At 39.4% G+C, this 52371-nt stretch overlaps 2 protein-coding genes across 3 annotated transcripts; one reads left to right on the top strand and one right to left on the bottom strand.

Annotated features, from left to right (window-relative positions):
- The first annotated feature begins 7085 nt into the window (after positions 1–7085).
- cited4b (Cbp/p300-interacting transactivator, with Glu/Asp-rich carboxy-terminal domain, 4b) lies at positions 7086–8647 on the top strand. The gene has a single exon (XM_047361887.1). The coding sequence runs from the start codon at positions 7101–7103 to the stop codon at positions 7863–7865; it is 765 nt and encodes a 254-aa protein (XP_047217843.1). The 5' UTR covers positions 7086–7100; the 3' UTR covers positions 7866–8647.
- A 14167-nt stretch (positions 8648–22814) lies between these two features.
- Positions 22815–52135, bottom strand: LOC124865758 (polycomb protein SCMH1). Of its 2 annotated transcripts, none has more exons than XM_047361133.1 (16): positions 51997–52135; positions 50182–50250; positions 49916–49993; positions 49670–49743; positions 49328–49562; positions 48754–48842; positions 47598–47844; positions 41828–42072; positions 32502–32693; positions 31743–31869; positions 29436–29636; positions 29056–29226; positions 26839–26961; positions 25763–25882; positions 24474–24607; positions 22815–24308 (listed from the first exon to the last, which is right to left on the bottom strand). In XM_047361133.1, the coding sequence occupies exons 2-16, from the start codon at positions 50204–50206 to the stop codon at positions 24189–24191; spliced, it is 2181 nt and encodes a 726-aa protein (XP_047217089.1). In that variant the 5' UTR covers positions 50207–50250; positions 51997–52135; the 3' UTR covers positions 22815–24188. The 2 variants fall into 2 exon arrangements, with proteins under 2 accessions (XP_047217089.1, XP_047217090.1); XM_047361134.1 differs by having other exon boundaries at positions 47598–47841; positions 51997–52116.
- Positions 52136–52371: the final 236 nt, after the last annotated feature.

Here is a 52371-nt window from a genome sequence, read left to right as displayed (position 1 = left end):
TATTGCTTCTTCCATAATCTCCAGCAGTCTACGGGCAGGAGCCAGGGTACACCCTGGACAGATCGCCAGTCCATCGCAGGGCAACACAGACGCAGGACAAACAATCACGCACACACTCATTCACACCTAAGGGCAATAGAGACCAATTAACCTAACAGTCATTTTTGGACTGTGGGAGGAAGCCGGAATACCCGGAAAGAACCCACGCATGCTGGAATCGAACCCAGGACCCTCTTGCTGCAAGGCAACAGTGCTACCAATTTCTCCACCGTGCAGGTCCCAGATGAGAAGTACCTTTTGAAAATACCAACCTTTAAGCAGGTTGAACATACTTTTCATGAAGTCCAATAATTAATAAATAATTGAATTTTTCAATAATAATCTAATTTATTAGATATAATAGTGGAATGGCCCATGAAGAAAGCAGTACATTTTCAGAGGGTGAGGGTTGCCTTTTGACCAAAACATTAAACATATTGACTGACTGCCAGAACCATCATGTGGTCCAGTATTTTATAGTTTCATGGCATCAACTAAGTTTCCTTTTCCTCAACAAACTTTCAGAGCCAGGAAAATTGGTAGTCATTGCATCACTTAGCAGTCAGTTCCCTTATGCCATCTTCATTTTAATGTACCTCAGTGGTGCTTTTGCTTTAAAGGGATTTAGAGCAAAGTCACCCAAAGATGTTAGTGAGCAATGCACTTCTGAATTGGATCTGTGGGCTTTATTGAAGTCAGACAGGAGGTTCAAAGAAGTGGAAGCTGGGTAATGTGGAACTTTATCGGATAATTTTATAACATATGTACACACACCAGCCACTTTATTAGGTACATCTGTTGAAGTACTTGTTAAGTATATTAGAAAATCAGCCAATCACATTGCAGCAACACAATGCAATTAAACATCTAGACACATTGTTGAAGTTCAAATCGAGTATTGGAAAAGGGAACAAATGGGGATTTAGGTGGCATTGTTGATGGTGCTAAACAGGCTTGTCTGAGTACTTTAAAAACTGCTAACTTTTTAGAATTTTCACAAATAGCCATCTCCTGTTTTTACAGAGATTGGTTAAAAAAGAAGATGTGAGTGCTCTATAGTGAGTGGTAGTTGTGTGGATGAAAATGTCTTGTTGATGTCAGAGGTCATTCTAATCAGAAGACCACACCAGGTGCCACAATTGCTCAGCCACAGAAAACAGAGGTTACAATTCAGATTCACCAGATTTGGGCAATGAAAGATTAACACAATGTTGGTTGCATGTCTTTTGATTTCATCTGTCAGTAAACACCATGCAACCATGGATCCATCCTACCATGTATCAAGGGTTCAGGATTGTGGTGGTGGTATAATGGTGTGGGGAATATTTTGTTGGGTCCCTTTGCGCTGCTCAGTACTAATTGAACACAGCTGTAAAGACACAGCTGTAAAGACACAGCTTCCCGGAGTGTTGTTGCTGACCATGTCTATGGGAAATTCACATCATTGATGTGCAGCCTACAAATCTGCTGTAATTGTGTGATGTTATCGTGTCAATAAATATCAAAATCTCTGAGGAATGTTTCTGACACCATAGAAAATTCACCATCAATAATTAAAGCAGATTTAAAGAGAAAAGGCAATCAACCAGGCACTTGCAAGATGTGCCTAATAAATTGAACAGAGAGTGTAAATACCTGTATGTGACCAGATTGGTTCAGTGATTTCAGACAGTGAAAACTATGTGTTAATAGCTTCGGCATGAAACAAAGGGCAGAGCTGAGTTCCATTGACTAGCTTCATCAAGCTGCAGAAGTGAAAACCCTGAGTCCTTTAAATGTTACAGACTTCAGTTTGACAAAGCTAGCCAGATACATTTAGTGGAATAGTTGCAATGCAATATTGATTATACTATAATCAAGAGGAAATGAGGAGCAGAAAGATAAAAGAGGAAATCTGTTTTCCTATTCATATCACAACATTTGTTGTTCAGCTTTCTAGTTTTCATATTTCACTGTTTCGTTTTCACATAAATGTAATCATTACATGTAATTTGAAATCAAAATCTGGATAAGACTGTCCAGAAACCCTTAATAACTGTATATTAGTTTTATTAAATGTTTCTTTCCATTTCATGTAATTAAAATTCCTTTTTTTAAATGGTATGAAAAAGTAAAAAAAATAAATTGACAAACAATCGAGGTCCACCTTATTATTAACACATTTAAAGCATCTTCTTCCTATTTTGTCTTCTTAAGTATTAGCCTACAAAAACCGATCCAAGCTTTCTTTGCACCAAATAACACAGAATGTTTTATTGGGTAGGACTTTATAAATGACATACAGTACCTTGCCCACAGATAGACAAAGTTTCAATAACAGGAAAAGATTGACAGACAAAGCATCTCTGTTTTAAGAATGTCGTCTTTTGGAAATGACAAAAATCAAAATTGAAAATTAAAACATATCTTTCAAATCTTTGAAAAATTATAACCAATATTACTGAAAATGTGTTAATACAAAGAACTAAAAAAATACAAGGCACCATTTTTGTTTCAAGAGCTAAATCTACCATGAAGCCATATAATGAATGTATTTTCTGTTTTATAGTGTAGCTCGGAGGTGTCTTTCAGCTGTTTGCCTATTTCTCTCATAAATAGTCACATGAACACCCTCTGGTGCTTGTGCTCCTTCTTGCCAACTCGCAGCCACACCTATACACCTATAACAGAAAAACATAAATTAATAAAAGGCTGAAGGCAATGTTTGCAAAATCTCTTCCCCCTAATAGCAGTGACTACATCCTGAGTTGTGAATAAATCCATAAAGCATACTAAAACATATAAAAATGGTAGAGCAACATTTGATTTTTTATTGACCATTCAAGCTATAAATGAAACAATTCCCAGACTTTCACAATCCTCGGATATTAGAATTTTACACAAATATTCAGTTTAAGACTAGTAACTCAATAAACCAGCATTAACCTTTTTTCACGTGGTTACTTGTGAACAAAAATACATTTTTTGACCTTCCTCCCAGTCAGAAATACAATAATAACGCCCTTTTAATTTAGAATTACCACTGGGAAAGTCAAAGATTGCACAGCAGCCATGATGTTAAATATCCAATATGGCTCCCACACATGTAAAACATAGTCAAAGTTGCAGGTAAAAACTATTTATTAGCAATTATGATGGTTTGTATTCATTAAACCAGTTGCACAAATAGCCGTGTACAACCTCCATTTATGCACGTTTCTTTGTTTGAAAGCACAAAATGAAGAAAAATACATTTTTCTCAGCTTGTATTGTTAAGAGAAGTTACCACCGCAACAATTAGCAAATCCCACTGATTTTACTACTTGCAACGAGAAAGTGCTGAACATTCCCAGGTTTGGCTTTCCTGACAAATTTAACACAGTATAGTTGCTATAGACCTACCTTTAAGTGGGCCACCAATTGAAAATCTGCTTAGGGCTGCGTGCCAAACCAAACCTCTTTGTTAGCACAGTGAGACAACCACGAATGGCTAACTATGCCAAAGTTGCCAAATGCTTTACAGCTTTCTGTTGGTGCTAAACTAAAGGGGTATTTCACAGGTTTTGCATTGAATCTGTACACATTTGATCAGCTCTACTTCAGAATCTACTCAGACTGATAGCCTGTGCTGAAATATGTTTACAATGAACAGAGTGTAAGCCACAGTTAAAGTTTCATGGAACCTTTAAATTATGTGTGAAAACATAAACATTTAAGCTTTTTTTTAGAATTAAAATCTCCTTTAGAATTAGAAAACCATAAAAACTGTAAAATATTGACAGATCAAGCCTGGATGGGAATATCCTTCACTGATTATACATTCATTAAACAGTTTGTGATTTTTGAAACGCTGAATCTATTTGTGAAACAAAAAAAAGAGATTCTTGGTTCTGCCAAAACCAATGATAACATCTTGTATTGTTCTCATCTCATGAGCTGGATGTATCATTACACTTCTTGTTTAAACTGATGCAATGATGTGACTTTTACTTTTTGATGCAATTTTTATAGGTTTATGATTTCTTGACAGAAGTCTCTTGCACCCCCCTATTCTTGACTCTAAGAATGTCAATCCAAGCATACCAGAAACGTATGTGTTTTTGTTCACACTGCCTGGCTGGGTGATTTTCTCAGAATGTCCACACCTGGGAGTGGCTTACTACAGCATTAGTTAGCTGGACAATGTCACACAATGACAAAGCTCTGCCTGTGACTGCTTGTTTATGGAAAAATCTCCCTGACAATAGACCAGCTTTCTTCAACCAAAAGTGCTTTCATTCATTTGCAACTGCAGGAGAGGGGTTGTTGTCCTGAAGTGAGCAATCAAGACGAGTGCATGTGAGGAGTGGATGTGCAGACACACACTCATACACACATGCTCAGACATGCAGAAAAACACACGTATGCATCCAGAGTCACGTAAAACACATGAATGAGGCAAGTGAACATCCACGAGTGACTGTGGTTACACTGCAGCTTTCAGCCTGACTGGCTCAGAATAGCTTAGAGACTACATTCCTCTGCCCTCCCTCCGCAGCCAGCCAGCAGACTACTGGGTCACATGTACTAACAGGGATCTCATGGATCTTAGAGATGAAGCGTGAATACACACACGAGGGCAACAAGCTCACAATGTAAACACGTGTAATAAGGAGGTACAGGGGTTGGACAATGAAACTGAAACACCTGTCATTTTAGTGTGGGAGGTTTCATGGCTAAATTGGACCAACCTGGTAGCCAGTCTTCATTGATTGCATATTGCACCAATAAGAGCAGAGTGTGAAGGTTCAATTAGCAGGGTAAGAGCACAGTTTGGCTCAAAATATTGAAATGCACACAACATTATGGGTGACATACCAGAGTTCAAAAGAGGACAAATTGTTGGTGCATGTCTTGCTGGTGCATCTGTGACCAAGACAGCAAGTCTTTGTGATGTATCAAGAGCCACGGTATCCAGGGTAATGTCAGCATACCACCAAGAAGGTCGAACCACATCCAACAGGATTAACTGTGGACGCAAGAGGAAGCTGTCTGAAAGGGATGTTCGGGTGCTAACCCGGATTGTATCCAAAAAACATAAAACCATGGCTGCCCAAATCACGGCAGAAATAAATGTGCACCTCAACTCTCCTGTTTTCACCAGAACTGTCCGTCGGGAGCTCCACAGGGTCAATATACACGGCCGGGCTGCTATAGCCAACCCTTTGGTCACTCATGCCAATGCCAAACATTGGTTTAAATGGTGCAAGGAGCGCAAATCTTGGCTGTGGACAATGTGAAACATGGATTGTTCTCTGATGAGTCCACCTGGTTCAAACATTGTATCCTGAAGGCGGTGCCATGTATCAGGATGACAATGCACCAATACACACAGCAAGACTGGTGAAAGATTGGTTTGATGAACATGAAAGTGAAGTTGAACATCTCCCATGGCCTGCACAGTCACCAGATCTAAATATTATTGAGCGACTTTGGGGTGTTTTGGAGGAGCGAGTCAGGAAACGTTTTCCTCCACCAGTATCACGTAGTGACCTGGCCACTATCCTGCAAGAAAAATGGCTTAAAATCCCTCTGACCACTGTGCAGGACTTGTATATGTCATTCCCAAGATGAATTGATGCTGTATTGGCCGCAAAAGGAGGCCCTACACCATACTAATAAATTATTGTGGTCTAAAACCAGGTGTTTCAGTTTCATTGTCCAACCCCTCTATCTATCTATCTATCTATCTATCTATCTATCTATCTATCTATCTATCTATCTATCTATCTATCTATCTATCTATCTATCTATCTATCTATCTATCTATCTATCTATCTATCTATCTATCTATCTATCTATCTATCTATCATCAAAATAATTCAGTCCATGTGTACAGTGATCGTTTAAAAAGAAAGAGAAGAGGTGGAGAGTATTTAAATTGACTACTGTTTCTCAACTCTCCAATGGCGTCTTTTTTCTCTCTACGCCCATGCACAATTATATCAAGTAGGGCCAATAGGAACAAAGAAGCGGCAGTGCTGAAGCTCCACCTCCCCTCTGACTTGCCTTCCTCTGAGCTTTTTAGATGTACATAATCCCTGAGTTGACCCAGAAAATAGGCAGTCGTTTCAAGATCTGATGCGGCAGTCTTTGTGCGCACCGTCCCCGCGTTGAGTATGAAGCGTAACCCCGAGGAATACGTCCTGTAATCCGGAGGAGCTTCGCCTCGCACAGGAAAGCTGAAGTCGCGGAACTTTGAGAAAACGCAGCAGATACGGGTGAGCGATATATGTTTAGTTTTTTCTAGTAATCGGATTTATTTGTTAGAGAAATGGGGGGTTTTCGCTGTGTTTTTTGGTTTCTGGGACTCGTGCTGCTGCTCCATTGTTTGCATTCCCTTGTTTCAAAGTCGGATCATAACAAAACGGAAATAAATCATTCTGCAATATTGAGTACAAACATTTAAACGGATTTGGAAGCGGAAATACAAATATTAAACACAAAAACGGAGCCATGTGTTTAAATGCAATTGTACAGCTCGTTTGGTTTGGTGGGGATTCAGCTGTTGAGGAGATGTTGCATGATGTCAGTGTTCTTTGTTGCAACCTTACGTGCAAGAAAATCTAACAGATATCCACGTCAGCTGGCGTGAATTATAGGTGGGATTTAAGAAGCGCTGTTGTAGTTGAGATTTTTTTTTGTTTTGAATTGAATTGTTTTTCTCGATTTGAAAATGCGCCCACCGTATGTTAACCTGTAATTTTAAACCTGGGCGTTATTTGCTTTGGCACAAAGCGGGAAGCTTTTTGGAGATCCAAGCCACCAGCAGGGTTTTGTATGTGTGCGTTCGCCAGCAGGCAAAATATCCATGCACGTTTTTCTCCGCCAGTATGTTCCCCATATAAGGAAATACTTGTTTAATTTATAAAGGAGTTTTGCTTGTTTTCAAGAAGCCTCACATTAGATTAAAACAACCAATCTTATAACATTGTTTATCTTCACTAGATGGCATAACATCTTAGAAATATACTGCAATATGGGATCGTTTTGCTGCTTGTCTGTTCCTAAATTACACTGTTTTCTGTCCATACACAGGAGACATGGCAGATCATCTGATGATGCCCATGAATCACAGCTCAGCAGGTGCCGGTCTCCACGGTTACAGGATGGGCATGAATGGTAGCCTGCAGGCGGGTCACCAGCAGCATGCCAGCCAGCAGGGCATGAGGGCGCACCCCAACGGCCAGATGATGCACTATGGAGGCAACCAGGCCAGCATGGAGGCCGCCATGAGGCAGCGGCAGGGCATGGTAGGCGGGCCCATGAATGGACAGCTCAACGGGACCCAGATAGGTCACCACCAGATGACCTCTAGTAACATGATGTACAATGGACAGCAGCAGCAACACCATCACCCTCAACAGCAACAGCATCACATGCACCCACAGCAGCATCAGCAGCATCAGCAGCAGGCACCGCATCCCCAGCAGCAGCAACAGCAACAACAGTTCATGAATGGAGGGTTAACGTCTCAGCAGCTCATGGCCAGCATGCAGCTGCAGAAGCTAAACACCCAGTACCATGGACACCCACTGGGACCTATGGGTGGGAACCACATGGGGCCTACAAACCAGTACCGCATGAATCCCGCTCAACTGGCTAGCATGCAGCACATGGCTGGGCCCACGCTGGCCCTGAACGGAATGGACGCAGATATGATTGACGAGGATGTCCTGACATCATTAGTCATGGAACTGGGCTTGGACCGGGTCCAGGAGCTACCAGAACTCTTTCTGGGCCAGAATGAGTTTGATTTTATCTCAGACTTTGTGAGCAAGCAGCAACCCAGCACTGTTAGCTGCTGAAAAGAGGTTTGTTTACAACAGGCCACATTTGGAAAGAGGCAGTTTGTTAGGTTTTGATTTCATGAGCATGGACCGGTACAACTAAACTGAAGTTGCAGTGCTGTTTGTGCTGAAGAGAACTCTGGATATCCACAGTTCGTGTTTAGTTGGAGACTGTTCCTCATCCTGGACATGAATGTAACAAAGAAATTCTTAAAAGCCACTGAACAATACTATGACACTATGTAGCCTCCAAGTCTGGACTTTGTGACAGTTTACCAGTAAAAAAGGTGTATTTATTTATTCCTATCTGAGAAAACTGATATACAGAAGGGCCACCTTCTCTGTTTTGGGATCCAATTGGTTTTCATGGTCTTTTCTTGAAAGCAAGTTAGGGGAGGATTATGAAAATGTAGGTTCTCTGCTCATGAACTTTCCTATTCTGTTTGGCTTAATATTAAAATTAGCTCGTTAAAGAAAGCAATGCTCATTTTCTGTTTAATCACAAAAGTGATACAGCGGATCATTAGAATGGTGAAATGCACACTTTTAAGAAGTATGGTTAACTTTAGGTAAAATGCATCCTTTTTAAGATGTGATGTTCTCAAAACAAAATCTACTGCTTGTACTGTATGAAGCTGTATAACTCCAACATGTCCACACTGTTTGTGTTCTATTGGAGATGTAGAACCGCCTTAATCATACATATTTTTATTTATTGGTTGTTTATATTGTTCCCATTTTTTTTGGGTGGTCTTTGTGAAAGGGGGTTAAGACGATCAATAAAAATGGCCTGGATTGAAGTGTGGCCTGCCTTTCAGTTCATTGCATAGCTCTTCCCTCAGGCAGTGGAAATCTGAAGTTGGGGGTGGGGGTGTCCCCAGATGTCTAAATTCAAAGTGGGGGAGTCAGATATTTCTTACTAGTCCTAGCCTCAAAATCCAATATGGCTGCTTTGCTTGGTGACCGCTGCAGCAAGAAGGTGTTTGTGGCTAATGGTGATTAGACTGGTCCCTGAGAATATAAATTACCAAGCCCCACTGGGATTCAAACTTAGTGCTGGACTACTGTTAAGTTGGGCTAGATGTCTTTCCCAGATCTGACTCCAGAGGTAAATGGAGCAATTACCACCAACAGTTGTATTTATTTAGTCATATTTTTACACTGTGGTCTCTTTGGCTTGATGTGCTTGAACCACTTGTCTTTTTGGCGGCAGCTCCCTTTTTAGCTGTACATTATACATTGACACTTCTGAAAAATATACATTTATTTGCAGTAACCTTTCCTGGTCAAATAAAATAAAGGCAAAAAGCCTTGCAAATGTTGAAAACCAACATTTCTTGTGAGGAACGACTATAAGCAGCCCAAATACCACTAGTAGTACTTTAAGCACAGTTTGAGAACCACAGTTCTATATTATCAATGATCTCTTATGTTCTTTTCTGTTCAGTTCGACCCAGAGGTTTCCAAATCATTCAGAACTGAACAGTGAGAAGGTTGATTCTGTGTCTAGTGAATGTCTGTTGACTTGGACATGTGTTCCGATCTTTCTTCTGCAATTATATCCAGTAATTACCCTTTTTTTTTTTGTTTAAAATGTTATTGTATTTCTAAGGGTATTATGTTGCCATAAACTACAACAAAGTTCCCAGGGCAGTTTTAAAGTTCCCACTGCATCACAGAACATCCACTGTACTTAACTGTTTGTTACTTTAAAAGCTCAATCTAAGTCTTGGACCTAAGCAAAGTTCTTGATAGACTGTAGCAAACACGTCACATTTAAATTGGTTAAATGTGAAAAGCACCCCCCAAGTCACCAGTTGGCTTGTAGATAGCCTATGGTGGTTGTTATGGACACTTTGTGACCCCCCACGGTGCCACTTAATGGTGCAGTTCTCCAACAGTGATTTTTGTTTTTGGTTTTTTTACCTCACTGTCCTGAGCTCTTGAAGGGCAGCCAGTCTAATCACCAATGGCATAGAAAAAATTATTTTATATCCTAGGGAAAGGAGAACATCTTCAGGAGCACTGGCGACAGACTTACCTACATCCTATTCTGGTTCTGAGGTATTTGAAGCAACTAAAAATAACCAGAGTGACATTTTGGCCTAATTCTGTTTTTCTTCTGTTAGCAAGTCTGACCTGACATGTTAGGTATTTGTAGCCAAATTGGATTTTCCTTTACTTAGACATTAACTCTGCTGATGCCACCATAAACTAGGTAACACCGTAAAAGACAATGAGCTGTATTAAGAGTTTCAGTAACAAAAGCACATACTGTAATGGAGTTGAGTAATTTATACTTGGAAATCTTATTGCAAATGGCCCAAGCCAATGCATATATAGAATTGTTAAATAATCTGACTATTGGCTTTAAACACTAGGTGAACAAAACGTTTACACTATTTCAAAATAGCAGCCATTCAGCCTGCTGCTCAATTGCCATTTTAGGCAAAAAACAATTTTCCTAATATAATTGTGTTTATTGTGAAATGAGGGTAAAGGTTTTGGAATTGTTTTGTGACTCCAGGCTGTCAAAATGCTTGATTGAGGTCATGTTGGGAATGTCATCACCGTGGTTAGCTTTTTCCACACTGTCAACAAAGGCATCTTTAGCAGCGTCGTGAGTAACCAAGGGGGGAAATGAGAACAGCATTGTAAAAATAGTGCTAGCTGATTGCTCAATTTTTTTAAACTCTGCTCGCCTTTTAAAGCAAACCCCCTTGGCTCAATTATCCACTTGTGCTGATAGCCTGAGGGCTCGGTTTGAAAGCTGCATCGCTGATGACACACATTGAGATGTGTTTGACTAAATGGGGGGGTTGATTTGAGTATAGTGAGCGTGTTTCCTTTAGTCTGACGTTGACAAGAGAATGGCACATAAGTAGGCCAACAGCCTTGGCACGTGGCTCATTGACAGTTGCAGGTTCTTTACCCAGTGCCAATCTGGTGAGATGGTCTTATGGTGTGCTGGCACACACCTAATACTCTGTCTCCTTGTATGCCTCATAATTGCATGCTAGTCTTTGTTTTCCCCAAATTAAATGCTGAGTTTTTGTATCTTGGTTGTAACTCTATTGGCAAACTGTTAAAAGAGCTGAACAACACTGTTTGCTTTCCCAATACCTTGTTATGACTGTCACTTGCTTCACCGAGCCCTGTCTAGACGCAGGCTAAGCAGGGTGGGACGCTTACAGTTACTTCTGTCTTTTTTTTCAGCCCACCCACAGCAACTGCTTGACACAACAGTGTCTTCCTGTGGTAGCTCGCTGTTTTCTCTGTATAAGTCAGTAAGTCAGAGACTCAAAGCCACATACATACAGAAAGGTACATTGAAAGACAGAAAACATACAGTGAGAAGGGGGAAAAAGAGAAAATGTTAGGAGTTTACTATTAGAAATTACCTGGAGGGTTTTTTTCATCTCTACTACCCGGGGATTTTTTTTTTTCTTATCTGGGTTTTTCCAGCAAAACTACTAGAACTCCCTTTAAAACCCTTCTCTGGACAACTTCACAAGCAGTTTGACCTAAATCTATCTTTATGTCAAACCCAAGAATTGAACATTTGCTGCAGGTCTGTATCAAGCACTAGTTTTTTCTCTTTTCCTGGCTCTGGCCAAACTGGTGCCAAGCCTGAGCTCACGTTAATCTCCGGCCCTGGCGCCAATGACAGATAGGTGGTCACTTGCTGTCGTCACGCATGGCCAGGTCTCCCACTTGTCCACACACACACACACACACTGAATCTGTGCACAACCTGATCAAACAAGTTAACAGGGACACCTCGGTATCAGTGTGTATCCAGGGGAGAAGATAAAAGATTTATGTCTCATCTCAACTCATTGCTATCCCTCCCTCCCTTCACCTGAAGTGTGTTAGATGGGCAACCACCAGTGCAACCAGAGTTGTGAAAGAACATTCATATTGTGTAAATTGGGTTTTGTAACTCAGTGTGATTAAACTGAACAGCAGATTTCATTATATTTCCTCAACACCAACAGGGGACTTTTTAAAGAAGAAAATTATAAGAAAAGTTTAATTTTATCTCATGAAAGGTGATTTATTGTCATAAAGGGGAAGCTCTCTATATGTGTAAACATTGTGTGAAAAAGGCACGTTTGAGCGTGCCTACATTACCAAGGAAGCTAAGAGGTTTTTTTTTTTCTCTGTTTAAAGTGCTTTTTGTTAGCCATGTCTACATGTTTGTGTTGGCAGGGGGTGAATAAACAGCAGTTCCCTCTAGACACGCAGGGTTCACCGAGTGGACGTGTTGCTCAAGCCAAACTTCCTGATTTTCTAGCTGAACAATCACCTTGTGTGTCCACTTGACATTTGGTCGTATTGTGCTGTGAACTTTCCTTTTCTTCCTTTGAGATGAAGCAGTGACCCGGGATTTCTTTTTAATCAATTGTTGCACATCAATACTCTGTATCTTATCAGCCAATCACATGCAGTGCCATGAAAAAATATTTGTTACCTTGCAGATTTCTTCTGTTTTCGCCTTTTTGTCATACTTAAATGTTCTAGACCATCACAAAAATAATATTAAAGATAACCAGAATAAATACCAAATACAGTTCTTAATTTATAACCTTATTGATTAAACAAAACAAAAAAACTATCCAAACCAATCTAGCCGTATGTGAAAAGTAAGATCCCCCTAAACCTAAAAGTTGTTTATGTAACCCTTGGTGGTAACAACTGCCATCAAGTGTTTGCAGTAGCTGGCAATCAATCTTTTACATCACATCACTGTGGAGGAATTCTGGTCCACTCTTCTTTGCAGAATTGTTTTAATTTAGCTCCATTGAAGGGTTTCTAAGCATGATCAGCCTTTTTAAAGTCATGCCACATTAACTTAACCATATTTTAGCCCAGACTTTTCTAGGGCACTAAAACGTTCACTTTATTTTTGTTTTTTAATTATTTGGGGTTAGGTGAACTTGGTGTGCTTTAGGTCATAAGTAAAATTCATAACCCAAGTGCACCTGAGCGTATGGTCACAAGTTGATGACCGAAGACTCTCTTTTAGGATTTTTAAAATAGAGGGCAGAATATATAGTTCCATTAGCTATGCAAAGTGGTCCAAGACTACCAGACTACCCCCACCATCATTTTTGACAATCAGTATGTTATTCTTATTTTTGTTTGTTAGTTTTACATTACACATAACCAAAAGCACACCTTTTAGATGTCTCACTTTTGTTTCATCACTCCACCAAAATCTTTCCAATAGTCTTGGGGATCATCAAGATGTTTTGGCAAACTTGAGATGAGCCTTTGTTTTTTGTAAGGTCAGGAGTGGTTTTAGACTTGGAAGTCTCCCATTGATGCCATTTTTGCCTAGTCTATTTGTTATTGTTGAATCATCAACACCAAGCTTAAAGGATGAAAGTTGGGCCTGCAGTGCTTTAAATGTTGTTGGTTGTTTTTGTTCTGGATGAGGTGATTCTCTCTTGAAGTAATTTTGGTAGGACACTACTACTCCAGGGAATGTTCACCACTATTCCATGTTTTCTCCATTTGTGGAAGATGGCTCTCCCTGTGGTTCACTGTTAATCCCAGTACCCTTGAAATGACTTTGTTTCTCCTATGTTCTTGAGTTTCTTTACATCAGGGTATGATGTGTTGTTTTTTTCAGATGTCGTCTACTTCATGCTATCAGACAGGTTCTATTTAATTGATTTTTTGTTTCTAGAGGTCAGACACTAATTAGGCCTGGCTTTTCAAAGCTTTTTAAAAATATGGCTAATAATTAATTCATGATTTAACAAAGGGGCATTTACTTTTTTACAAAGGGCCTGGTTGGTTTTTGTAGCTTTATTTCTCTTTAATAACTGAAATCATTTGAAAACTGACATTAATATTTACTCAAGTTATCTTTGTCTCATTAAAAAATGTTTGCCAGAAAGTGTGACAACAATATTAAAAACAGAAGAAAGCTGTAAAGTGGATAATACTTTTTCACAACACTGTTCATCCAGCTATGTCTCAGTGATATTTACCTTCTGGAGCCTTGACAAAAAAGCTGATTGTTGCATGTTGGGGCAGGTGTCATAGATGTTGCCTAGTGACTGGGAGCTCCTCCTCCAACCCCCTTACTGAACTGTGGGGTTGAGCATGTTGTCAGCTCTTTGAAGTCAAAGGGAGGTGGTGTAAATAATTTATTTGCCGTCACACACCTAACACTTCTCAGTCTGGCTGGCTAAAGCATCAAGGTCTCCTAACAATGTTAAAGACGGTAAAGACTGAAGAGCTGTGTGGTTTTTAACAGTTTGTTGAAACAGATCTGAAGCTGCAGTTTCGCAACAGTGGCCGAAAGGAAGATATTAAACACGAGGAGCTTGATTGTCATCAAAGTAATTCAACCACTAAAACAATCTTAAATCTCCTTTTGTAGATCAGAGTAATCCTTTTCTATTGCAAAATCAACATACAATGCTTTTCAAACATATGCATATCCCTTTCTTTCTTACCATTTTGCCACATTGCAACTACAGTCTTCATGTTATTTTATTTAGATTTTAAACCAGAGAACAACACAATGCACCGCTGTGAAATAGGACAATAACACATGGTTTTCAACATTTTGTTACGGAAAAAAATCTGATGTGTATTGTATCTGGCGTGCATTTGCATTCAATCCCCCCGAGTCAATACTTTCTAGAACCACATGTCTAATCACAGCTGCTAGACGTTCGGGACATGCCCCTATGAGTAAAAAAGATCAAGCTCAGTCAGATTGGTTCGCAACCAAACAGCAATTTTGAAGTCTTGCCATAGATCCTTAATAGGACTGACTGGATCACTGTGACTCACAAATACAGTGTGTCCAGATCAATACCAACTTTTGAAGCTGTGTATGTATCAGATGGTTGTCCTGGTGGATGGTGAACCTCCACCCCAAACTTGAGCCGTTTTCACCACTAACAAGTTTTCTTCCAGGACCTTCCTGTAATCAGCTCCAAGAATCCTTTTTATCTACTCTGATCATCTTTCCTGTCCCTGTGAAAAAAAAGATTCCCCACAGCATGATACTGCCACCAACATTTTTCAAAGTGGGGATGAGGTTTTCAGGTTGATGTACAGTGTTAGTCCTCCACCACACATTTGCATGCAGATTTAAAAAAAGCTCAACTTTGGTCTCATCCGACCAGAAAAACTTCTTTCACAAGTTTGCCGTCTCCCCTAAATGGCTTGTGTCGAACTACCAATGGATCTCTTAAGGCTCTTTTTTGCAACATTTGCTTTCTTCTTCCCACTGTTGCAGAAAAGTCAGGCTGTTGCCAGATTTGTTTTCTGGTCAACAAATTCTACCATATTGTTGTGGATCTGCAGCTTCTCATGAGTTCCTATGGGTATCTTGGCACACCATTGATCAATGCTGTTTGATCATAGGCCATGTCTTGGAAGGTTTACAGTTGTGCCATACTCTTCCCAGTTTAAGATGATGAATATTGGGGATATTGTTTCATAACCTAACCTGATTTAAAATTCTCTTCGAAGAGGTGAGAATTATGTGATCCTTGGTCTTCAGAATGCTGTAATGTTCTCTGACAAATCTCAGAGTCCTTCACAGAGCAGCTGTACTTATACTGGGATTAGATTACACACCAGTGATCTCTAATTAAGCAACCTTCAAAAGCAAATGATTGTGGTGGATTTAATTTAGGGGTAACAGAGTCAAAGGGTGGCTGAATACAAAAGCATCCCACACTTTTCAGACTTTTATTAGTAAAACATGTTAGAAAACATGTATCATTTTCTTTCCTTTTTATTATTTGCATTAATTTGTGTTGGTTTGTCACATTACACCAGATTAGCTTACATTAAAGTTTGCAACAAAATGAGGAAAACTTCAAGCTGCATTTGGCAAGACAACATGTTTAAAGTAACTCCTCACAAAAGGTGCCGTTTGCTGCAAAGTTTCATCAGAGGGCAATAGAGAAGTTCAAACTCTTGTGTTCATCTCCTGCGGTTTCAGAAAAATTGCATTTGACCTGTTTAAGGCCAGTTGGGAAATGATTTGGGTCCACCCTGGGGAGAAAGATTCATAAGGATCAAATGGAAGCGAACAGTATTAGCACAGTTTATGTTCTGTACACAGTGTCTTTGTGAGCAGGGCTTAAAACCTGCTTGCTAATCTGGTGGTGACAGCAGCGAGCACATGCTACCAAAAGCATGTGCTTTTTAGCTTTGCTATTGACAGGGGTGCTATCTTTGCACCTACGCACAGAAACAGATCTGCTCTGGTAGTTTGACAAATTTCTTGCAGGAAGATCCAACCCTGCAAGACTTTATTTTTTTCTGTTTTATTATTGTCTATATTGAAAAAAATATGGCAAACTGAACATGTCCTATTTAAAACTATGTTAGAATGTCTGTGAGAATAATGGCACCTACAATTTACTCAAGTGGTGCTACTCTAAAATAGAAATTGAGAGCCAATGCTTTAAAATATAAGAAATTCTAGCATGTTTCAAGATTTATATAAATAGTTATTTAAGACTTTTGCAATGCACTTTATTTCCTCTAGATAAGACCCTGTCAATGATTCAAATAAAATATATACAATTTTAAAAACAACTTTTTGTAAACATGTTTAGAGAGACCTGTGACTCGCATTACTTTAACGAAGTATCTAATACTCCAGATATACAGTTCGTGGAAGTAGTAAGTGCCACCTTAGACATTTCTTCAAGCTTTTGGTTTTTTGTCACAGATCAGTGTTTCAAAATGGTAACTACATTGTAATATTAGACAAAGATAGCCTAAATAAACACAAAATGCAGCTTTCAAATGATAATTTTATTCATTAAGGGAATAAAGCTATCCAGACCAACCCACCCTCTGTGAAAAAATGACCCCCCCGTTAAATCATGATTTCACTGTGGTTCACCATTGTTCCATACATTTTTGAAACGGAAAAGCAAGAATGGCTGAATACAAATACACGAACCACACCCAGGTCTAATTATTGCCAGACCTGTAGAATCATGAAATGTCCTAAATAGAACCTGTCTGACAACATAAATTAGTTAAAGGATTAAAAAAAAAAAAAAAATGCATCAAGCCCTGATCTAAAGTAATTCAAGAATGGAAGAGTAACAAAGTTTTTGACATCTATTGGTCCGCAAAGGGTTACAAAGCTTTAGGATTATCAGGCAACCATACTGAGAGACATTATGTACAAAACGAGAAAACATGGAACAGCTGTGAACCTTTCTAGGGTTAGCCAGCCTATCAAAAGTACTCCAAGAAAGCATTGATGACACATCCAGGAGGTCACAAAAGAATGCAGAATATCTTCTCTAGTCTCAATTAAGGTCAGTGTTTGTGATTTAACAAGAAGAAAATACTGGGAAAAACTGGCATCCATGGGTTCCAAGTTCCAAGATGGCAAACCCTGCTAATCAAAAAACCAAACAAATGATCAAAATCATCTACGGTGGCTGAATTAAAATAATTCTGCAAAGAAGAGTGAGCTAAAATTCCTCGACAAACATCTAAATGATTTATTATCAGTTATTAGAAACACTTAGTGGCAGTCATCGCCTCCATGGTTGGCCAAACCAATCGGCTTAGGATGCAATTATATTTTTACAGGGCCACGTTGATTTGGATAGCCGTTTCTCTCATTTTAAATGAAATTATCATTTCAAAAGGGCTTTTTGGGTTCACTCAGATTATCTTTGTCTGATATTGAAATTTCTTAAATGTAATGACACCTTTCAATGTAACAACAGCAAACAGCTGTAAGGTTATTTTCACTGTACTGCATATCTTGAACTGAACAGCATGGAAACCACTTTGTAAATAAGATATCTCAACAATAATACTAATTAACATATATCTGTATTTTTAGATTGATTAGCAGAGTAATTACCATGTGTAATGCACTATTGCTGAGGTTCTAAAATATAGATTACCATGTAAATCAGAAAAATAATGCGATAAACTGCAAAGAACTTGAAAACCTTTTGGCCTTTGCACCCACTGAAATCTGGCTTCATTGCAATTACTCTCAGATGGAGATAGGTGATGGTTATGATTTCTATTTACAGGGGTGCTGTCTTTGCACCTGCACATAGAAACAGATCCGTTGTAGTGTGTGAACAGGTTTCTTGCAGGAAGATCCCAGGCTGGTTTAAATGAGAACCTTATTTTTGAATTTTGGCTCTCAAGCCCTATTGTCTGCAGAACACATGTCAGACCTTTTGAGGAGAAAATACGGCACCTCTATGCCCACAATACAACATCTAAAGTAAAGACCTGAGAAAGTCGTTTATGTTTGTCACAACCGTGCCTGAACTGCAAGACCACAAGGCTTCCTTTTATACATAGTGAAACTGTTTTGTTGTTTCATAGAGTGTCTGACTGTTGGGGCAATGAGTGTGGTGGATGAAGGAGCTGAGTAGTGCATAAATGGTAAATACTAAGGGCAGGATTTCCCCGCGTATCGCTGTATCTCACAACAAGAATCGAATGAAACAAGAGTGGCAGATGACCACAGAAAAAAAATCCCACTGTAATCTTAGGAACCAAGATGAAACCTGGCTTTGCATTCTTCACAAAAACAATAGGCACCACAAGGAACTGTTACTCCTCTACGAAGCCCAACACAACGGTTATTATTACACATCAACGAGCGCATGCACCAACCACGAGCTCTGAGCCTGTCACATGTGCCAGAAGATAACAAACACAGCACAAATTGTGTGTTTGTGTCATATGCTCACATACACACAGACATGTATTCAGGCTTCTCACTGTAACAACCATGGTCACTGTTTTCAACATTATGTGGTATGCTTTCCTGTTTTGACTCAACGGGTGTGGTTGAACTCTTCTTCTGTTTGCACATAGTTGCTTTACTGGAAGTTTTTTGGCCACGTATTCAGTGATCTTGTCATTTATAGACAAAATCTACCTTTCAATTGTAATAATGCTTTTATAAAGATGATAGGTGGAACTCCCTTTGCTCTCATATTAAGGACCTAGTGTCCTATTCAGTTTGGCTCATTTACCTTGGAAAAGTATTCATACCCTTAAACCTTTTCACATTACAACCAGAAACCTTCAGGATAGACTAACAAACATTTGTGAATAATAGTGAAATAGAATAAAATGGATGGCTGGGTTTTAATAGTTTTCAAATACAAATCAGAAAAGTGAGGCATGCAAGTGTATTCAGCCACTCTGAGTCAATACTTTTCTTTGTCTCTACCAGGCCTGCACATGTACAGATGTAAGTTGAAGCATATTCTTCTTTTTGCAAAATAGCTAAATCTCAATCGGTTTGGATGAACACAACTTGTGATGAGTAAAGTCTTGCTACTGATTGTTAGTTGGATTTAGGTCTGGACTTTGATCAGGTCTTTCTAAACAAATTAATATGCTTTGATCTAACCCATTTGATTTAGGCTCTGGCAGTTTTTGCTCCTGTAAGGTGAACCTCTGTCTCAGTCTTTGGTTTTCTTCCAGGACTGCCCTGTATTTGGTTCCATCCATTATCCCTGCTAAAGAAGTGTATGCCCACAGCATGATACTGCCACCACGTGTCACTGTTGTATTCAGGGTGATATGCAGCGTTAAGATTTTCACCAAACATAGCATTTTCCCTGTAGGCCCAAATGTTGAATTCTGGTCTGCTCTGATCAGAGCACCTTCATTCACTCTGTTGGACCATTTGTTTGCTGAATGTTGGACCATGTGTACTTTGCTGGACGCCACTATGCTGTTCAGCGTCATCGGCCATTTTGTACCGCAGGATAGTCTGCTACTACACATCCCAGTGGGTACCGCGGCTGATAGGACTGATAGCAGCGCTGATGTCACAGTGGGCTATATAACAAATGAGCTCCCTTCCAGCTGGGTTTTTCACGCTGGAAACCGAGACGCGGTTACCACGCAACTGGAGCATCACTCTGGAGAAGAAAATCCCACGTGGACTTTCATTCATTCTCCCCCCGTTGGCCAACAAGAAGAAAATTCATGAAAGAAGTTTCTGAAATAGGAAGGCCAGAAATTTCACTTTACCGATCGAAGATGTGAGTTTAACACGTAACAGAAGAAAAACCCCACGGAGGTTTCAAGGAGACTAAATCGCCACCCTTGTTTTTGTTCCAGTCGACTGTTGACGGTCCGTCATAATGCCAAGTAATCCTGTTTTCTTTTCTTTTTAGAAATAGCTTGGGCAGGATAGAGTAGGATTTTAGGGCGATTTAGAATCGGCACTTATAGTCCAATGTATTCTAAATTGTATGTGCATGCCACGTTTTATTGAAACTTGATTGCTGTTGATTCCCGAGGCCGCAGAGTCTCGCACGAGTGTTTTACTGCGTGAAAATCTGAACGCAGGTGCCCTGTAAAATTGGACTGCAATAACCTCATGGTGAAACTCTACCATTTTCTTTGTCTGCACCCTGCTACTGGTTGCCGGCAAAAGTTTTATGATCCTTTGTGTGTTCCCTGAGCTACAACTGCGGGGGGGTTTTATGACTTTGTGACTCGCCGAGCTACATCTCGGTGGGGCTGCTCCCAAAGCTCCGCTCAGCACCATATTATCACCTGTTGCCATAACTGCTGGTTGGATTTTCATACACTCAATGTCGTTTTGTTTTATTCGGTTTACTTAGATACTTTACCCTTTTATGTAGAACTTTGCATGTTTGATTAGGTGAAGATTAGTGAATCGGAAGAGCGTGATGTATTAAGGCTGTTGATTTAATAAATATTCACGTAGATAAAGAGAGCGTTTGTTTATTTTGAGCAAGAGTGATTTGGTCAGTCAAAATAAGGTCGAAGATCCTCCACCTATGGTGAAACGGTTGATTAAACAGTAACATTTAGTAATAGTTATCAATTATTACTGAGAATTTAACAGTTGTAATTATCAAGGGCTTTGAGCCACAAATTACAACACCAGAGGACATCTCTGGTTTCAATTAATAAATAAGGATTTTTGGTTAAGAAATAAATTTTTCTCAAATTATGATTTTAAATTATAATTCTTGATAAATATTAATTAATCAATAATCATAATTCTAACAACTCGTTTACTCTCTCTCCTTCATAGTTTATGGTAAACAAGACAAGGTTTCATCTTGTTATTCTTTCATAAAGGCCAGATTTGTAAAGAGCACAATAGTTGTCCTTTTGACATACTCTCCCACTTAAAATGTGGGACAGTATGTCTTTCTCTGCAGCTCTGTCAGAGCTACCATTGACCACTTGCCTACTTCTCAAATTATTACTCTCTTTGCCCACCTTGTTAGTTTAGACAGCCATGGTTGAGCAGATGATGCTCTATGGAGGGTTGAAAATCTATTCTATTTACCAACTGGGAGACTTTTGACTAGATTTAATGGTATCAGGGTAATGGGAGCTGAATACAAATGCACAGCACACTTTTCTGATTTTTGTAAGTATTTTGAAAACCATTTACCCATATCTTTCCCATTCACAATTGTTATGTTATATATATATATATATATATATATATATATATATACATATATATGTGTGTGTGTGTGTGTGTGAAATATGCACTACTTAGTGTTGTTCACATAAAATCTGAGTAAAACACATCAAGGTTTTGGAGTTGTAACCTAAAATGTGTAAAGGTTCAAAAGGTACGAATACTTCTGGAAGACAATGTTACTCTATCTAATTGCAAGTTTAAAGCAATCAACTATTTCAGGTCATTTAACCAAAGGATAATCAATGAAAGCAAGCAGGGTTGGTAACACCTATGTTTGCTGAGGATAAAAAAAAAAAACATAATAGGAAAACCGTCCACAATTGCTGTAACAAGCAATTAAACAATCCATATGAGTTCTGAGTCTATCATGAATACCAATTAAGGAGCAGGACTGCATATGTCTGGCTTTTTTTATTTTTAAAAGAAGGATGAGCTAATTGATTAAAGGAAAAAAATCATCTAGTTTTGTTTAAATCGGATTTTCTCAAGGCACAGCGGCCTGAGGAGATAGGTCTGAAGGGAGCCTTCCCAGAGCAACAAGGCAGAGAAGCTAACAGGCCCAGAATTGATTAACTTAATTCAGAATGAACTGTCACCTTTCAGTTGAACCAGAATTAGTACTTTTATTAAACTATAGTTGCAGATTTGTTCATGAATACCCTTAAAAACTAATTCACTCTTTGTAGCAACTTATTTTCCATACATGCATAATCTTCAATTTCTCAAAAGAAAAAAATTAGCTCATAGAAATGCTAAAGCTATGTAATACTTTGCTGACTGGAGAACTGGGAATTTGGCACGCACTTCTGGGAGTATATCAGCAACTAAACCTAATAACAGAAAGATGGCACGTTTAACGCAAGAGTCCAATCTGAATAAAGAACAGTTTTATAGTCAAAAATTACTCATTAGATTGCCTGGAACCTTTTTGACTCTAAATGCGCAATTTCCTTATATTTTTGAAAAGGAAAGACTGGCTGGAAATCTGTCTGGTCATAAACTATCTAAAATTAGAAATATCTAAACATCCAAAAGGTAATATTCACTGAGGTGGAAGGCATAGTTGTAAGATTTGTATGAAACAAGAAGTTTCAGAAAAAAAGCACCACAGACTCAAATTATTTTCTCCATCTTGAAACAAGCCTGAGGGGGAGCTTTAAATAGCAAAGAATTAATGAAATAACTTAGGAGCAATACAGCCGGAGCACTGATAATGGAGACAACCACATGAAGCGGTTACATGGTGTAAAAATATCAGAGAACATCAAGCTGAGATTACCAGATGGAGAGATGGCCGCCTAAGGTAGAACATGCCAGAGTTAGAAAGACTTAGGATGGGTAAATAGATATGTGCTGCCCTCTGTCGGTGAGCCATGTTGCTACACACATTTTTAACTCAACTTGTTAAACTTGGTTAAAAAACAAAAAACTGCCTGACTGACTTTTTACTTTTGTGATATTTGCAATAATACATCTTTACAAAGCCATCCAACAACGTAATCATATACTTTAATTTAAATAACTGAACATTTTTGTGACAACAAACTGTTAACACAAGAGTATAAACAAACGACTACATACTGTGTTGACATTGCAGCGCACACAGACAACAACTGAATTAGAAATTTATTAACATGCCGAGTATGACGGGGCTCTTCCTGTAGGAGCACTAAGGAAGTATAAAAATTAAAAAAGTACAAATAACAGCATTGTAAACAACATGTAGAAAAGAGAGTAAAACTGGAATTCTGGAATAAAAGTTAATTGTTCTCCATTCATAAAATGATCCCCCCCCCCCCAACAACATTTCTCTTGTAAATGCAAAAGTTGTGCCTCAAACTGAGACTAATATTCCCAATTATTGGGATGCATGTAGCGTTTTCTACTCTTGTTTTAGAGGTTTCTGATTTTTCACATAACCCAACACTTAATATTGAAAAATACATTATAGAATTACAAAATATGAAAATGTACAAATTAAATGTAACAGGCTGAAAAGCCCCTCAATCTTTAAAAAATAACCATGAGTCTTCAAGTTATACTGAAATGATTGAAAATTGAGGGACAAGTGAGAGTGAGTTTCCTTGACTATCAATACAGACATGAGAAAATGAAGTACACCCTTCCAGCTTCCACATGATTTGAAAGGGAAAGCTCATAATCACATGCACTTTATTATCCTATCATCATCAGTGTGGCTTGAAAAGAGTCCAAGGCGGAAAGACCTCAGCAGTAAATTTGTGGCCGCTCATCAGTCGTGTAAGGGCTATACGGTTATTTCCAAACAATCTTAAGCCCAGCCTTTTACAGCGACAAGGACTATTTGCCACTATAGACCTTAGTTAGCATGTTTATTATTAATGTTAATACACACCGCTTATCTGGAAGGGTTGCCAGAAGAAAGCTTCTGCTCTCCAAACAGGAAAATTGCAGCACATCTGAAAGAAAACAGCTTTGGACAGACTTGGCTAAAGTGAAGGTATTTGGCCATCATGCACTTTGCCATGTTAGGTTAAAAACAAAAAAATAGCAAATAAGCAAAAACACATCATAAAAACTATTGAATCAAAGGTTGGACTTAGATTTTCCTTGACTATATTGACAGAAATGGATTTTTCACCCAAAAACTGTACATATCCCATGCTGCTTGTGAGCTGGATTGTGCTACACAAAATAAACATTCCTCATTAGATGAGAAAATTGAGAATATGATGAACAGATATATGATGGTCTGATGAAAATTGCTACATGTAAATGGTCAGCATTGGTCCTTTATGAAGTGCATGATATACCGACATTGGAAAAGGGACAAGGGGTAAGAGGGGAGCCCTTTTGAAGGCTGCAGGTGGTCTACAGCCACTTTAAGCTCGTTTAAGCTTATCAATGTGGAAGGTGAGTTTGAGAGCGGGCCCAAGCTTCAAACCCATGTATTTCATCATTACGTCGCTGCGCAGCAACAGAAGGGCTTTACCATCAATCTCCTGTAACAAAGGGAGAAAACCAGATAAACCACTTTAAGTACCACAGAATTGCATGATTAATATTTATTTCTAAAGACGACTTCATGGCAATTGCATTGAAAAAAATGGTAATCTGAAAAACGGGAATGCAGATCGTTTGGATAAAAGAGCACAATGGATACATACATGTTTTCTGAAAAGGTCAGCATGTGGAGCCAGAACTGGGTCAATATCTCGAATATACTGCATAACTTCTTCGACGGTCCAAAGATTTGGATCCTGACCGCTCGGTCTGGGGCTCTCCCGGAAACCGCCTGAACCTAAAAGAAAAAAGAAAAGAAAAAAAAGCACAAAATTAAGTGAATATAGAAGGTCAGCCGTTGGATCCAACATCTACTTGTACTGTTAAAGGAGCAATAATTCAATATTTTTAAATTAAAAACGTTTTATATTTCTTATAATAAAATGAGAACGGATAGATAAAGACAGACATCCAAATCCACATTCCACAGGATCTGCTACCCTAATGCAGGTGCATTTCAAGAAATATGAACATCATTGAAAGTATTTCATTCATTTTTCTTCTTATTTTTTTTTTGGTCTTATGTATTTTTCCAATCTTCATTGTTCTGGTCTCATTAGCTATTAGCAGAAAATCCTCATAATTAACAGAAATAAAGGCTTAAAGACATCAGTCTGTGTGTAAATAATCCAAATAATGTGTCTCTGTGAATTGAGTTACTGAAATAAATTAACTTTTCAAGAATAAACAAATTTATTAAATATTACCATTTAAAGCGTTTGTTCTGTTAAGTCTGATGATTATGGCTTACAGCAAATAAAAACTATATTTGGTTTCTCAGAAAACTTTAATATTAAATATTTTTAATACATATACGTCAGCCTACTGAAAAGTATATCTATGTACTGTACAGTATGGCATGTAGGTGATCAGCCTAATGCTTGGCTGAGGAATGAAGGAAGCCAGTCAGATGAAGTTGTTTCTGGTTCAGCAGTGACTTTAACACAAGGGAAGCAGCAGTTTGTGCAGCATGTTTTCCTTCCACTCAACTTTTCAATAATAAGCTTGGATACAGCTTTTTTGCTATGACATTTTGTGGCTTTCACTGCTTGTAAAGGGGGCCAATGACTGTCTGCTGGGAACAGGTCAGCAGTCTTTCTCAAGATTTTGTAAACCATAACACAACCTTAGTTATTTAAAAATGGTTTATGTAATATTTTCATTTTTATGGGATACTAAATTTCGGGTTTTCATTAGTTGTGAACTATAGTCCCTATCACTATGTGTAATAGATTGGTCGAGATGCACCCACATCTTGAATATACCAAGATTCGTTTTAAAAGTAACACACCAAAATCAATGCAGCCCATTCCCTTGATTTCTCATCAACTATTACATTCGATAGTGAACTTCAGAAAGCTAGACAAGCGGAATGTTTTCATGAGCTTTCTACCTGCAGAGGTGTTATGGTGCAGCAGTTTAGAGGGAGATCTGAGGCCAGCTGTCAGTCCCGGAGAGTTCGGGGACAGTGGGATTTTTTTTAAGTGCTCCGGAGCCGAAACACTGTTCTCACCTGTTGATGAAACAGAAACTGAAAAATTAGAAACAGACCTGCGAGCTTGGACACTTTTTTTTTAGAATGATATTGCTCCAACATTCAGGGTTTTAAGTGTGTGTTATGGCGTTAAGTAAAAGACCAAGGGCCTTTTAAGGAGTTATTACCCTTTTATAGAAATCTCTTCAAATATTCCATTAGCTTAATTAAAGTCTAAAGGAAATTGAAAGATGATTAAATGATTAACCTCCTGCTCCAAAATTTAATACCACTCTCCCTAGCTATGAGCTGCAGTTTAACAACCTCTTTTCATATACAATTATTTAAAGCTTTACTGGACCAGTCAAAGCAGTCATTTTTTAATTAAAATCGTTGCATAATATGTGTTGCCTTGAGAAATTAGAGCTGTTTAATATGTTTAAAGCTAGTTTTCTAGAGTCAAAAGGCAGCGAGACACTCTGAAACGACTGGGAAGAAGGTTTACCACTGAGCCATATTACTTTTCTTAATTTATGTTTTGTGGGAAGGTAAGGCTTTCAAGCAACATTTAAAAATACAAAATAATCAATGATCAAGTCAATTTATCCTTCACGTAAAATATCCAGTCGAATCAGCTTTTAGTTTCTGTTCCATTTTAGAAACCACAACTTTGCACTTTAACTTGTAGAGACAGGAGCTCTATATAAATACAAAATATATGAAACAATGACGATATAACAGAAAGAACCGACTTCAGCAAAACTTTGCCCTGATTAAAAAAACAAACATTTCCAATAGCTTTGAAAAAAGTTAACATGTACAGTCTAGCAATGCATAATTTTCATATTTAAAAAATAATTTTCTTCACAAGAAACCATTCAATATTACTGATATAGGTAATAACAGTGTATTATTATTATTGGGCAGGTACTCAAAACCAAGAAATAGAAAGACCCCTGCTAGACTAAATTACTATAATAACATCCCTTGCATACCGTTAATGGAGTGCCTGGGGAGTTTAGCAACTTTCGGCGATAGTGGACCATTGAAGTCCTGATGGAAGCGCTTTGTGCCTTTGCCTGCGCCAGTGGTCAGGGTGTCTCCAAAACCTCTCCTCTCTAAAATCAGCAGATATGGAGCACAGATCAACAGCTGATTTAGAGGTAGAGCCTATCGTTCCACAAAGGAAGCTGTGGTAAAAATACAAATGAGCTGACAAGATGGCCTTTTTTTCCAATAAAGTATATAAAAAAAAAACAGGCTGAATGGGTTAAATGTTTCCCTAATTAGTGAGCAATGCTGGGATGGAGCCATGAGAATAACAATCTGGGCAATGACAGGGGAAAAGCGTAAAGAAACTCTGTGATTCAACAACAGGCAACGCGTAACTCGTTTTCTTGGAATATGACAATTTTCAAGACTGAAAGTACAACATTTAGGGAAGATATTTGTACTCTGATCAGGCTTTAATTGTGAATTATTTATGTATGGAGGTAAGCAGTAAGGTTGGAAAAATAAATGATTTTGATATAATAATACCGGGAAAATTAATTATTCTAAGATACTGACTTACGTCAAAATTACTATAAACTGACCTATTCTGACCTACTTTGCCCAAATGAATGCGCTTCTTCCAGCAGCAGCGCTGCAATATCAGAGACACTCAGCACGTCCCCTTCCTGCCTCACCTGACCAAAACAATGAGCGGCTGCTGGAAGTTTTAACTCTAACAAGGAGAGTACATCCAGGAAAAAAAACAACTGTTTATCTGACAAAACAAACACAAAAGCGTTGTTCAGAGGTACTTTCGCTTTGAGGCAAAACAATAAGAAAAAAACTAATTTCTAAGGGAAGCCACATGCTAGCTGAGCAAAAGCTACGACACTGATGTTTGAGAGCAAGTAAAAAGGTCAGTATAAAGCTCCCGTATCTGCAACAATGAAGTAGTAAACCTTCTGGATGACATAGCTAACGCTATCTGTTTTATTATTAACCTCAAGGCTCCTGCGTCGAGATGCGCACTTTAGAACCACGCAACGCTCTGCTCTGCTGCGGTTCAAATTAACGCACAGCTGACAGCTCAGTTGGCTGTCAAATAGTGAAGCAACCATAATAGTGGACCAGACCTTGTTTATGTTGTAAAAAAAAGTTTCATATGCTCCAGGTCCATATTATTTTAGTCTAGATGATCCTTTACCTTTCTCTGGTTTTGCGTTCCACAAGCAGGTCAATTGGAAATAATATAACTTATTTTAGTGGCTACAAGTTGCAGGACAAGAACTGCTTCCGGACAAATTAAATCTGCTATGCAGTCAAATTCAAACTGGGAAAGGTGATGAGAGGAATGGGAACCCTGAGTTTGTGATGCCGCTTACAAGGAAAACAGATACGAAGCAAAATCCTTCTTGGCCACATGAGCTCAACTGATTTTCACATCTGAGTTTATGTAAGGTAAAGCTTCCAAACTGCTAAACAGATTGTTTGCTTATTTGGGTCAGCAGAACCTTGTCAACCAGGGCATTTTAAAGTCCGATTTAGAGGTCTGGAACAACTAGTGACAAGCAAATTTGATTTCAACAATTATTTGTGGTCCTAACCAGTTCTAATTCGAGAGTAAAGAGTAATGAAAACTCTAATTTAATAAAACAAAATATCTTGAAGTTGATCAACTTTTTATGCCTCAACTAATGAAGTGCCTTTCTTAACACACAAGGAACCGCAAAATGAACTGAAAAATGGAAAGACATTGTAACATCAAAAGAACAGAATTTTAGACCCCATTTCAATTTCAATTAAGTTTGATCATCAACTTGTTGGAATTCATTTCATATTTTCGTAAAGCTTTTAAAAACTGTTGCTCTTTGGTAATAAAAACGTTGCATATTTCATATAAAAGTAAAGCGACTATGTTTTTTTGTTGTTCAGTGTTTTCTGCCCCAACACAGAATTAACTGTTTCAGAAAGCAGCTAGAATGTTCTAACACTTCCCCTAAAACACACAAAGATTTATCATTTATATCTAAAAGGACTGATGTAGCACAAATGGCTACAAACGCATCTCACTATTCTGAGGATCTTTGGACAGAGAGGAAATTGCATAAATAGCAAGTTAAGCAGGTTTGATATTTTATTTCAGTCTACTTGCTAAATTAAAGCCTAAAACATTGTGTGATCCAAATGAGAGCCCATAACGAGAGAACAGTGGTTCTGACCTGCAGAGTATGAGTGGCCGTCGTAATGTACACTTTCTCTAGCCACAGGCTGGCTGCCGAACAGAGCATCGCAGTGAAGGTTGTGGCAGAGTTTTTCCAAGAAACGGAGGACGTATGTGACACTACTGACAGTGGGGAGGGTCAGAGTGTGCTGCTGATGGTCGAAAAAAGCTGAAAAATACAAACCACATAATAGAACATTGAAGTTATTTTTAACATCCTTATTTAAAATGTATTCTCCAAACATTCTGTTTAGTCCTTATTAAGCTGTTCTTCCACTTAAGCATTGCACTCTGCTTTGATTAAAATACAACATTGGTTTAGAAAAAAGCAAAGACTGAAAAGACACAATATATTCTCCTTCCAGGTTCAGCCTGCACCTGAAATGACCTCGCCTCCTTGTCCCGACTTGAGGCAGGTGAAGACTGTAGCCTGGTTGTGGGCAGAGTCCACACAAGCCTGAACACACTGCTGAAGCACCGAGGAGGCTCGACCCGGACCAAAGTGGTCTGGGAGCTGCTGGATGCGCCGCTGGTCCAGGTGGGGTCCCACCTTTCCGTACTTGTTTAGATACACACAAACTTCGGGAGAGAAAAACAGGTTTCATGAACATTAAATGTTGAATGTATTACACTGTAGATAATCTATATCAAAACAGGTTTCTCTGAAATACACAATTCGGGATTTACTTTGGTTTTAAAGTCACGGTTAGGTACATTTTCGGTTTGCTTCAATTAGGAGAAAAAAAAAAGTGGCCACTACAGAACTGAGCGAAGATTTGGTTGGAGGGATGATACAACATAAAAACCACCTGAAAATGTTCAATGTTGATGTTAAGTAATTTTTTTTAATAACACTGGGGCGACATTTGAGAATATAAAAAAGGTTTGGGGTTGTTTTGATATTTAGACAATCCAGTGTTCCTGATGTACTTGAATGCACCATAAAAGCGCAGCTGTTGGGAAATCCCCTTTGGTCAGAGAAACTCATCAGAACAGTACCAGCGCGCTGTCCAGGGAGACCAGATTTGTGCGGGACTGTCCCTCAAACAGAAACACTGTCCCATATTGGACTGGGTCAAATTCTGATAATTCAAAAAACTATTCGACTGGAGCTTTTCTGAAATGTAAAGAAAGCAGAGCTGCAGTCATTATCACAGAGTTTGATCAGCTGTCAACCAAAATACACAGCAGCAGCGTCTGACGTCATGAACAACCTGCGGGCCACGATGCTAGTAAAATAAAACAGAACGAAAAAAGATTTTCTTGCATAGCTTAAATCTGTAGGCTGCACAAAATATTATGGAATGTATGTCACGGAAAAGAAAATACAACAAAGACTGAAACTGCGTGAGGCCAGTGAAAGGTGACCTCTGAGGGATTTTTAGGAAGTTTGCCTAAGTTATCTTTCAATTTCACACGGAGTGGAGCATGATGTGAAGCAACAATGTAAAAGTGACGCACAAGAATGGACACATTTTTACCCAAACCCAGAGATGACAGCCAGACAGACAAGGTAACAGCAGCCAAGATTACCCGTGTTAAACTTTAAAAGCTGGTAAAGTTTTTTCTGATGAGCTTTATTCAACTTTTTTTTTTAATGGTTTTTAAACAGTTTTATTAAACTTCAAAAAAGTTTTAAAAAGTTTTTTTTTTCTTTTCAATCCTGTGCTAATTCATCGTTGTGCACTAACAGGCAAGGCAGAAATTGACGAATTTAATGTGAGATCTGTGTTAAATTAAAATTTATGACATCACAGTTTTGGTAATGTGTCCCACAATGTCCCTGATAGGCATCCTTGTTGCCCCGCATTCGGTTTTTTGATATCTGGTCAGCCTAGTGTTGTCCCATCTCATATGTTGTGCAGCATTTCGGACTGGCTGAATGCTGCAGGTAAAAGGACTTGGACTATAGCTGATTTTTCTCCAATTATCTGTGATGTTTACAGTCAACCTGACGTTGTTTGAGGTAAATAATTCAGCTAAGTGCAAAGCGGGTTATGTACCTTATCAAGGTACGCTGATACAAAGCTTTAGCTCGGCTCACCATTTTTTCTTCACTGTAGCTGCAAGAGAAACAGTATTGTTCCCAAATAGCAGAGTTTAGTGAAAGCCGTTTTGCTTTGGTGTCAAGTTGCTACAGAACGTTGCATTGCACACTTAGTTCTGCACATAAACATTCTGGATTTTTTCTGGTATAAAACAACTCTGTATTTATTTGGTACATGTGCGTACTGAAGGACAGGGCTGTACCGGATATTTTCTATATGATTAGGTTTATAGTTATTTCTCGACTAATAAACAACTCCAATCATTGGACATGTAGGAATTACATTTCAGCTCTACTTCATTATTATGTTACAGCACTTGCCAGCCGGTTCTTTGAGTTTTGCTAAGACAGAACAAAGTTAGTGATGTGTGTGTGTTCTTGTATTTGTTGCTGAGTGAGAAGCATTTTTCATACTTGTATCGCAATGTGAGGACATTTTCTTGGTCCTCACTTTTCCAAATTCCGTTCTTGGAACAGGGGTTAGGTTTAGGACTAACGTATGAATTGAGTTATGGTTAGGTATGAACTGGTTAGGGTTAGGGTTCGTTTTAGGGTCAGGATTACTCAATATCCATAACAAACAAAAAATTAAATGCTAATAATAAACTTATATTTAGACCCATGACTACTTTTTGTACCTGTGGGAGCCTGAAGTGCAGAGTTGGGGATGGTGGCGTTATCTTGGGGTACAGTACTGGTGTCAGGCTCTGGAGTGCTGCTGGTGGGAGACGTCGGGACTGGATTAGGTACCACTCGTGGTTTTCTCTGTTTAAAAATACGAATATTATAACATATAAGTGACAAATTACCAATGGATAATTTCATCTGAAAATCAACAAAATGCACACCCCACTATTAAGATTTCTATTTATAAAATGAATTAGAAAACTTATCATTTTCCTTCCACTTAACAAATATGCACTATTTTATGTTGGTCAATGACATAAAATCTGAATTGAAGTTTATAGTTTTAATTTAACAAAATGTGAAAATGTTCAAAAAGGTGCAAATATTTCTGCATGGCTTTGTGTCTGTTTGCACAACAAACTACTGCTTACTTTTTTCAATGGAAACTGGTTTTTATTCATGAGTTTCAAAACAAGGCATAAATAACCAAGTCTGAAATTTTAAGTGCAACAGTTGCTTTGAGTAATAAAGTGATAGCAACATTAAACTTCCAGGAAGTGATTACGATAGATGAGAAAAGCTCTGGCAGATCCCTGATGTAACAAACAGGTAAATATGTAAAAAATATTGAATTTTTAGGTATATAAGCACATCCATTATCCGTTATTCAGGAAAATGCTTTTTTTTTTTAGCCATTTACCATTAAGCAATCATCTATAATCTTAGATCTTAATGATCTAATGGTAACGTTTTTGTTTCGAGATAATTACCTTGCTGCCAGGCTTGGGCCCTCTTTTCTTTGGGATCTTGATTGGTTCTGCTTGAGACTGGGCCTGCTGTAGAGCAATCCTCTGTGCCCAACTGGCAAGCAGCCTGCCTCTGGTTCTCCCTGGTCCAGTCACTGGCCGCCCCGGGCCGGTCAGGGCCTCCTCAAACCAGCCATCTCTCTTTCCCCACCCCAGCTGCAATTACAGCAGAGAGGTCGGGCCAACAACTTAATTCCTACTGTTCCTTGATTTAAAACTAAGTAAAACTACAACGTTAAAGTTGCTGCACAAAGAAAACAAAGACATTGTCTAGCCTGTTACCAAGACACAAAAAGTTCACCCGCCTCATACATGACAATGCTTTTTTTTTTTTTTGGCCCATCTCACATTCAGAGTTAAAAATTCCTGGTATTCTAGATTGTGAAATCTCGGATATTACATATAAAGCAATGAATGGACATGTTCAGTTTATCTTGATAAGCTTATTGTTCCTTACAACTCTACCAGATGCCTTCACTTCAGATGTTACTAATCCACCTTATTCCTGTGAGGGCCAATGTAGTTACGATTATGGGTAGAACCTCCGGCGAAACACCGGAAGTAGTTTTAAGCTAGTCTTACTGCTGTTGCTTGTGGTTTGTTGCTAATCTGCTTATAGTTTAAAAGCTACAGTTGCGTTTTCTAGAGGATATCAAGCAAAAGTTTTGTTTTCTAAAATGTCTTTGCGGAGCTCTGGTACGTGTTGCGCTGTTCGTGGTTGTACTAATAACCAGACCAAGCTTAATTTGTGGCTTCAACAACTGCGTTGAACATGCGCCTAATACTAAATGTTGGTGTTCTTGTGAAAAGCGGTACAGTTTTCATCGGTGGGTAGACGATGAGGGGAAAAAAAGAATGTGGCTGAAAAATCTGAATTTGAAGAGACCACCCAAAACCACCGGAGAAGAGACGCCGGATCCTTAGAAGGATTGACAGCAGCGACATGAGATCAGGTATGATTTCTTGTGTAAGGAGACTGATTGTACCATTTTACCGGCAATGATGTCGTTTAATGACTATTTGCTGTGTAAATGTGTATATAGGCGCGAGTGTATGTGTGTACTTGTTACCTATTTAGGACATTTTCTGGTATGTTTACTAGACTTTTGTCAGGGTTAGGCATAAATGCAATAACTAAAATGTATGTGTGTGTATATATATATATGTTTACACACACACACATATATATATATATATATATATACAGCACAGACCAAAAGTTTGGACACACCTTCTCATTCAAAGAGTTTTCTTTATTTTCATGACTATAAATATTGTAGCTTCACACTGAAGGCATCAAAACTATGAATTAACACGTGGAATTATATACTGAACAAAAAAGTGTGAAACAACTGAAAATATGTCTTATATTCTAGGTTCTTCAAAGTAGCCACCTTTTGCTTTGATTACTGCTCTGCAGACTCTTGGCATTCTGTTGATGAGCTTCAAGAGGTAGTCACCTGAAATGGTTTTCCAACAGTCTTGAAGGAGTTCCCAGAGATGCTTAGCACTTGTTGGCCATTTTGCCTTCACTCTGCGGTCCAGCTCACCCCAAACCATAACGATTGGGTTCAGGTCTGTTGACTGTGGAGGCCAGGTCATCTGCCGCAGCACCCCATCACTCTCCTTCTTGGTCAAATAGCCCTTACACAGCCTGGAGGTGTGTTTGGGGTCATTGTCCTGTTGAAAAGTAAATGATGGTCCAACTAAACGCAAACCGGATGGAATAGCATGCTGCAGCAAGATGCTGTGGTAGCCATGCTGGTTCAGTATGCCTTCAATTTTGAATACATCCCCAACAGTGTCACCAGCAAAGCACCCGCACACCATCACACCTCCTCCTCCATGCTTCACGGTGGGAACCAGGCATGTAGAGTCCATCCGTTCATCTCTTCTGCGCCGCACAAAGACACGGTGGTTGGAACCAAAGATCTCAAACTTGGACTCATCAGACCAAAGCACAGATTTCCACTGGTCTAATGTCCATTCCTTGTGTTCTTTAGCCCAAACAAGTCTCTTCTGCTTGTTGCCTGTCCTCAGCAGTGGTTTCCTAGCAGCTATTTTACCATGAAGGCCTGATTCACACAATCTCCTCTTGACAGTTGTTCTAGAGATGTGTCTGCTGCTAGAACTCTGTGTGGCATTGACCTGTTCTCTAATCGGAGCTGCTGTTAACCTGCGATTTCTGAGGCTGGTGACTCGGATGAACTTATCGTCCGCAGCAGAGGTGACACTTGGTCTTCCTTTCCTGGGGCGGTCCTCGTGTGGGCCAGTTTCTTTGTAGCGCTTGATGGTTTTTGCGACTGTGCTTGGGGACACTTTTAAAGTTTTCCCAATTGTTCGGACTGACTGACCTTCATTTCTTAAAGTAATGATGGCCACTCGTTTTTCTTTACTTAGCTGTTTTTTTCTTGCCATAATACAAATTCTAACAGTCTATTCAGTAGGACTTTCAGCTGTGTACTGTATCCACCTCCTGCACAACACAACTGATGGTCCCAACCCCATTTATAAGGCTTGAAATACCACTTATTAAACCTGACAGGACACACCTGTGAAGTGAAAACCATTTCAGGTGACCACCTCTTGAAGCTCATCAACCGAATGCCAAGAGTGTGCGGAGCAGTAATCAAAGCAAAAGGTGGCTACTTTGAAGAACCTAGAATATAAAACATATCTTCAGTTGTTTCACACTTTTTTGTTCAGTATATAATACCACATGTGTTAATTCATAGTTTTGATGCCTTCAGTGTGAAGCTACAATATTCATAGTCATGAAAATAAAGACCACTTTATGAATGAGAAGGTGTCTAAATTTTTGGTCTGTACTGTATATGTGAGAGATAATAGGGAAAACCCTAATTTGACATATCTTCAATATCTTTTGCTGTATTTTTATCATCAGATCAGCTTGACAAGAGTGAGGAGCTGTGTACAACACTGAAGCCATCCTGTGATGCCCAAACACAATGGTCATGCCCTGGGATGGAGGACCACAGCTACTCTCAGGGGCCCACAATCTCATGTGTAATGAGTGCACCATCCCCAGCATTGCCAAACTCTGTTTCAGAAAGTGTTTTGCAGACTGATGAGGACTCTCTCCTATATACAGGGATTCAACTCATTGAGTTTCACACACTTGTGTCTTGCTTTCAGCCATTTGCTCCAGCTTCCTCATCAGTGCCTGTTGTGGACCAAATTCTAATTACTTTGATGAAGCTAAGACAAAACTTTGTCATGGCAGATTTAGCGCGGCGGTTTAAACTGTCACAGGGTCAGGTCAGTAAAACTATTGGAATCTGGATAGACATAATGTTTGAGCACACCAAGGACCTTGTTATCTGGTTGCCCCGTGAAACTATCAAAGCAACATTGCCAAAAGCTTCTAGGGCGCACTTTGCTAACACAACCTGTGTAATTGACTGCAGAGACAGCTTTGCAGATACCTAAAAATCTGGAAGTGAATCATACAGTCACTACCATGCCAACAACACAGTGAAATATTTAGTGGCTGTTTCTCCCTCTGGGCTTATCATGTTTATTTCAGATGCTTATGGTGGCAAATGCAGTGACAGGTACATTACACAGAACTCAGGGTTTCCGGACTATTTACGTGCTGGAGATGAGGTAATGGGTGACCGTGGTTTCACAGTTAGGGAATTGCTGGAGGAGCATGATGTGAATCTTATCATTCACACGCAAAGGATGCCAGCTGACCAACGAGGAAGTCACTCGCACACGCCGCATTGCTCACGCCCGAATTCACTTTGAACAAGCAATAAGGCGTCTCAAGGTCTACAAGATTCTGTCTCAAACGGTGCCAATTAACTTGGTGCCTAAACTTGACAAAATGCTCAGGATTTGTGCAGGCTTAGTGAATTTAAGAACTGAGCTTATTTCTAGTGAAAAGAAATGTAATATTGCTCTTAAATGTACTTCTTTTATTGAACATTACCTCAAACATCTGAGATGCCAATTTACTTACAATAACGTTAACACAACTCTAATATGGTAATATGCTGAATAGTTTTAAAAGTGCAATATTTGTGTTAAAGCTAAACAAAAATTCTTAACCTGTCGAACTAGGAACTAAAAAAATGTTTAAAGTATTTGTGATTCTTGTGTTCATAACGTCACTTATTAACATATATGTATTCTTATAAGAATACATATAAGAAAGATGTTTTCTCTGTTGTAATATACAATATTCCAATTGGAGATTAATAAAGTACTTTTGTCTAATCGCATTGTATGTCCTAATATTTCTGGAGGATTTGTCTGTTATTTTTTAATGTTCTAGTGTTTGGAGCATTTTGGGAGTGTACTACACATAAAACCAGTTATTTGCCTAGTGTATTTTCAAGAGATCGAGGTATTTTGGGCAGAGCTGAATTTTCTTTGCAGCAAATTCATCGACTAATGTTGGAAGCATCTGTGAAAAGTAGACATTTTCAAGATGCTTCTGTAAAATCTTTGTCAAATGAAATGTTGAACTCCAGGTGCTCAGTTGGTGCCCAGATGACCAGCTTGCAGCTCTCCAGCCTGAAGCACACCATTGTAAGCTGGACCTGGAAGAATTAATGCCATGGTTTCTTTTAATGAAGATTCACAAGTAACTTATTATATTAGATCATTGATTAAAGGTAACAATCACCTGGAGGTAGTATCCATGTTGCCCATTTGGAAGAATGACATAGTTCCCGTCTTCCAAGCATCTGATGTCACCATTTGGACGAGTAATAAACTCTGCAAGGGACATGGCACTCTTTAGGGGACACTTGATCTCTAGGAGCTGTGCTGAATCCAAAATTCCATCTGGGCTTGCTCCAAACCAGGGATGGTCAGGACACAACACCAGGCCCCTCCGCTCTACAGTGTGCCCTTGGGCCTCCATGAGCTGTATGGCTTGGTCTTCATTTTCTTTCCAATATTTAGTTGCCTTGCTGCCCGTGAAGGTGGGGTGCAAGTGTTCATTTATGCATTTTTGTGGGTTGGTAGTGCTTCGTTTGGGCACTCTTTTTTCAGTACTAGCAGTGAGTCGTAGCTTCCTTGCATCGTGCCATAATTGTGATGCACTTTGTACCTGGGAGTCTTCTGTCAACTTCTCCACCTGAGCTGGGTTTAGTTTAACATATTTCTCAAAAAAAAGAGAGGCACTTGTTGCAGGTCAGCATTGTGCTGTGTTCTGTATGGGGCATTTGTAAGTCACACTGGCTCTGAGAAGATTCATTGTTTTCTATATTTACTCTGTAGCACCTTGAAAGAAGACTGTTTGTCTGCAGCTGAAATAGAGGGGCCATCACAGAGGAATTGATATAACTTTTAAATTCTTTGTGATCCTTGAAAAGTGTGGGATTGCTCACTGAAGAGGATGCAGCTGTGGGATCTAATGTTGATGTAGATGAGCCTTCATGAATCTGGTCCGCCTTATGACATCTAAAATTTATGTGCTTCACCCTTTTCAGCTCAACATTCTTTCTTGCATTCCACTTTCTCTGTACATCAGTGCATGATGTCCCTGTCTTTTCCTGTCTGACTGCATTCTCAACCTGAATCAAAAATTAAGTCAAAATGTTAGACAATGTTTTTACACTGTCAATACAAAATGCTATTAACATGATTATTAAAACTAAAAAAAACAACCTGTATGTACCTTCCACAGTATTGCAGCAGTGTGGTTGCAAGATCTGCCTTGTCCTGCAACACATGAACATCCAGCTGTCTGAATTTCACCTGATGTTGAAACTAAAACCCAAGCTCGGTGATAAGATGCTTTAAGGCTTTGGCTGGGCTCTATGTCTGCTTTAAGGTAGAGAAGATTGTGTCCCACCTCTTTTAACAAAACACGACCAACTTTATTACTATGGAGATACTGATACGCTTCTGAGCTTTTTAGATTACTTCGCTTTGCCATCTGAAGCAACCGTGTTGATGACGTAACTAAATATGCTAGTGTAGGTTATCTGCGGCCACTTTTTCAGATCGTCCTCCCATCCCTCGATAGCTGTAGGTAGCGGTATAGCAGTACTGCCACATTTGAGCTGTGTCAGCTGATGTTCCCACATATTTTTTCCCCAAATGCTCAAAAAAGGAAGATTAGTGTCTATTGTTAGCATGAAAACAAAAGCCGGTTCCGGTTGACGGCGGAAGTCGCACCCATAAATCGCACAAGGCATCATGGGGGATATTGGACCATTTGCACGTTGCTGGACGCCACCAGGCCCTCCTGGCGCTTTCGGCCATTTTGTATCCAGGACAGTCCGTTGCTACAGATCCCGTCGGACGTTGCGACAGATATGACGGGGCGACCCAAGTCTGACGTCACAGGACGCTATATAGGAAGGCGCCCATTTTGAACACTCGGCTTCAGCTGGAGTCCGTGACACGGTTACCAACATCTGAAGCATCACCTGGAGAAGAGTCCCGAGTGGATTTCATTTATTCTCCTTCGTTGGCCAACGAAAACTGAGGTTTCTGGAATAAGGCCAGAAATTTCACTTTGCCGATCGAAGACGTGAGTTTAACAGGTAACTAAAAAATCCACGGAGTTTCAAGGAGACAAATCGCCACCGTGTTTTGTCCTAGTCGACTGTGATGGTCAGATCATATTTTCCCTTTCGCCAAGGAGACCAGAGGACGAAGATTGACTGCTTTTCCTGAAGTTAACTGCGGACGCACAGTAACTTCCAACTTCCACCCCATTCTCTCTCAACCCCGCTCAGAAGGAAGACAACGACAAGTAAAACCCATCCTTTATTTTATTTCTTTCTTAGAAAGTCTGGGCAGGGTACAGGAGGTTTTAGTGCGATGGGATTCGCTATTTAATCTAATGTGTTCTGAATGATATGTGCATGTAACCTTTTTATTGAAACTTTGATGTGCCGTGTTGGATGCCTGGAAGCCGCTGCGCTACCCAGCTTTGTGTGTGTTTTGCGGGGTTGTTGAACACCTGAGAGCAAGCGCAGGTGTGCTGTGAGACTGGACTGATATAATAACCTCATGGTGAAATTCCCCATTTTCTGTGTCTTCAACATTACTGCTTACTAGCTTGCCGCCAAAAGTTTTATAACCCTTTGTCTGCTCACCTCGCAGAGTTGGGGGAGGTTTTATGACTGAGTATAACTGAGTTACAGTTGGAGCTGTGCCCCAACCTCCACTCACCACCACACCCCTTTGTCATATTACCATTTTTGCCATAACTGCTGTTTTGCTTTATTTTGTTTAGTTAGATATTTTACCCCTTTTGTGTAGAACTTTGCATGTTTGAGTAGCTGAAAATTATTAAATCGGAAGAACGGATTGTATCAGGCTGTCATTTAATAAATACAGGTCCTTCTCAAAATATTAGCATATTGTGATAAAGTTCATTATTTTCCATAATGTCATGATGAAAATTTAACATTCATATATTTTAGATTCATTGCACACTAACTGAAATATTTCAGGTCTTTTATTGTCTTAATACGGATGATTTTGGCATACAGCTCATGAAAACCCAAAATTCCTATCTCACAAAATTAGCATATCATTAAAAGGGTCTCTAAACGAGCTATGAACCTAATCATCTGAATCAACGAGTTAACTCTAAACACCTGCAAAAGATTCCTGAGGCCTTTAAAACTCCCAGCCTGGTTCATCACTCAAAACCCCAATCATGGGTAAGACTGCCGACCTGACTGCTGTCCAGAAGGCCACTATTGACACCCTCAAGCAAGAGGGTAAGACACAGAAAGACATTTCTGAACAAATAGGCTGTTCCCAGAGTGCTGTATCAAGGCACCTCAGTGGGAAGTCTGTGGGAAGGAAAAAGTGTGGCAGAAAACGCTGCAAAACGAGAAGAGGTGACCGGACCCTGAGGAAGATTGTGGAGAAGGGCCGATTCCAGACCTTGGGGGACCTGCGGAAGCAGTGGACTGAGTCTGGAGTAGAAACATCCAGAGCCACCGTGCACAGGCGTGTGCAGGAAATGGGCTACAGGTGCTGCATTCCCCAGACCTGGGCTACAGAAAAGCAGCACTGGACTGTTGCTCAGTGGTCCAAAGTACTTTTTTCGGATGAAAGCAAATTCTGCATGTCATTCAGAAATCAAGGTGCCAGAGTCTGGAGGAAGACTGGGGAGAAGGAAATGCCAAAATGCCAGAAGTCCAGTGTCAAGTACCCACAGTCAGTGATGGTCCGGGGTGCCGTGTCAGCTGCTGGTGTTGGTCCACTGTGTTTTATCAAGGGCAGGGTCAATGCAGCTAGATATCAGGAGATTTTGGAGCACTTCATGCTTCCATCTGCTGAAAAGCTTTATGGAGATGAAGATTTCATTTTTCAGCACGACCTGGCACCTGCTCACAGTGCCAAAACCACTGGTAAATGGTTTACTGACCATGGTATCACTGTGCTCAATTGGCCTGCCAACTCTCCTGACCTGAACCCCATAGAGAATCTGTGGGATATTGTGAAGAGAACGTTGAGAGACTCAAGACCCAACACTCTGGATGAGCTAAAGGCCGCTATCGAAGCATCCTGGGCCTCCATAAGACCTCAGCAGTGCCACAGGCTGATTGCCTCCATGCCACGCCGCATTGAAGCAGTCATTTCTGCCAAAGGATTCCCGACCAAGTATTGAGTGCATAACTGTACATGATTATTTGAAGGTTGACGTTTTTTGTATTAAAAACACTTTTCTTTTATTGGTCGGATGAAATATGCTAATTTTGTGAGATAGGAATTTTGGGTTTTCATGAGCTGTTTGCCAAAATAATCCGTATTAAGACAATAAAAGACCTGAAATATTTCAGTTAGTGTGCAATGAATCTAAAATATATGAATGTTAAATTTTCATCATGACATTATGGAAAATAATGAACTTTATCACAATATGCTAATATTTTGAGAAGGACCTGTATTCACATAGATAAAGAGGAGGCGTTTTGTGTTTATTTTGTGCAAGAGTGATTCATCAGTCAAGATAAGGTTTAAGTTCCACAAGTTTCGGCAGAAACGGTCGATTAAACAGTGACATCTCTGGTAATAGTCATTAATTATTACTGAGTATTTAACGGTTGAAATTATCAAAGGCGTTGAGCCACAATTACAACACCAGAAGACATCTCTGGTCTCGATTCATAAATGAGGATTTTGGTTAAGAAATGAATTTGGTCAAATTGTGATTTTTAATTATAATTATTGATAAAGATTAATGAATCAATAATCATAATTCTAACAATGTCTACATAAGCATTTATAGGTCACTACTCTAAGTCAGATGCAGAAGCATGTACTGCCCAACTCATGCCTACCTTACTACCCGGCTTAGGTCCTCGTTTCTTGGGGATCTTGATGGGCTCCAAATCCTTTCCTGGCTGGATGCTCTGTGATACCAACGCGGAAGCTTTCTGGCTCCACGACCCGGTGATTTTCGTTTTCCTGCGGCCGGGCTTCCGACCTCTCTGACCTGGAGGTCTGCCCACTGTCGGGGTGGGATTCATTGCTGGGTTTTCCACACCACCCTCTGTCACTGTCCCAAGGGTCTTTGGCAGCACAGCTGAATAGGCAGAGATAAACACACAATGTATGGTTAGAATAAAACTCCCATTACTAATATGTGTACACCATCTGAATCTGACCATCCGTTTATCTCAAGCAAATGGTAAATACAACACGCACCGATTTAAAAATCACAAAACTCTTCGATTTAACCCCAGCTATGGAACATGAACTTGACGCAAGCAGACATAAAATAGGATGCGTTTGACAACTCGCACACAGGTCTTTGTGCTTCTTGAATTAAGCAGCAGCAAAGAAGCCAATGCGATTCACGTTCGTTTGAGTGATTTACAGTCATGTAATTTGTTCCCTAAAACGTTTAGAGATGTTCCAAGTGGACGGCATGTTGGTTGCAAGTTGAGATTTTGCAGTCAGTCCCCCAGGAATTTCACTTGTGCATCAGTGGGTGAGAATGTAGGAAGAAAGCAGCTCAAGTCCTGTATAACTTAAAGGGTGTGTAGTTGAGAGTTATAGCTTCTTACACATTTTCAAAACACCTGAACTTGTTCAGCAGTGCAACACAAAGGTAAAACAAACTCCGTCTCGTGAGGCTCCTTCAGAAATAACCTTGCACAAAGTACACCTCAAAACTTTTCATGACTTTGAGAGAGGGGAAAGAAAAAAGCAACATTAAATCAATACAGCTCAGTGATTTTTGAAGCTCTGCTTTTTTCATGCAGAATTGGAGTGAATGAACAAATCAGTGCACGGTTGCTTAATAGGCCTGGAAAGCTGCCAACACGGGCAACAGCAAATCCAAGCTGCAGGTAAAATGCCACAAGTTTTAAATTTTAACTTAATATAATCAGTTGGCTATAATAAAGCTCTTAACAAAAACATGATTACAAAGTAAAAGCTTTCCCATTTTGACCAGACGCCTAACAGTTAGTGGTATTTGGGCGTCATGTATCAGAAACCGCAGCAGATTTAGGTGCAGAAAATTTCCTAGAAGGATTTATGAAATGTTGCAGATACTGGTTGATCCCTGCATACGAAACGGTGGAAGGTAAAAAAGACGTTTCTCTCCGATCTAAAAGTGAAAGATTCAAAACAGAGGGTGAATGAGACATTAAAATATACATAAAAACAGGAATGTAATGTCTCACACAAATAAAGACCCTGCAATTATTGTATAATGTCTTTTTATTTTTATTTCATATATACCAAAACGAGACGTTTTAGCTGTCATACTTTAGTCCTGATTGGTCTCTGACAGTTTTTAGACCCGGCCGCTACACTGCAGTGTATCATATTCAATATAACTGTTCAGTGCAATATTCTAATAGATTAATTAGAAGTATAGCTCCTCAGTTAACCGGGTCTGAATGCATGCTTCCCCAATCTTCTGCTGAAAGGTCTCACTGTCGAAAAACTCCAGCCTGCAGAGGACCTATAGTTCTAGTTTTCCTTCTCAAATGTGCTTCTAGATTTATGTAATAACTCCATAATTACATTTCTTGCGAGACAAAAACAAATTCCATAGTAGAAATACATACAATCAATAGCCAAAAAGGCTGCAGAGGACTTTGAAACGCATTCGCCCATCCAACTCAATAGTCACTGATCATTCTTCACTTAATGTTCAATTTAAACAGTCAGCAATTAATCCCTCATACTGTCCAGATTCATACAGTAACGTAATTTCAATTACATCAGCCATCATCCAGATAAATCCTGATTTCAGTTTACTGTCTAAAAATATTTCCTGTTTTAGCAATAAAGAGTTTTTTTCTCCATTTTGCTCCATCCTATCAAACAGTTTTGTAAAATTTGGGCTACTGTAACGAGGCAGCTTTGTGTAGTTGCAAAGACTGTTTTATTATATTAGCTTCTAGGGCTGTACAACATTAGGAAAAAATGAAATTGCTAAATTGTTTTTGAAAATTGTGATTTATGTTATCATGCAGGGAAAAATGGAAATCTGAAATGAAAATGCGAACTGAATAAATGATGAACCTAACAAGCTAGGTTTCTTTCTACCTTGGAGTCAGAGATGGATACAAATAATGCAATTGGCTTTAAAATTCTAGGTTTAAATCCTAACAACGCTTCAGTCAGCTGTGAGACAGCACTGATAATTATCTCCAAAACCCCTCTTCAAGAACACACCCTTCGTTTGATCGTGGCAAAACTCACATCAACCTCAGAAAGAACAACCACACGGTAAAACATTAAAGAGAGCCTGCATTAAACGCTTAAAACAAGCCCAGCAAACGGTGCACTTTGCCATCAGGCTTGGCAAAAGTTCAGGAATGTGCTGCGCATACAAAAACAACCACAGAGAAAAAAGGAAACAGGGTATAGTGAAGATTTTTGCTTTTGAATGCACCTGCAGACCTAAACACACACACACTAACACACATGCTGCACAAACAAAAATACACCAGTATTCACTTCGGATTGCCCAGACAGATTCATGAGAGATTTGGCCACTTTCGTTAACACAGGTCTTAGCCCGTGGGGCTGTGCTTTATAAAAACTTTCACACAGCAGAACCAATCAATGCAAAGGCCGGCTGCAGGCTGCTGCTACTTTTCAGGAGGGACTAACAGTTAGGCTGGAAGAAAATCACCTGATTGATCCCAAACTGGTTACTCAAAGTCTTGCTAACATATTTAAAGGTGTAAAGAGCTTGAGGTTACAATCAATTATATTAGCTGCAAATGCAGCCGAATGAATGCATAACAAGCAAGCTTTTGTCCCCCCCTCCTTTCAGTGCTTTGAGTTCACTGAGTTCACAATGACACCACTGCCAGCATCATATTACAGGAACATAACTTCTATAAAACAGATTTTAATTTCTCACCATGACTGCAGTTGTAATTTTATTAAATTAACTCACCCCGTAGCTCAAACAAAACCCCAAAAGTATGCGGCTGTCTGCTCTGATGTCCTCAGATTCACCCTCTCCTGATGCCCGATCCTCTTTTCCCTCGCCTCCTCTGCATTGCTCCTCCTCCTTCTTCTTCGTTTTTCACCCTTCTCTTCTTCTCCCCTCCCACGATCTACTAACAATGTAAACAATCCATCTTTCAAGGCATTTGCCTGTCTTTTCCCTAAGCTTCTAACCACTCTTCTGAAGGAAACTCTTTCCAAGGTGTTTAATCCGACTCTGGTTGCCAGAGTGCCAAAGAGAGGCCTGTGGAGGGGCACCTAAGCTCGTTTCAACCACGTTGCAGTCCACTCTGCCAGCTGGGTGGCTGCCAGACCTTCATAAAACACTAGCAGTCTACAAAGAAGAGTCCTGCCTCCACATTTATCTCCTTTCTGTCCCTCCTTCACATCCAGACGATTCTACAGATGAGAACGGCTGACCTTGTGGCAGACAACCCTGGTGTCCCTGCTTACTTTGAAGCTTCCTGCACAATAAACGGCTTTACTTTCGTTTCAAGTCCTTGCTGCATCTCATGCCTTGAGCTAAAAAAAAAAAGAAAGAGTCAACCTGGCTGTCACTTCTGGAATGTTACAGCTTTAAAAAGCCAGTGAATGATCATGACTTTCCTGCTTAAACGCGAAACATTGATAATTCATCATGAAGTTTAATGTCGAAGGTGTTGTAAACATGCTCCTTTAGAAGAAAAGCAAACCCAAAGCCAGAATCAATTAAAGCATTTCCATAAAGCAGGAACTTCTGGAAGGTGTGAAACCATATGTTGATAAAAATGTAAAGCTCTAATTCAATATACACACTCCTGGCTTCAAGTATGAACAAGCAATGCAAAAATATTTCATAAAGCTCCTCATTGCAGAGCAAGACAAAAAGAAATCAGGACATCTGCACCTCCTCACTGCTGGGGTTTAATGCTTTCTGTTAACAATTACAGACATTTTTAAACCAGAGAACAAGTTTAAAGAGAAACAAAGTTGCTGCAGAAGGACGTGGTGGGCAAATGGGTTTGGAAGGTTTGGAGTCCCACTAACACAGTTCAGTTTTTAGCTCCTACAGATGGCATGCACAAGCCTCAGATGGGCTGAAACATATTCAGATGATCAGGTGTTTTCTGACCGATACTGATTTCAGATTTTGGGTTGATGTTGACTGATAAGTTTATGCAGTATAAATTAGATTGAGCATGAAATGAAGATTCTTACCAATTATCGATCAAAGCCAATCAGGGGAAAATTGTTCGATTCCAATCTCTGACCAAATCATTGGTGCGTGTCATTATTTGGCATTTCCATTTTTTAAGATTTTTAAATACATCGCCAAAAGCAAATCATGCACAGGAGATGTAAAAAGTATATTTAAATATATTAATTAGGGTTAAAAACTTTTTCTACTAATCTCAGTATATTAACAATATTAAAAGTAATCATTATAAACACGTGGAAGCTTTTTTAGTGCTGCAGCATTTGCTCAACCGCAGGTATTCAACTGAATAGCAGGTGGGATTTTTTTCAGGCTCCCCTTCCACTGTTTCTGTTTGCTCAAGCTTTACCACAGTTCCCAACACACTGAACATACTACACACATCTTGCAACAATGCAGACCCGTTTCTTTCTTTGAGGGAAATAACTGTAAAGCTAGACGAATAATATGCCAAATCATTTTTGTCTAGTAGAAACGTTCTTAAATGTTTATCCAGAGGTTCTGCTGAATCAAAGGCCTCCTCATCAGGACCATTTTGATTTGTTTAAAAAGTAAAACTAAAAATAATTGGGTTTGTTTATCCAAAACAACAGAAAATATATGCCAAGCAATGATTTTCCCATCAGTGCTGGTGCTACAGCCAGTTCTTTACTGGTTCTACCAAAGCTTCATTTGCTTTTTCAGAGACAGAGAGCCGGGTCGGTGCCATGCCTTTATGTAACTATAAACAGTTATCCGAACAGAATCCTTTGTCTCTTGTGTTCTCATTATTTGTGGAGGACTGCAGTGCCAAGATGTGAGTCTTTCACACATTTATCTCCATCTCCCTGCAAATAGATTACTTAGTATTTTTCATTTATTAACCCTGGTAATCAACAGTAATCAACTTGCAGTGTTCGCAAACATTTCCAGTTGTGTCTGGCCGCTCTCTGATAGATACATGCAGTATTTAAAATTGTATGTAATATCCTGACCTGCAACTTATGATGTTAAAGGACCGACAGTGTTTGAAAACGGAGTCAGAAATGGCTTTTATGGATACAGCGGCTCTAACCGCCGCTTAATGCAGCACATTGGCCTTCTACTTTCATAGTGCTTCAAACATTTTGATTGGTTGTTGGTTCTCCACGAGTTTCCTCCAGTTTCTGACAAAAGTGGGTCTTTCCTTTGACTCAGTAAGGAGTTGGGGCTGAAATAGCTCCAATTTATCAGTACCAGCAGAAATAAATTGGGGCCAAGCAAGCACAAGCACTACTTTAGCACTGGAACCAGTTTGGAGGAAAGAAATCCCACAGTGTGGCCCAATCTTTAACACATAACAGCCAACAATGGATACACTATCGGTGACGACAGTTCTCTTTATGTCCCTTCTGATCATACACAAACAAAGAAACCAAAAATAATTAAATCCCCCCAACTGCTGAGGTCCAAACCTTTGGTGCCAGGCGGTTGAAGGTTGTCGCCAGTGAGGGTGCACCAGCCAACTGGAAATATGTCCCGCGAGTCATAGCGACAGTAGTAGTCAAAGGCTCCACGCCATCCGTCGAAGGTGACCAGCACCTCGACTCCACGTAGTGCACCGACTGTTGCTGGGCAAATAAAGTGTGGATTTTTCCGATCCACTGCCTCCAGCTTCATTCCCACCTGGAAAGAGTTTTGTTCTGGAGCGGGAGGCTCCTGCTAGGGAATATAGAGACATAAAGAGGGTCAGGTATAGAACATGGAGTATACAACATGTTATACATCTGTACAAGAGAAAAACAGATTTGCTATTTCTGTTCTTTGTGAAGATTTGACCTACACATGGCGATTTTGGCAAATTCCTTTTAAGAACCATTAATGTAGATAAGAGGATTAAAAAAAAATAAGTCTAAATCTTTCTGTAGCCTTCCTGCTGTCAGCTTTATGGTTATTTATATTAGAGGCAGATGTAACATAATGATGTGTGAGAAAGCAGGTGGAATAAAACAGAGTTTTGCTTATATTTTAAGTAGAAAAAATTACAGAGTTGACATTTTTACTGTGGTTAACATCTTATATTAGCAGTTAGCAATGTTAGTGCAGCTAGGGTTCTTAAAACTACCATCACTGTGTATTTCCAAGAGAATGTAGATCCCAACTTGACTCTGACATTTCAAGACTGTCAATATTTCCAAATCCAGCATGTTCCACATAGATTAAAAGTCTTACTCTCTGAACGAACTGCACGTTTCAACACATCGCAGTAAATACAGATAGCTTGTTACGCCTATTTGCCTCCTCTAAATTCATTTTAAACACTGCTGATACTGAAAATAGGTAACTTTGCATAACAGTGTCTATAACAGTGTCCACTCTGTGGTAGTGCTGTTTCAGTGATCTGAAAAAAGATCATATTCTTGAGTTTCTGACCAGTTGATCACCAGTCAGGACTGATCAACCTGAAAATCATCTGATTCTAATCACTGATTTTTCAGTGCATTTGCAATCCATACTTTTGCAACAATTACAATTTTTTGAATGTCTGTAAAAATAAGTTTAGTTTACTTTCCACACATAGTCAAGACAGTTTTTCTGAACATTTCAGGCTTTTGAGCTTTGTAGAGATACCTTGTGAAAAATGCGAGCGGGAGCCATCTCAGCACCATTTAGTGTTTTCAGCAGAAACATGGGCCAGGAAGACGCATTGAGACGGAAACCTGAAAGAAAATCGTTTGAAGAAGTACTGCATTGGACCAACTGGTGATAAATAGAACAAATAAATTAACAAGGAACCAGATAAATATTGAGCCAGATTTTAAAAAATATGGTTTTTTCCAAAGTATTTTTTACTTTGTTCAGCCTGGAATGATGCAAATATTTCTCCTGCTTCAGGACTGATACATATCCTTTGGCTTTGAGCCATTAGTCATAAAACTGTCATATATTTAACTTAGAATTCTTTCAACATTTTTGTTTAAAATCTGAAGGTGCTGTTCCATCTAATAGTGAAAAGGAGGAGAAAATAAACAGAAACATAAATACCGTGTTTTTTTCAGCTTTTTCTTAATCAATACAGAAATTACTGAGCAGGCTTTTTAAACTGTCGCAAAAGTGTTGATATGCAGAAACATAATGCAGTTACTGACCTCTAAAGGAGAAACTGCTGATACAAAGCTGTAAGCCAGTATTTTTTTCCTCTCACCTAGTGGTGGCTGGAGCATGCCTCCGTTTTTTTCACAGCTGCCAATGGGCTGAATCTCAGAGGAATCCACCAGGCGCCAAAAGTCGTTCTTATTGTCCGAACCGTCAAGGCGCAGGCGCAGCCGTGAGCCCGTAAGGCCGACCACTGTGGCGATGCAGGTGGACGTGGTGTTCCTTGGATCCTGGGCCTCCAGCTTCATCCCCACTTTGAACTCATTAACTGGAGGTGTTAGACTCTGTATGGTGATGACAGCTCAGTAAGTAAAAAAAAAAAAAAAAAAAGCACCATAAATTGTCAACAGTGAAAGGAGACATGTTACTAGAAATTGCAAAATGCGATCACCTGTTTGAAACATGAAGAAGGAGCAGCAGCAGCGCCTGTTTCTTTCAAGTATTTCTCCCAGCTGAAATGCCCTGCTGCAGAACAGGTTGCAAGTATGACAGTAAATCTACTGTGTGTCAAACAAAACAAACATAAAAACCGTGCGGCTTCTATTATCAATATCAAAGCCGTACCCATAAACATTAAATGACATAAATAGCACAAAATATCTTTCATAATGCAGTGATCAGTAATGGTTATTGGTACCTTGGTACTGTGAGGGCACCCGGGAGGGCCGTCCACTCCGAGCATGCTTGATAATTTGGGCATCTTTCCATTCTATAGCTGCAAAGCAAAGATCCCAAAACAAACTCTGCATATTTGTTTTTCATGTGTGTCTTTTTCAATGTATCAGCTGGGATCGGTTTAACATCTTGAATCTTTACTTAACGTGCACTATAAAAGTGCACTTTCAAAACGTATCAACAATGTGAAAGAAGATTTACTGTTGCTTATTGTTGTCAGACTCCTACCTTTTTGTGGCACAGGTTTCCTCATGCTCCAACAATTCAGACCAGCTAACAACACAACAGTGTTCTCCGCTGTAAAGACAAAATACTGACATATAACCAAAATCATCTAACATGGAACCTCGAATCAAGGACATCTTTAGATAAAAACAAACTAAATCAAAGATGTGTAACAGACAATGCAAATAAAACAACATCGGCACCATTACAAACCAGGAAAAAGTTTAATATTGTGTGAATATATTTCTTCATCTTAAAACTCTTTTACTGACATAAAATACTCTCAGCTACTCTAACCCAGAATGCTATTGACCAATAAGAAACAAATTCATAAAAGTAGTGTCTTTTTAAAGTGCATTACCAGTTCAGACTCCACAGAGAGCAACATTACAGGTAATACATCACCTAAAATCTTTGATTTAAAGAAATTTATGATTCATCATTACCCTGCATAAACATCATCCCCTTAGTTTCAACTATTTAAATTAAATTGCCTGATTCCAGTTGGTGGCGCAGTTGGTAGCAATGTTGCCTTGCAGTCCTGGGTTCAATTCCCAGCCAGGGGTCTTTCTGCATGGAGTTTGCATGTTCTCCCCGTGCATGCGTGGGTTCCCACCGGGTACTCTGGCTTCCTCCCACAGTCCAAAAACATGCCTGTTAGGTTAATTGGTCACTCTAAATTGCCCTTAGGTGTATGAGTGTGTGCATGATTGTTTGTGAGTTGCCCTGTGATGGACTGGCGACCTGTCCAGGGTGTACCCCGCCTCTCGCCCATATACTGCTGGAGATAGGCACCAGCTCCCCCGCGACCCACTATGGAATAAGCGGTAGAAAATGACTGACTAACAATTTTGGCAACAGCTCTGGGATTTTCAAGAGTCACCAAACTATTTATTGTCTAACAATAGCCCCTATTATTACTCCCTTTCTCAAATCACATGTTCATGAAAATGTTCCAGATTCTATTGTTAGTTATTCCTTGTACAGAGCCCAACACATCTCAATCATATTGAGCGGTGGCTACTCTAAACCTCTTCAAAAAAAAATAAAGAATTACAAAACTTTTTTCATTTATGCATCAAAGCAAATATCCCAAACCTTTATCCGAATTCTATCAGAGGTTCCTTTTTATTAGATATTGTCTTTATTAAAAATGAATGAGTCAAAATCAGTACCAGAAGATCGAACCTCAAAGAAAACCAGAAATTGGTATCAGCCAGCAAATCCTGATTGGTGCATCTCGACTCCAAATTGTGCAGATAGTTCCTTTAAAATTCATATAACCCAATCATACAACAGATTCTCAAAGTATGGAAGGTAGGCAGGAATAGAAGTAAGACTGCAAATGATAAAAAGAAGGTCATTAAGTTTAAGGAAAAACTAATTTAATAGAAAAAAATATGTGTTGTGTGTTAAAACATTACCCCACGAGGATAGAAAAAGCAAACACTTACCTTATTTAACAACAACCGAGATTATTATTTACATTGCATCTTTTATTCAAACACTAGTTTTAGCAAAAACAGAATGTTTTGATTCCAGCTAACAAACTTTCTGTCCTTCACCATATGAACAGGTCAGGGGGTCAAACTACTGTGAACAATTGTTTGGAGAAATGTCGCATCCTACTGTAGACTCAGAAACATACCAAACATCCATCAAAAACGTAATAATGTATCAAAACAACAATCGGTATGGCATAGAGGCGACATACCAAACGCTGTTATCCGTTAGCTAAGCTTGTAGAATAAGTTATGACAAAAGATAAACATCGTGGCTTAAATTTGATCATTGGTTAATTGATATAAACAAGCTTACCTTAAAACTTCATAACCGTTGGGCGGCGTTTCTCTTCCCCTTTCAACAGAAGTGCGCCTTTTTCCTCCGCTGAGGGGGATGGCGTCCGAATTAAAGCGACCCCGCTCCCTGTTTTCAAAGCTGGAGACGCGAGAGGAAGACAGGCATTTAAAACCAGGTATTCATCCCTCCCGATGGTAAGCACACGGATTCTGCTGCTTTTTCCCGCCGGGCATCTATATTGGAGACTGTACGCTGCTGTAAACTGACACACTGTCGCAGCTCACATTCCCAGGAATATATACTGAGCCGTCCCTGACACAATGCCAAACACATGGAAACACCCTCCTTCGTCTTCTCGTGTATCATATTTGCACAATATATTTTCACCTAGCG

This window comes from Girardinichthys multiradiatus, chromosome 3, assembly GCF_021462225.1.
Source record: "Girardinichthys multiradiatus isolate DD_20200921_A chromosome 3, DD_fGirMul_XY1, whole genome shotgun sequence".
NCBI classification, from domain to species: domain Eukaryota; kingdom Metazoa; phylum Chordata; class Actinopteri; order Cyprinodontiformes; family Goodeidae; genus Girardinichthys; species Girardinichthys multiradiatus.
The sequence above is the reverse complement of the archived record's forward strand: the minus strand, read 5'-3'. Positions and strand labels throughout refer to the sequence as shown.

Coding starts and splice junctions, on each gene's coding strand:
- LOC124865758 (XM_047361133.1), bottom strand. CDS start 50,206: ATGAGGAAACCTGTGCCACAAAAAG. Junction 49,994..50,181: donor GAAACCTGTGCCACAAAAAG/GTAGGAGTCTGA, acceptor TTTGCTTTGCAG/CTATAGAATGGAAAGATGCC. Junction 47,845..48,753: donor CCGCTCGCATTTTTCACAAG/GTATCTCTACAA, acceptor TATATTCCCTAG/CAGGAGCCTCCCGCTCCAGA.
- cited4b (XM_047361887.1), top strand. CDS start 7,101: ATGGCAGATCATCTGATGATGCCCATGAATCACAGCTCAGCAGGTGCC.